At 41.9% G+C, this 72089-nt stretch overlaps 3 protein-coding genes and 1 long non-coding RNA gene across 8 annotated transcripts; 1 reads left to right on the forward strand and 3 right to left on the reverse strand.

Annotated features, from left to right (window-relative positions):
* Positions 1-10441: 10441 nt before the first annotated feature.
* Positions 10442-40187, forward strand: LOC110487588. 3 transcript variants are annotated; one of them, XR_005036446.1, is made up of 6 exons: positions 10442-10657; positions 18412-18535; positions 19260-19370; positions 34322-34389; positions 35250-36288; positions 36370-40187. It is a non-coding gene; the product is annotated as an uncharacterized LOC110487588 (long non-coding RNA). The 3 variants fall into 3 exon arrangements; XR_005036445.1 differs by lacking the exon at positions 10442-10657 and having other exon boundaries at positions 18172-18535; XR_005036447.1 differs by lacking the exons at positions 10442-10657; positions 18412-18535 and adding an exon at positions 18172-18353.
* LOC110487585 (protein rapunzel-like) lies at positions 14263-18103 on the reverse strand. The gene is made up of 3 exons (XM_036946241.1): positions 17936-18103; positions 15944-16440; positions 14263-15756 (listed from the first exon to the last, which is right to left on the reverse strand). Exons 2-3 carry the CDS (start codon positions 16435-16437, stop codon positions 15066-15068), a joined length of 1185 nt encoding a protein of 394 aa, XP_036802136.1. The 5' UTR covers positions 16438-16440; positions 17936-18103; the 3' UTR covers positions 14263-15065.
* LOC110487587 (protein rapunzel) lies at positions 24499-35734 on the reverse strand. Its single transcript, XM_021559504.2, has 3 exons — positions 35655-35734; positions 32006-32062; positions 24499-27684 (listed from the first exon to the last, which is right to left on the reverse strand). Exon 3 carries the CDS (start codon positions 27588-27590, stop codon positions 26907-26909), a length of 684 nt encoding a protein of 227 aa, XP_021415179.1. The 5' UTR covers positions 27591-27684; positions 32006-32062; positions 35655-35734; the 3' UTR covers positions 24499-26906.
* Positions 40188-45102: 4915 nt separating the features above from the next.
* Positions 45103-53094, reverse strand: LOC110487594. 3 transcript variants are annotated; one of them, XM_021559524.2, is made up of 10 exons: positions 52489-53094; positions 51973-52390; positions 51829-51892; positions 51118-51598; positions 49722-50009; positions 49416-49512; positions 47533-48460; positions 47320-47389; positions 46891-47065; positions 45103-46039 (listed from the first exon to the last, which is right to left on the reverse strand). In XM_021559524.2, exons 4-10 carry the CDS (start codon positions 51272-51274, stop codon positions 45886-45888), a joined length of 1869 nt encoding a protein of 622 aa, XP_021415199.2. In that variant the 5' UTR covers positions 51275-51598; positions 51829-51892; positions 51973-52390; positions 52489-53094; the 3' UTR covers positions 45103-45885. The 3 variants fall into 3 exon arrangements, with proteins under 3 accessions (XP_021415199.2, XP_021415193.2, XP_036802157.1); XM_021559518.2 differs by having other exon boundaries at positions 50444-51598; positions 52489-53091; XM_036946262.1 differs by having other exon boundaries at positions 47533-48457; positions 50444-51598; positions 52489-53090.
* Between the last annotated feature and the right edge of the window lie 18995 nt (positions 53095-72089).

Raw genomic sequence — 72089 nt, forward strand, 5'->3', positions numbered from 1 at the left:
TCTATAATGTGTTTGTCTTGAATATGGTTGGGTGAGGAAAAAAATTGGAAGTCTTTCATGTCATGATGAGAGTTGTGTGAATTTCAGACTACACCCTGATTGACAGAATAGTCAGGTTTTTGGATTATTGTTGCTACGGACTTCACTGGTAATAAATTTGTAGGAAATTTCGAAAGATTACACAGTCTTTTATTAAAAGACTAAACAAACAAAAAGGCATTTGACAAACACATGAAAATACACTTCTAGGTAATAACTGCTTTATTTTGATATAAAAGGAAGCCATACTTTATTCCACATGACCACATGGTTGAGATACTTGGAATGAGGGATGGTTATTCAAACAAAACGTTGTTACTGTTCAGAGGACTTTGCATCAGTTATCCCAGATCCCAATGGAAGAGAAATGTGGGTTGGATTGACAGTTCCCGAGAAATAGGGTTGAGCCTTAAAAAGAAAAGTGCTTCTCAGGCATAGGGGGTGCTATTAGACGTGAGATACATCCAGCTTGGGTCACAGCCAGATACAGTAGGTGCATCAACATCACATGCCTGTATCATCAACATATAGTATGTGAGTGCTAATATGAGCATAAACTATGATATTAGAGTTTAATATTACTTCATGGCATGGTGGACTGAGAGCTGCTTAGTTATTAGGTCAGTTATGCCATGTACAGGTGTGGTATCTTAATTTGATCACTGTTGTCACTGAGAATTTTCATGCAGTGCATGAAATTCAAATTAGCCTTAATTTACATAAATTCCTTGAAAACCCCAAATGTTCTTCCTCTCTCGCTTGCTCAAACACTACAGTACTTGACAAAATAAATGTCATTTTACTACAACCTTCAAATGTGTAAAAATGTATCCAAAATGCAGCCATATACATTAACTTCTGTCGTTTTTTATAGCTTTGTAAGACAAGATAGATATGACATATATGACATACATGTGTATCTGAAATACAGCTGTAGGCTACACCTAAAGTATAGCTTAGTGTAGTCTATCAAAACCAATTTCCAGTTAGAAATTATCCCTTTCTTTTATGAAAAATCAAACCCACCTGTCCAGGTTTATTTTACTCCTGAGACTAGTCAAATTAAGATGCTACACCTCACTGGGCAGAAACAGGTTGTTGAATCAATGCTGTTTTTATATCATTTGTTAACATATTGTCAAATCAAATGTTATTCGTCACATGAACCGAATTGTTGACTTTATAGTGAAATGCTTACTTACATGCCCTTTCCCAACAATACAAAACTATTGTTTTGAGGGTGAAATTTCAACCACAGGATTATGTCATAATTTTATTAGATACAGTACAGCTAAGCAGTAGGCTGTTAGCCAGGCTGCCAGCCTGCCAGCTTAGTGGAGTCAGCTCCTAGCACAGTCAGTGTAGTCAGCTCATTGAGACTGTGTCTGTGCCTCTATCTAGGTCGGGCAAAACATCACGGTTTTCGCCATAGCAATCTCACTGGATTAAAGACCTCCTCCATTCCTGTCCTGAAAGAGACATTTCAAAATAAGACTACTTAATGTTAGTTCCTTCACTTACAAGGCAGTCATAGTCAAGTAACTAATCACATATCATAACATTGATGTGATTGGACTGACTGAAACATGTCTCAAGCTTGATGAATTTACTGTGTTAAAGGAAGCTTCTCCTGCTGGCTACATTAGTGACCATATCCCCCACGCACCCCGCAAAGGTGGAGGTGTTGCTCACATTTATGACAGCAAATTTAAAGAAAAAAAAAAATGACTGCATTTTCATCTTTTTAGCTTCTAGTCATGAAATCTATGCAGCCTACTCAATCACGTTGTATAGCTACTGTTTACAGGCCACCTGGGCCATGTCATGACGTTGGCCGGGGGGGTAGGTTTATGACAGTCATAAATACCTCTTCCCCCCTTTTTCCTCTCTCTACCCTACTGATGTGACATTTGAAAATCCCTTGGTTAACATAGAGATTCTGGGAACATCAGAAGGTGGGGGGAAATGAACTATATTCTGGTAAACCGACCAATTGAACATATGCGGTGGTACTTAATGAATATGATGTCAGTTCGGTTGTCATCTGAGACATTCTCATCAATGATAGCATGACATAAACTCTACAGTGGAAAGTCTGCTCATGCTAAATCAGTGGCCCGCCCCTGTGAAGAGAGATGGGTTATAAAACTTTTTAAACACACCCTTCTCGCTCCACTATATAAAGCCTTGACGAAAATGTAACCTCCTGTTCCAAGTATGTGAGGTCTGCAGCCTCTGCGTTAAAAGGGCAAATAACTATCTGTTCCGAGGATGTTAGGATGACGGTCCAATATCAGAATGGTTCAGATGTCAACTACAGAACTAAGCCAACCTCAGCATGAGCTTTGGTTGCGAATGGTATGAACTTTGAACTCTTATTCACTACAGAAGTGATACCTCCTAGCCTTTGAGTTAGCAACAGCAGCTGCAAACGTGGGCTAGGAAAGAACAGACAGAGTATCACACCTACCACACAACAACGTTACTACAACATATTCAATTTACCAGGAGAGACATTTTTCAAAGGACACAGCCTTTCATCTACCACCAACCTACTGAAGCGCAGCTCAGAGTAAATATTTATTGCATTTTCCTTTTCCAAATGGGCGGTAATTTAGAATGCATAAGATACTGTATTTACGGTAGAGACATCGCTTCTCCCTTTGTTCCTCAGTCTTCCCGCTCTTTCACTCAAACCCAGCCCCTTTTCTTTGTTTAACCAGCTGTCATATCTGTTCCTAGGGACATTTTGCTAGGGACATTTTCCTTTATGAAGTAATTTGTAATCAAGGTATGATTCATTCTGTGTATATGTAATTGTGTGTGATTAGTTAGGTATTGAGTAAATAAATAATTAAACCCAATTTTGTATTGCTGATTCAACTTGTTAGCCAGGGTTCGTGAACATAACCAAGAATTTACAACTTTCGGATGAGACTGAATTAAGGTGACGATTAATATTGACTGGTATTGATGTAAAATATTACTAGGTCTTTAAGAGTTTATTCGGAAGAAAACAGCTCTATAAATATTATTTTGTGGTGCCCCGACTCTCTAGTTAATTACATTTACATGATTAGCTCAATCAGGTAATATTAATTACGGAGAAAGGATTTTATAGAATAGCATGTCATATCACTTAATCTGGCATAACCAAAGACACGACAGCCATATACAGCGTTCCTCACAGTTCCCTGAATTCCTGTCGGACCTCTTTGTCATTGCAGATAATATTCACATTTGTGGGGACTTCAACATTCACATTGAGAAGTCCACAGACCCACTCCAAAAGGCTTTAGAAGCCATCATCGACTCAGTGGGTTTTGTCCAACATGTCTCGGGACTTGTGCATTGCCGCAATTATACCCGGTATCTAGTTGTGTCCCGTGGAATAGGTATTGTGGATCTAAATATTTTCGGATCACCATCTTAGCACGTTTGCAATTGCAACAAATAATTTGCTTAGACCCCACACAAGGGTTATCAAAAGCCAAGCTATACATTCTCATACAACCCAAAGATTCCTAAATTCCCTCCCAGACTCCCTCTGCCTACTCAAAGACTTCATGGTACAAAAATATGTTGACTACCAAACCGAGGATCTAAAGTTAACCTTGTATAATACCCTAGAAGCAGTCGCACCTCTAAAAACCAAAACATTTCTCACAAGAAACCAGCTCCTTGGTATACAGAAAAGATCCGCGTCCTGAAGCAAGCTTCCAGAAAATTGGAACAGAAATGGCGCTCCACCAAATTGGAAGTAATCTGACTAGCTTAGAAAAAACGTATTGTGAAATATTGAAGAGCCCTCACTGCTGCTTGATCATTCCTTTTCCAACCTGACTGAGTATAATTAAAAGCAATTCAAAGCTAACTAAAAACAGCATTCCCCAAGTGAGGATATCCTTCGCTTCAGCAGTGATGAATTAATGAACTTCTGCGACGATAACATCATTCATTAGAAAGCAAATACAGACTCCTCTTTGAATATGCGTTCTTATCTGCCGAAAATATATCAGTATGTCTCTGTGGATGGTTTGTCCTCTAACAAATCAATGGTAAGTTTCGGTGTTCCTCAAGGTTCTGTTTTAGGACCACTGTTGTTTTCACTATATGTATTCTACCTCTTGGTGATGTCATTTAGTAACCCAATGTCAACTTTCACTGCTATGCAGACGACACAGTTGTACAAAACATGGTGAAGCCCCAAAATTGCCTACTCTGGATGCCTGTGTTTCAGACAAGGAAGTGGATGGTGGCAAAGGAACCACTCTCCTTGTGGTCCTGGCAGTGGTTGGTCCTCTCCACCTGCCCGTTCAAGACCCACAAAGTGAACTGGGGACCACGGCCGGAAACAATGTCCTCCAGAAAGCCATAGTACCGGAAGACCTGCTGGAATATTGCCTCAGCGACCTGGAGAGCAGTGGGTAGACCAGAGAGAGGGATAAAATGGCAGGATTTAAATAATCTATCAACAATAAACATAATAGTGGTAAAACCCATCAGAAAGGTGAAGATCAGTTACAAAGTCTATGGACAGATGTGACCAGGGCCGCTGAGGCATGGGAAGTGGAGTTGACATAGTGGGTGACGTCCTGCGCCAAGGTGGGCCACCGTACTTCTTGCAGAGGGATTGGATAGTGCGGGTGAGACCTGGGTGTCCAGTGGTGAGGGATGTGTGTGCCCAGGTCAACAGCGGTAATTTTCACGCTCGACCATACAATGGTGGGGTTGTGATGTTGGAACCACGGGATTACAGAGGATTACCTTGTGTAGAGGTAATGAAGAGGGAAGGCTTTCCTGATGCATGGGTCCCATGGTGAAGATAAGTGGCGTGGTGATGTGCGTAAATGTGCCGGATCCCGATGGTCGTGTATCCAGGGCTTGGATAGGAAAAGGAGAGGTATGATAAGTTCAGGGAGCATACGAGGGCCTGATCAATGAAGCTCCCAGCAGCACCAGAGTCCACCAGAAACAACACTTGAAGGACAGTTAGCCAGTGAAATAGGAACCATAAAGGGTTTGGCGGAAAATTATGATAATGAAATACTCATGCCTACTCTGGGATATGGAAAGTCACGGGGCCGCCCCTCTGCTCTAGTGGACCCCGGGTTAGAGCACACCGAACACCGCTGAAACTGGTGCCCCCCCTGGTTGCAATAGGGACAGAGTCCCAGCTGTCTCTGGCAACGCCACTCTGCCGCAGAGAGGTGTGTGGCCCCTGCCTCCATGGGTTCAGGCTCTGCCTCAGGATAGCCAAAGGAGGGAGGTGAGTGGGTAGGTGCACACTGGCGCTCCCAAATAAGGTTATTCAGACAGATGGCCATCGAGATGAGAGCGTTCAAGGAAATGTTGTCTTCTCGACATGCCAACTCCGTCTTGACCTCCTCGTCAAGGAGGAGAGTGTGGAGCGCCGGCTCATTCCATCCACTGGAAGCTACCACAATCCAAAAGGTGAGAGCGTACTCCCAGCTCCTCCTCTCCTCTCTCCCAGACGGCCGTAGCCCACTCCAATGGCTGTCCGGTCAGCAGGGAAATGACCGTGGCAACCTTGGACCTCTCAGTGGTGGGGGCGCCCATCTGATAGGTGAAATAGCACTGGAGTAGCAAGCCACGGCATTTCGATGGAGTTCCGTCATATTTCTCTGGAAGGGACAGTCGGCATCGCTGACCTGGGCGGACGGCTGGGTATGCTGGGGGGCTGGCTCACTGTGAGGCCCTCTGATAGGGGAATGGGTAACCTCGCTGGTGGTGTCGAAGTGGTGGAAAATGCAGAGGACGTCCTCCATGGCCGTCACCAGTTTCGCCAGCAGGTCTTGGTGCTGATAGAGTAGATGACCCGTCTGGAAGAGGGTTGAATATTCTTCGGCTTCCATATTGTTGAGGTGTTATTCTGTAACGTATACGCCGGGAGTCAGGAAACAGGTGCAAAATGTGAGTTGAATAATGAACCGAAACAGATGAACAAACATGAGACGTGTACTGAACATGACAGAAAACAATAACACCTAGTGACCGATGACAACTGAGGGCTAAATAAAGTGGGAGTAATCAAGGAGAGAATGACAACCAGGTGTGTGTAATGATGGTGAACAGGTGTGCGCAATAATGTAGTCAGGACTGGTGGTTAGTAGACCAGCGATGTCAAGAGCCGGAGAGAGGGAACAGGGGTACGCCTGACAGCTCTACACTCTGGCTACCCAGATAGATCCAAATACGACTGCAAGAATCTTCACCCAGCAGTGCTATTTGCGGAGTTAGCTCCAGATTCCTTTTGCAATTTTTCAGCCATTCCTGAATTTGCAACCAAAACAAGCTACATATGGACAGTCCCAAAACAAATGATCTAATGATTCTCTTTGAAGCAAAATAGTCTCTTTGAAGCATGCAGAGCTGCAGAGCTGGGATGGTTGTATCCCCCACATACAGTTGAAGTCAGAAGTTTATATTCACCTTAGCCAAATACATTTAAACTCAGTTTTTCACAATCTGAGATCTTCATGGAGGAATGGGCCAAAATACCAGCAACAGTGTGTGAAAACCTTGTGAAGACTTACAGAAAACGTTTGACCTCTGTCATTGCCAACAAAGGGTATATAACAAAGTATTGAGATAAACTTTTGTTATTGACCAAATAATTATTTTCCACTATAATATGCAAATAAATTCGTTAAAAATCCTACAATGTGATTTTCTGGATTTTTTCTCATTTTGTCTGTTATAGTTGAAGTGTACCTATGATGAAAATTACAGGCCTCTCTCATCTTTTTAAGTGGGAGAACTTGCACAATTGGTGGCTGACTAAATACTTTTTTGCCCTCTGTAATTATTCAGACCTTTTACTCAGTACTTTGTTGAAGCACCTTCGGCAGGGATTACAGCATTGGGTCTTCTTGGGTATTACGCTACAAGCTTGGCACACCTGTATTTGGGGAGTTTCTCCAATTCTTCTCTGCATATCCTCTCAAGCTCTGGCAGGTTGGATGGGGAGCGTCGCTGCACAGCTATTTTCAGTTCTCTCTGAGACTTGTCCCAAAGCCACTCCTGCACTGTATTGGGTATGTGCTTAGGGTTGTTGTCCTGTTGGAAAGTGAACCTTCGCCCCAGTCTGAGGTCCTGAGTGCTCTGGAGGAGGGTTTCATCAAGCTTCTCTCTGTTCTTTGCTCTGTTCATCTTTCCCTCGATCCTGACTAGTCTCCCAGTCCCTACCACTGAAAAACACCCCCACAGCATAATGCTGCCACCATGCTTCCCTGTAGGGACGGTGCCAGGTTTCCTCCAGACGGGACGCTTGGAATTCAGGCCAAAGAGTTCAATCTTGGTTTCATCAGAGAATCTTGTTTCTCATGGTCAGAGTCCTTTAGGTTCCTTATGGCAAACTCCAAGCAGGCTGCCATGTACCTTTTCCTGAGGAGGGGCTTCCGTCTGGACACTCTACCATAAAGGTCTGATTGGTGGTGTACTGCAGAGATGGTTGTCCTTCTGGAAGATTCTCCCATCTCCACAGAGGAGCTCTGGAGCTCTGTCAGAGTGAAAATCAGGTTCTTGGTCACCTCCCTGACCAAGGCCCTTCTCCCCGGATTGCTCAGTTTGGCCCGGGCAGCCAGCTAGGAAGAGTCTTGGTGGTTCCAAACTTCTTCCATTTAAGAATGATGAAAGCCACTGTGTTCTTGGGGACCTTCAATGCTGCAGACATTTTTTGGTACCCTTCTCCAGATCTGAGACTCGACACAATCCTGTCTCGGAGCTTTACGGTCAATTCCTTCGACCTCCTGGAATTTGCTCTGACATGATGGCACTGAAGAACATGGCTGACGTTTTACTGTTAAGATTATCCTACCAACGGGAATTTAAAAACTGTAACATCTTCTGTTTCACCGAGACGTGTCTGAACGAAGAAACAGACAATATAGAGCTGGCGGGATTTTCCATACAACGACAGAACAGAGAGGCTAAATCTGGTAAGACGAGGGGTGGGGGTATGTTTCTTTTTGTCAATAACAGCTGGTGCGCGATGTCTAACATCAAAGAAGTCTTGAGGTATTGCTCGCCTGAGGTAGAGTACCTTATGATAAGCTTTCGACCACACTATCTACCAAGAATGTTCTCATAGCCGTCTATTTATCACCGCAAAGCGATGCTGGCACTAAGACCGCTCTCAACCAACTCTATAAGGCCATAAGCGAATAAGAAAATGCTCACCCAGAAGCGGCGCTCCTAGTGGCCAGGGACTTTTATGCAGGCAAACTTACATCAGTTTAACCACATTTTTGGTCGTAGTGAATGGATTACTGTACCGTCATAACAGGGTTGACCTTTGGGTTGCTGAGCCAGCCCCTACTCAGAACCCTGATGGTCATAGGGGTCGTGAGGAGCCAGGGGATAACAGGACGCCCGCTCCCTCGCCCATCAATACTCCCCTCAGACAGTCAGATGACATGCCTGTGCGTGATCCCGCAGTCTTCACAGAAAAGCCCTCTGTCTTTTCACGCTGTGGGCTGCTGTCCCAGCCACCTAAAATCCTTTATCTGTAGGTTTCCTCCTATAGATTCCTGACATATTTTTTTTTTTTTTAAATGGGAAAAGTGAACAGACTATCAAAATGTGTTGTTCATTTTATACCTGAAAAAAACCTAAACTGTTCATGTTGGATATTATTACTAGGTTTGCTTTGTTAGTGAATTGACATCTCCTGTCCTATTTTATAAAAGGGAAGATGTTATGGGTGTAAGTTGGCACGTTTTGCCATCTGTTGGTAAATGTTCATTGCTGCAACAGAAGTGTTTTTACCAGTGTGCTTGATGTACCCGGATGTACTACAATGTGCTGAACAAGACTGGTTACTCGCTTCATTGACTCCTTCTCGTCATTTAACATCCAAACAAATGCTGCTATGGCAATTAACTATTTGATAATGATTTACGTCACTAACAAACACAATTTCTCACTCTCACTTTCCCTCTTTGTCATGTGTTATTAAGTACAGTAGGCTAATCATCCATAAATGCTGCGCTCTAACATAACTTTGACCAATCTGAGTCATAACTCACTGGCCACACACTGGTTGAATCAACGTTGTTTCCAAGCCATTTCAATTAATTTACACTGAACCAATGTGGAATAGATGTTGAATTGATGTCAGAGCCCAGTGAGAAGCCACTGATCTGTATACACACAGCCGCCCTACTGGTGAGGGATGCTTGTTTGTCTCCATCACAGAGACAGGCCCAAGCCATGAGTCAGTCCCACAGATCGATACAAACTCAGGTTAGATCAGAGGAAACAGATAAAGGATCAGAGGCTGGGATAGGTCAGCTTATTGATTGCATACAAATTCACCCCAGACGTCATCCTTGCCTCTACAAGCCAAGTGAATCACCCACAGACTTTAAGCAAATTGAAAATGTAATTACTCTTACTGTCGAGAATCTTGTTTACCCCCTAATTTCAGCAGAGCGGCTCATACATTAAAATGTCTCTGATGCACGCAGGTAGGAGCACTGTTAGAAAATGTGGACAACAGCTACATTCCAATAATCTGTTTGATTGTAACCAGATTATACTGTCCATCAGAGGTGGAAAAAGTATGCAATTGTCATACTTGAGCAAAAGTAAAGATAACTTAATATAAAATGACTCAAGTAAAAGTGAAAGTAACCCAGTAAAACACTACTTGAGTAAAAGTCTAAAGGTATCAGGTTTTAAATGTACTTACAGTAAGTACAGTGGTGGAAAAATGACTCAATTGTCATACGTGAGTAAAATTAGAGAGTAAAAGTAAATGCTACACATCAAATTCCTTATATTTAGCAAACCAGACGGCACAAAATCCTTTTGTATTACTTTTTTTTGTCAGCCATGAGCACACCCCAACACTCAGACATAATTTACAAAGGAAGCATTTATGTTTAGTGAGTCCAACAGATCAGAGGCAGTAGGGATGACCAGGGACGTTCTCTTGATAAGTGTATGAATTGGACCTTTTTCCTTTGCTGCTAAGCATTGAAATTGTAACTAGTACTTTTGGGTGTCAGGGATAATGTCTGGAGTGAAAAGTGCATCATTTTCTTTAGGAATATAGTGAAGTAAAATGTAAATAGTAAAGTAAAGTACAGATAATCAAAAAAAAGTAGTACTTTAAATCATTTTTACAGAAGTACTTTACACCGTTGCTGTCTATTGTGTCTCAAAACCTATTCTGAGGTCTATTTGCTTGATTGAGTTGCACACAACTCAGTGAGGCAGTGAAGCTCTCTTTAGAATCTGGCCTCATCAGTATTTGAGTGGTGTAGGTGGATAGCTAGACAGTCACGTGATTCTTTCACATGCCTCATTGTTCCAGTATCATTGGCCATGGTCCCCTGCTGTGGACCCCAGCCTACCACACACAGGCCCACGCTTTGCCAGCCAAACAACTAATACCATTCATAGGAAGAGAGAAGTGCCACAGTGCTTAGTAGGGAGACCACATAGGGTAACCATGAGTGTCAACCAAAGTCTGCTAAACAGTTAGATACAGTTATACTTGTACCAGAATGTTATTTTGTCTTACAGACAATTTTACACCATTTAAGTTGCACACATGGAACTTGCTATGGTGTCAGTTTCAAAGGACAAGGTAAGAAATCCAAACAATTTCAAGAGTATGTATTGTATTTTATCCATATTGAAGTTCTGGAGTGACTGGTTGTACAGTATATGTGCATCTTAGAGAGTGAGACGTGAGTCCGTGTGGGAGTGAGGGAGGGTAAAGAAAGAAAGAGAGAGAGAGAGAGAGAGAGAGAGAGAAAAAAAGAGAGAACAGAGAGAACAGAGATCACATGTTTTATAGAGCACACTGAATTGTTTAGATGAATATACAGATTGCAACTTTAATTCAGTAATGGTTTTGTGGACATACAAATAACAGCAAGCCTGGGGGACTAATTTTAGTCCTGCTACAGGGAACCACCCAGACTGAGGTTGAAGCTGGTACTTTACTCTAAATGTGACCCTTTCCCTGAAAGTCTACTGTCTATGAAGCCACACAGCCAGTTATGACGTGGATTGTTTAGATGGGGATTCTATGTAGATTCGAAACTATTACTTCCTGTGCGTTGACTATCATAGATCGCTGCTGTGTGGTTTCCTGATTTCCCATCCTCCATTTCCTCTTTCTCACGCTTTCGCTCACACTCCTTATACTCCCAAGGGGGAAGGCCTCTTAGCCCCCTCCCCACACACACTCCGTAGCCCCTAACACCCAGCTCATACAAGGCTACAGTAGATAAATTCTCTAACGAAATTGGTTGATGTACTGGACAGTATAAGAGGAACTACTCTGTGTGTAGTTTGGGGAGGAGGGTAAGTGTGGGGGAGGAGAGCAAACAAGAGGTTCTGGATCTTATCTCCAAGATATATGAGAGAGAGAGAGAGAGAGAGAGAGAGAGAGAGAGAGAGAGAGAGAGAGAGAGAGAGAGAGAGAGAGAGAGAGAGAGAGAGAGAGAGAGAGAGACGACACATCTGCTGAGATTCTTGGCTGCTGACGTGATGTATAAGAGGAGAGACATTTTGCTGGGGGAAGTCTAGTCTACAGTATACTGCAAACTTAGGGGGGCCTTGAGGGGAGAGCACTGAGTGCATGGGGGGAGACCGGAAGTGTAGCCCAACATGAAGGAACTGTTTGAGGCAGTGCACATGGCAAAAACACATGTTTTGTATTCACTGGACACACTTTCTCTATGGTATTTCACCATAAAGATGTGTTCTGTAGACATTCCATACACTATTTCACAGAGTCCCATATACCACTACTCCTAGAGAAGTGCGTAGATGAACACTCACAAGACTACTGCCCCAACCGCAGATCCTCCAGCCAGGAGAGAGACCTTTTAGAGAGTTGATCCTGAGTGCTGGGCTGGACCTGCTGCTGTGTGTCACTGAACAAATGTTTTAATGCTTTTTATCGGATTAGCCCACTTAAAGAGCAGCGGGCTGGTCGATGGTCCATTCCGACTGATGGGTAATAACATTATCCTGGGCTGGGATTGGCAGAGACAGCCAGGCAGAGCCATCCTGCCATTGATCCAGACCCTCCAGGGCCACTCTGATGCTTCCCTCCATCAAATCACTCATTTGTTTATGAAATATTGATATTAGCTGTGATCTCTTCCTGAAGACGGGTAAACGTGGCTAGTAAGGAGAAGAACGTGTCTTTAAACAGGCCTTTGGATCTAATAGATAGGGTTTTTTAGAATTCCTGAGCAGGTTAAAATATTAAATCCAACAAACCTGTTGCTGATTGTTCGTTAATGTCTCCTAACATTAGGGGGCTCAGCCATTCTGTGCAAACAACATGATGTGTTTCATGTCCTGTCTCCTTAATGCTGATTGCCACAGAGTGGAAGTGTATAGGCATAGATTCCAATGGAAATGTCAGCCGTCGCTTCTTTTCTATTTCATCCGTATCTAGGGGCAATTTGAAGATGGAACACAGGGATCAATACTCTGACATTCAGCAGTGCCACTGCTTACATCAGCTACACGTGGTCCTGTTGAATTATGGGAATCTTTGAATACTTTATGAAAGTGAAAGTAAAAATCAAGATGTTTTGGAAAATGTCTTCAGATTAGGATTATGTTCTAGTTTTGAAAGGTTTACCATTTTACCACATACTGCAAATAATCTGGTATGAAAAATCAAACATGCTCATGCACAATATGTGGTAAAAACCCTCAAATGTTAATCCCTAACTGCTTTGAGACAGCAGATTGTGGAGAATCACCATGCAAAATCCGTCATTCTGAGGGAGTCTTAGAGAAGACCAATGAGAAGACTGTTGATTTGTTTGTTGATAGCGCCCTCTGTCTTCAGAGTAGCACCGGCTCCATGTCTCCATACAACCTTTCTCGTTCATTATGGAGAAACCCAGATAATATTTTTATCCAGATGAACAGAATAACTGTAGCTCCTTCACCACAAAGCAGACTCCCTCAATAGATCAGGCTAGCAAACAGAAGCTTTGATCGTTCCATATTGGCAGTTGGAATTGACGTGCTATCACAGGGAAAGCTCTTTATGCAGGAGTAGAGCTCCATGGATCAATAGACGTTACCCAGGAAAAGCCCACAGAACCACTAATGAATACAAGACGTTCCATGGGCTTATGCTGTATGGTTTATGTAATAAGAGCTGAACTAACCACCAACCTACAGTGATAAACAGACCATGGAGAGGGACAACATGGCTCCAATCCTGTATTTAAAAAATAAAACATAAACCCCACCATTCTATGAATTGAGACGTTGCAATTATTTCCATACTTATATACTATACTATATATAGCCTACTATGCTAGGCTGCATGAAGAGCAACATTTAAAATGCCCTGTTAACTCCAATTTCCTGTCCTCCTGGGAAAAAGTTGGCAATGGAATTCAACTTTGTGGCATTGTTTATCCTGTTGTGATGATGCATTTCACCAGTGGTCTGCAGGACAGGTTTTATGGTGTGTTTGAAGAGAAGTGCTCTTTCATGGTGAATATTTGACACCCATCGGTCTGCAGCATTCTATCTCTTTTCAACACCACCTGTTTTTCAATGGTGGTAAATGTATGATCAATGAGACCCTTAACTATGAAACTCAACCTTCAGAGAGGAGAAATGTTACCCTATTATGTCACCCTAGTGAACGGCAAGAAATCTCTTAACCCCTGTTTTCCTCACACATCCCATAGACACATTAAGAGAGGGTGCATGGAAGACAGGAGGATGATTAAAAAAGGTCTATTTCCAACTGCACTGTATATTACAGACTGCACTCAATCAATTTTGACAGGCTTGATTGACGATAGTGTAGCACTGAGGCTAAAGCCCTGGCAGAACCATATAGCTACTCCACCGGCCAAGAAATGATGGCCGTTTCCACCGCTCTCCACCTCCAACACCGATAATGTGTGATTCCATCATGCTGATCCAAGCACTTTGGAGCTCGTCTTCAGGATATTAGCGCAGCCAAAGGTTATTCATAGACTATCAAACCAAAGCTGTGGACAGGAAACGCTGACTTATGTGCAAATATCAATTCAATTAGTAGGGGCCCCGGTGAGTGCAGGTGCACTAGCTTGCTTTAATGGCAATAGACGTCAACATGTTTACACAAGACAGGCAAGACACAAATACACAGTATACATCCAATAACAGCTAATGTGTTGCCGTTTATTGTCACAAAGCACAATGACATATTTAGAATTTGGATGTTGTTTTTATTATGACTGAATTAGTAGGAATTAGAAAGATTTGTCAATTAAACATCACTTCACATACATGCTGTAACAACTGGCGTAAGTAATCTGTTCACAAATAGGCACAGCTCGGGAGGTAATACCATTAAAGTTCTGCTACTGCAGCATGCCTGCTATGGGTTCAGAAGCAAGGGGTTTGAGTGTGTTGTGAAGACAAAGCACAGTAGAGAACACTGCCAAGTTGTTTTCACGGATGGCAAAATAGCTTCCATGCTCTCTTTCATTGTAATGTAGGTCAGCCTGTGTCGTAGAGAGACAAAATGAGAGCACAGCTCAGCAGTTGCAATCTCAGCAAAATGATCTCTGTGGAATTGTGGGCAGCAAGGTTATTCCTATTGGCAGTAGGGTAAGATGCATTGAGTTAAGCTATTTAACTACTAGAGAGTATTGAGTAAAATGTGGTCATAAGTTATGGTAGGGGTTCGTCACTTATAATAAAATGCATATACAGTTCATTAAGTACTCTGCGAACACTGGACTATTGTAACACTGCCTCCAATTAGCAAAAGATTCAGATTTCTATACAGTGAATCTAATTGCCACCAAAGCTACTTGCTATACACAGTGCATAGTATTATGTAATGGCTAAGACAAACTGCATGGCGTATTCACAAAACCTCATCACCATTTACCATAATTTCCCACACATCCTCTTTGAGTCGGTCAATTCAGAATTTAGAATAACCCTTCAGGTTGATTACATAATGGTCCCTATTTGTCTGACTTGTTGCACCTCTATCAGCATCACTCCGAGTGTATGCACAGCGCCACGTTCTTGTGCCTCTCCCAGTAGTGGCAGTCCTCAGGGAAGCTCCAGGTGGCCTCACTCTCCTTATGGTGACTGACAGCATGCACCACAAACCCTGCAAGCTGCTTCTCTAGGACCCCCACCACGGCCTGGGCATCACCCTTCTTCCCCGGCCCCTCCATCAGTTGCCGGATGCAGTCGCGGGGCACTGGTTGGGGACTGGTGCTGTAGGAAACCACCAGGTTGGTATCGTTCACCTGCAGCACCTCAAACCAGTTCTGACCGGCCATGTGTTGGAAGTGGTCCCCGGCACGCCAGTTCCGATAGCTGCTGCCAGAGTGGTTGACCACTCGGACCGACCAGCTCACCCAGTCGTACTTCCTGGTGAGAAATTCCTGTACTTCCTGAGCCGTGTCCTGAAGATTCCGTTCCTCTTTTTCCTGGAGAAGACGCTGGGCGTCAAGGCAGGCCTGATCAGGGAAGGCTGCTACGCAGGCCTCAATGCATGCCTTCATCTTTAATTCCACTCTCTCGATTTCTCTGCTCCAGACCTGGATGGTTTCTTGCTCCTCATCGGGGCCCTTGGTGAGGGCACAGTGGCCCAGCAGGGCAATCAGGCCCAGGCAGAAGAGCTCCTTCATCCTCACACAGAAGTCCTCCAGTAGGCGCCTGTTCCTCGCCTCATACCTGAGACAGATGGAGAACCAACCACTCAGTTGTTATGAATAACAATAAAAGTAGTCATCCTATTTACCATAATCACAAGTTAACAGTTCAAATTGATAACACAAGTGTTCTCAAACTAAAATACTCAACAAACACCATGCTCCCCAGGTGCATAAAGGTCAATTTAGCATGGTTAAGAACACTTTACCTCTCCACCACCTCCAAGATGGACTCCCCAAAGCTGTTGGTGCCCATCAGAGCATCATACAGCACATACAGGTTCTTCTCCCCTCCGGTCTTGGAGAAGTGCTCCAGAAACAGTCTCTTCTTGACCTCCTGAAACTGTGGCTTGGCCTCCAGAATGTCCATGTATTTCCGGAACTGGTTCCTGATGTTCTCCTCCACCGAGAAGTACTGGGAATCCAGCCGGCCCTTCTTAATCTCACAATCAATGTCCTCTAGCTGGGTGGACAGTACGTCCAGCTTGTTCCTCACGGCCAGGAACTGCTCTTTGACATAGAAGACCTCTTTGCTCTGCACGTTGTCCAGGGCTAGTCGTAGGACAGGGGCGGCTGCCACACAGAGAGGGAAGAGCTCGCCTACTGCACTGGCCAACACCTCCGCCCCTCGCTCGAAACACTCCATCACAGCCTCGATGACCTCTTTCTTCTGGGCCACCACCTTCTCCAGGGGACTTGCCATGCTCTGGAGGGAGAATCAATAGGGAAGGTAAACTATGTGTCAATGCGTGGCATAGGTGTGCCGGTCTTCAGGAATCATGCTCAAAGTCTGGAGGGAAAGGCTGCACAGTAATCTCAAAGAAAGTGGTTGAATGCCCTATAATAACAGTCAACATTCAAATCCTTATTGGGGTGCAGGGTGTGAGTTTTCCCTCCAGAGTAACACACTTGGACATTTACAAATAATATTGAGGACCTTGTTACAGACCAAAATACACATTTATGGGCCACATCGCTAATAAATCTTAAAGGGGCAATCAGCAGTTCCTACATACATTTTTGGACTTCTAAAGTAATGATATGTACCCATTGATTCCTGAAAAATATAACTTATAAATGCCTCATGAGCTTAGTTAAACTATCGTACTGTATCAGAACCTAAAATATAAGCTTGTTTAACTCCAATGTATGTCAACAAAGTAAATGTAAACAAACATATATATTTTTATATCATGGACTTTTTATATCATAGCACTGTTTATGATTATTTATTTTTTCGTTACAAACGTTATCGCAGTGGGGTGTTTTGTTATGGTTTCTACTGCTGATTGCCCCTAGAATGATTGACAGTCAGTGAAAAGAAATACATAGAATATCATAATTAAATCAATAAAGTACTCTAGTCAGGCAGCAAGTGTAATCACTGGCCATGAATGTTACTATACCACTATTTACAGACGCGTTTTAGAGATGCTTGTAATCAAGAGCTACATTTTTATGTCTGATATTGTCAAGGTCAAAGGTAAAAATGTGTATAATATTGAATGAGATGCAACATTTGCATGTAAAACAAATGACAATCTAAAGCCAAAAGGGATGATACATTTATCATGTCATAAAATGACTGAAATGGAAAGAGGTGTGAGCAGCCCTTCACTGGGTCTGTTTATGCCTCATTTGGTTTCAGAACCGACCAAATTCAAGCAATATATTTTAAAAATCCCCTTGCACCCCTTGTCTGCAAACTCTAATTGGCTAAATTATTGCGTCCTTGGTCAGACCACAATCCGTAGAGGATGAACGGTCGTACAGACACTGCGTCATTTTCAAGTACATGATGTCCAATTAACCAAGTCTTAATAAATAAACACCAATTAGATGTGTTTTATTGGAATATCTTAGATTATGTTTTTGCCAACCGTCTGTGTTGTAATTTCCAATGTTTGAGAAAAAAAAGAATAACAACATATAGCAAATTTTGATACTGACTTTAATTTACTTCTACATTTGTATTACTCCAACTGTAATTAATAACTATTGCAGTTGGGTAGGTCGAATAATATAATAATTCAGTGTTTTCACTCATGCCCATGTATGATGGAGATGCATTGTATGGGTACATTTACGCACGCATTTGGCTAAGCCCCATGAGTAGCATTGGGCACACCTTGCAGTCCTGACCCCTGTCTTGTTGTTCGAGAAACCCATTCCTCTCTTACAACAGCACAGCGTTTCTTTACCTGGTAATGGCTCGACTTGTCCTTCACGCCCGATCAGCCCCAACAGCTGCAGTTAAGATTTTTTTTTTCTTCAGTTTTCCCACAGCTCTCTTTTCACTGTGATGTTGAGGAGAGGTCCAAAAAGAGAGCAGGATTCACCGCCACGCATTTAATATCTGCAGGTTTATACGTAGAGACAAAGAGAGTGAGGGGGAGATAGAGAGGGGGGGAGAGAGAGAGAGAGAGAGAGACAGAGAGAGACAGAGAGAGACAGACAGAGAGAGAGAGAGAGAGAGAGAGAGAGAGAGAGAGAGAGAGAGAGAGAGAGAGAGAGAGAGAGAGAGAGAGAGAGAGAAAGGAGCGCACACTATGCGGTGGAATATTTTTGGATTCCCTCTCCCCTGTCTTAACCGTCAGTGTTTACATGAAGAGGATTTTGGTAAGCTATTATGAGAGAGGGAAAGATAGATGTGACTGTGACTGGCTGTAATTCACAGGTACAGGCGTTTGGCTGAAGATCTTGGAAGAGACTATTGCGCACTTTGCGTGAAAGAGTCAGCTCTTGGAAATGGTTGCGGGAGGGGCACACATTGTCTATTCTGAAATGGTTAAAACAATTCGGTATGTACAACACTTTTGTAGAAATGTGTGATAGTGTGACATGTTTTAGCAGTTAAGACATTGATCGATGGGTGAGACGTCGATACCTTTTACCGAGCGCATCTCCCCTACAGGGAAAGCTTTTATGTACTACCTATAGCAGATCAAATATTTTCTAGCCTAATCTTTTTGTTTAACCAACATTGAATTCAGGAGTTTTCTTATTGAAATCCAATTAACGAAGTGTTGTATACAATTAGGGCATGTTCATGACTGTTTGAAGCTTTTTGACCTTATAATCAAAATAATATTGTGCTACATTGTGCCTCTAATATTGTATAGGCTTATATGACAGTTCAATTACATTGATGAAATTGGTCAATTTTTACAGTTTTTTACAATGAATTGAAACCCTAACCCTAATGTCTAAAACAATTAATTGCATCAGTTTTATTCTCTCCCCCCCCCCCCCCCCCCCCCCTCTCTCTCTCTCTGTGCGCGCCATAGATTTGGTGCGCGAGCGCGCCTCGCCTACTCCCCATCCCCGCATGATCAGAAACCATTACGCAAATCATTATTTATAAATCATTATAATCTGCATATAGATTTGGTTAATGCACAATTATAACTTTCTATTCATTGATATGTTATGAAACGGATGACATAACACAATTGAATTTAACGGCATTTAATTGCCATATAATAAAACACATATCCTATTTTTCGATGTCTTTGACGCATGCAGAGGCCAGTCTCAAATGACGACTTCTGACTGAAGCATAAAGTTGTGGGAGCTGCACATATAGGCCAACTGCACATGAAACAAGTGAATCCGACAAGTCATGAAGTTATGCAGGTAAGACAATATCTTATGTGTCAGACAGTTGGCCTACTTGTCTTAATACATCTCAGTGTTGGTCCACCGACTCAGGGGAGGGGAGTGTGGGGGGGGGAAACCTGTTTTTCTGGCTGGCATGGGGACATACCACAGAGGAGTAGCCTATATCTGTGTGCGCTGTCTCGGTGTCTCTTCTTTAACAGTGCCGTGGCCTAAAACGAAAACAGACATTTAAGTAAGCCTACTCTCATAGTAACATATTTTCCCAAATTAATGTATGTTTCATTTAGACCCACCATGAGGCTTATCAAAACGCTCTATAGGCCAAACATTGACTTTGTAATACAGTCTGGTTTCCACCAAGCCCTCTGGTGGAAATAAACAGTACACTCTTAGAAAAAAAGGGATATTTGGCTGTCTCCGTAGGAGAACCCTTTTGGGTTCCATGTAGAATCCTCTGTAGAAAGGGTTCTACATGAAACCCAAATAGGTTCTACCTGGAAACAAGCATCTTCACGCAACAGCATCTGCTGGCAACAAGAAAATGACATTCACTAATGCATCCTAGTGATTTATTATAACGATGTTATAACTACTTATGAGTTATGACAGCTAATAGCAAATGTTAAAATGCACTTTATCATTAGGTATTAAATTCACTTATATGGCATCGTGTGTGGGTGCCTACAGTAGCAGTGTTACCAAATGTTTAGTTATCAGGATTCCACGTCTATTCTGACACCTAGAGGTATGAAATTATGCTACAGCAGGGGTCTCCTACCCTGTTCCTGGAGAGCTACCCTCCTGTAGGTTTTCACTCAAACCCCAGTTGTAACTTATCAACTAGCTAATTATTAGAATCAGGTGTGCTAGATTAGGGTTGCAGTGAAAACCTGCAGGTAGGTAGCTCCCCAGGAACAGGGATGGAGAGCCATGTACTAGTCACTACCCGATTGGCTTTTTGCAACACATGGGCCAATCCCAAAAAGACCCTATACATTTATTTTAATTTTATTTTATCTTTATTTAAATAGGCAAGTCAGCAAGTCACAAATTCTTATTTTCAATGAAGTCCTAGGAGCATGCAGTTGAAGTTGTAAGTTTACATACACTTAGGTTGGAGTCATTAAAACGAGTTTTTCAACCACTCCACAAATGTCTTGTTAAAACAAACTATAGTTTTGGCAAGTCAGTTAGGACATCAACTTTGTGCAGGACACAAGTAATTTCTTTCCAACAATTGTTTACAGACAGATTATTTCACTTATAATTCACTGTATCACAATTCCAGTGGGTCAGAAGTTTACATACACTAAGTTGACTGTGCATTTAAACAGCTTGGAAAATTCCAGAAAATGTCATGGCTTTAGAAGCTTCTGATAGGCTAATTGACATAATTTGAGTCAACTGGAGGTGTACCTGTGGATGTACACTGCTCAAAAAAATAAAGGGAACACTTAAACAACACAATGTAACTCCAAGTCAATCACACTTCTGTGAAATCAAACTGTCCACTTAGGAAGCAACACTGATTGACAATAAATTTCACATGCTGTTGTGCAAATGGAATAGACAACAGGTGGAAATTATAGGCAATTAGCAAGACACCCCCAATAAAGGAGAGGTTCTGCAGGTGGTGACCACAGACCACTTCTCAGTTCCTATGCTTCCTGGCTGATGTTTTGGTAACTTTTGAATGCTGGCGGTGCTTTCACTCTAGTGGTAGCATGAGACGGAGTCTACAACCCACACAAGTGGCTCAGGTAGTGCAGCTCATTCAGGATGGCACATCAATGCGAGCTGTGGCAAGAAGGTTTGCTGTGTCTGTCAGTGTAGTGTCCAGAGCATGGAGGCGCTACCAGGAGACAGGCCAGTACATCAGGAGACGTGGAGGAGGCTGTAGGAGGGCAACAACCCAGCAGCAGGACCGCTACCTCTGCCTTTCTGCAAGGAGGAGCAGGAGGAGCACTGCCAGAGCCCTGCAAAATGACCTCCAGCAGGCCACAAATGTGCATGTGTCTGCTCAAACGGTCAGAAACAGACTCCATGAGGGTGGTATGAGGGCCCGACGTCCACAGGTGGGGGTGGTGCTTACAGCCCAACACCGTGCAGGACGTTTGGTATTTGCCAGAGAACACCAAGATTGGCAAATTCGCCACTGGCGCCCTGTGCTCTTCACAGATGAAAGCAGGTTCACACTGAGCACATGTGACAGACGTGGCAGAGTCTGGAGACGCCGTGGAGAACGTTCTGCTGCCTGCAACATCCTCCAGCATGACCGGTTTGGCGGTGGGTCAGTCATGGTGTGGGGTGGCATTTCTTTGGGGGGCCGCACAGCCCTCCATGTGCTCGCCAGAGGTAGCCTGACTGCCATTAGGTACCGAGATGAGATCCTCAGACCTCTTGTGAGACCATATGCTGGTGCGGTTGGCCCTGGGTTCCTCCTAATGCAAGACCATGCTAGACATCATGTGGCTGGAGTGTGTCAGCAGTTCCTGCAAGAGGAAGGCATTGATGCTATGGACTGGCCCGCCTGTTCCCCAGACCTGAATCAAGTTGAGCACATCTGGGACATCATGTCTCGCTCTAGTCCAGGTCTGGGAGGAGATCCCTCAGGAGACCATCCGCCACCTCATCAGGAGCATGCCCAGGCGTTGTAGGGAGGTCATACAGGCACGTGGAGGCCACACACACTACCAAGCCTCATTTTGACTTGTTTTAAGGACATTACATCAAAGTTGGATCAGCCTGTAGTGTGGTTTTCCACTTTAATTTTGAGTGTGACTCCAAATCCAGACCTCCATGTGTTGATAAATTTGATTTCCATTGATAATTTTTGTGTGATTTTGTTGTCAGCACATTCAACTATGTAAAGAAAAAAGTATTTAATAAGAATATTTCATTCATTCAGATCTAGGATGTGTCATTTTAGTGTTCCCTTTATTTTTTTGAGCAGTGTATTTCAAGGCTACCTTCAAACTCAGTGCCTCTTTGCTTGACATCATGGGAAAATCAAAAGAAATCAGCCAAGACCTCAGAAAAAAAATTGTAGTCTGGTTCATCCTTGGCAGCAATTTCCAAACACCTGAAGGTACCACGTTCATCTGTACAAACAATAGTACGCAAGTATAAACACTATGGGACCACGCAGCCATCATACCCGCTCAGGAAGGAGACGTGTTCTGTCTCCTAGAGATGAACCTACTTTGGTGCGAAAAGTGCAAATCAATCCCAGAACAACAGCAAAGGATCTTGTGAAGATGCTGGAGGAAACAGGTACAAAAGTATCTGTATCCTCAGTAAAACGAGTCCTATATCGACATAACCTGAAAGGCTGCTCAGCAGGAAGAAGCCACTGCTCCAAAACCACCATTAAAAAAGCCAAACTATGTTTTGCATGGGGACAAAGATTGTACTTTTTGGAGAGATGTCCTCTGGTCTGATGAAACAAAAATAGATTGGTTTGGCCATAATGACCATCGTTATGATTGGAGTAAAAAGGGGGAGGCTTGCTAGTCGAAGAACACCATCCCAACCATGAAGCACGGGGGTGGCAGCATCATGTTTTGGCGGTGCTTTGCTGAAGGAGGGACTGGTGCACTTCACAAAATAGATGGCATCATAAAAAATATGAGCAAAAAAGACTGTATAAAATAAATACAAATACTGAGCTACTGTGCCTATAGAAAGTCTACACTCCCTTGAACTTTTTTCCCTAGAGACTTTTTTCCCTACAATCTACTCCACATTTTCAAAGTGAAACAAAGTTATACAAAAACAGTTTTAAATAATAATAATAATATGGAAATGTCATAATTGGATGTGTATTTTGCATTAAAATGTGTGTACTTGTCCTACAGAAAAATAAAATCCCAGGGTTTTCAAAAGACTGAGATGAATTATTTTGATCCTAACAAACTCCCCAGTCTCTGCCGGTGACAACCATACCAATAACATGATGCTGCCGCCACAATATTTGAAAATAGAAAGGGATCATTGCATTCACTCCATATTACTGGCCTGTATGACAAAGGGGAAAAAAGAAGCCTGTGTTAAAAAAAATCCACTCCAAATCATCCATTCTGTTTGCAACAAGGCCGTTAAGTAATACTGCAAGACAAAACAGCAAATAAATACATTTAAAAAAAACTACATTGTGATGGCAGCATTACGTTATGGGTATGCTTGTCATCAACAGGGACTGGTCAGTATGTCAGGATCAAAATAAATATTAATGGAGCATAACCAAGGTAAAAAGTTTGAGAAAACCCTGCCTCAATCTTCTGAAAACCTAACCCTGGGATAAGGTTTTATTTTTCAGTGAGACAATTAGACACATTTTAATGCCAAAGACACACCAGAATGGCTTTCCAAGAGTTGTACCTGAGTGGTCTAGTCTCAGTCCTGACTTAAATTTGCATGAAAATCAGAGACAATATTTGAATATTGATGTCCATCAATGATTCCCAACCAAATGTAATGAGCTTGAGCAATTTTGATAAAAAACAATGGATATATGTTGCCCTAAGAGTTGTGCAAATTTGATGGAATCTTATTCCAAATGATTCACAGCTGTAATGGCTGCCAAAGGTGCTTCCACCAAGTATTAACTAAGGGGTTGGAGACTTATCCAATTATGATATTTCAGTTTATTTTGTATTTATATGGAAACATTTCTATAACCTTCTTTCACTTTGAAAATGTTGAGTAGGTTGTGCAGATCTGTATAAACAAATCGAATTGAATCCCTTTTTAGTTAACATTTTAAGGAAGCAAAATTGAAGAGGGTGTAGACTATATTGCATGCTCAGAAACATTTGTAAATTATTATTTTATACTAATACAATTGCTCAGAGAATGAGATTTTGTTTAACAAGTCTCAAAAGATTGGGTTAAAAAGAATATCTTTTTGCACCTGTTTTCAATACTCTAGCAGTCTCCCTTTGCGACGGTAACTACACTGAGCATTTATCTAATTGTATTATTTATTGTATAGACTTTTTTAAATCAAGGGTGCCAACAATCATGGACCTGACTGTATGTATTGCCCATCATCATCATTTTGAGATAAACCAAGTTAAAATGATAATACTATTGTGAATGCCTCAAGATATTTTAATGCATAAAATCAATCTAATACAAGTGATATTTTACATTCAATCTTTATTGATAGTGCTGCATAGTACAACCAGCCAACAAAGAACATAACAAAAAATAGGCTATGAAGTTTAGATGAGGAGCATATATTTTCAGAAAGCCATAAAGTGGTAAATATATTCCCATCTATTAATTTTAACAGTACAGAATTATAACTATTTAACAGCCATACATCTCAGTTGTAACAACATGAGAGACAGGGACTGGTACCACAGAAAAGCCATTCCATTGAATATAGGGTTATGAATCACAGATATGGAGAGCTCTCTTGGATCTGTGAGTATAGACATCAGTAACACTGGAAATCTGAGTAGTGGGGTTTATAGCACAGAAGAAAGAGATCAAATCAAACAGCAGTCCTTTAGAGCACAAGAACAAATTAAGTAAAGAACAGGAAACATAACTTTGTGAACCCTTTCTTAGGCAAGACACAGTAAGGGGACACGGAACATGGACCACAGTGTAAGAGACACTGTTGGTCAGTTATGAGAGGATTCTTATCTAAATAAAAACTACTATGGCCATTTAAGATGTATAAAATCCCGAAAACATCTACAAAACATCACCATAATGTATTTGAGTAAAAAAAAAATATCTCTTACATTAATTGTGGTGTAAATTGCTTCAAAATATGAAAATAATATAATAGATTAAGTGAAAAGAAAGGGGGTCACAGAGCAAAGATAATTCCCCAGAAATCAAATTATTTAGGGTGTGTTCGTAATTTGCGCCTTCATATATTTTGAGTGTTGTCAGATTCTCAATTTGTATATTCAGAGCCTTTCGCTCTTTGAACGTTTAGAGGGCACAATGGACGCTCTGGCCGGGGAATAGGGTTGATCTGAGCGTTCTGACCTCACAACGGCAGTCAAGCACCTAAGATAACTGGCTAAAGTTGGCTAGCTTGCTAGCTACTTCAAGACACAAATGAGAGAACACCTCACTCGTGTTGTGTAGAGTGTTGGTGACTAACTGTGCTGCTGGCAACAATTTAAATATATTTTCTTTGCAGATGTTTATTGACACAGGTCATATTCAATGGGTGTTGCGTGTTCGAAAATTAATCTGACGACACACTCAGACGAGAGTGCTCTGAAATCGTAGTAGATGGCCAGAGTGAATTTATGAACGCAACCTTGGTAAAAACAAACAAACATTTTTGCTAATACTTAATTGATCTGTGATACAAGAAAACCCATAAGAGAGAAAGCACTTAAAGCTAATGTATACTTTGACCTTTTGTATTGTTGTGCGATTAGTTGTCACGTATAGTTTAGTGTAGTAACTGCACTTGGTTGGCTTACATCACACCCACCATAGTGGGTTCATGAAAACAAACAAACACCAAACAATATGGTTGAAAAGGAAACAGTAGTGTTTTTGGACAGTATAGTAGGCCAGTTTTGGTATTAAATTAAAACAGGCTACAAGTGTTTAGTGTTAGTTACAGTATGATTATCATTCCACTGACTTCATTATCCGGGCCAAAGCGCTTTGACAGACAGTCTAGTGTTTTTGTTGAATAATTATGGAAGCAATATAATGCTAGTGTTGTGTATGTGTGTGTGTGTGGGGGGGGGGGTGTGCATAATTTATCAATAGTTTTTTTATGCTATCTCCAATTAAATGCTAAATAACAGTCAATTTAGCTGCAGATATATGGTTACAAATTACCTACAGTAATTAGTAAAGTAATACTAATTAACCCACTGTAAAGTCAATTGTTTTTGTATTTAGGCAATTGGCATGCTATGTTAATAGTGTCCACAGTATAGATCATGTTTTTTTTTACTGAAAGTGCTAGGTTGCATCAGTGGCGCTATTAGAATTGCATGGAGTATATATATCTGTTCAAATAGATACCCATTATGGTGAATCTTACATTCACGCAACAGAATGAGCCTGTTCTCTGTGTCTCCCTCTAAATCACCAGCAAATACCAGCAAGAGAATATATTTTTTCGAAAGTGCTGAGTATTGTCAGACATTAAAACCACTCCATCTTACTCTTTAGAAGATAGGAATGGCATAGTTAAATCTAATTGAGAGCCAGTCCAAATGTTGATCGTCAGGCCGCTGTGTATGCAGGTTTCCATATCAACATTCACGTATATTATATAGGTCTGTTCATTGACTACTGCTGTGGATGAGGCAAATCACTGACTGTTTTCATTCAATTTACTTACCTCTAACTCATAGATACCAACTGTGAATAGCCATGTGATCATTAAAGAATAATGAATCCACATCACATGAAGCTGATGAGGGGAGAAGGGCTCATTATAATGGCCTGAACTGAGCATATGGAATGGGGGGGGGGGGGGTCCTAGAGGGAATGTGGAGAGAGTCCTGTGTATGGAGGACAAGTAGCAGCCTCTACACCTCCTTCTCCTTCTCTTCACTTGCATTTCTGGAGGGCCTCCTGCATCCTCTCCTGCACGTGCTCCATCTTCTCGGTCCACTCGTCGCTGATGCCCTCCTCGTCGTCTCCGATGACAGCGGCGTAACCCATGAGGGCGATCAGGCCGATGCAGAAGAGGTATGTGAGGCGCGTGCACAGGTTCTCCATGGTGCGGCGGTCGCCCTGCGAGTGCTTCAGGTACACCTCCAGGATGGGCCGGCTGAACAGCTTGGGCTTGCCCACCACACCCTCGTAGAGTGTGTGCAGGTTCTGGTCGCCTAGGTCGTTGGAGTAGCTCTCCTCAAAGTCGACCTTCTTGCGCTCACAGTGCTCAGGCCGTGCCTCCACCATCTCCATAAACTTGCGGAACTGGTTGCGCAGGTTTTCCTCCACACAGCAGTACTGGCCGTCCAGCGTCTCCTTCTTGATCTGTAGCAGGGCGCCGCGGTTCTGCTGGGACAGCTGGTCCAGGGCACGGTTGACAGAGCCAAACTCGCGCTTCAGTGTCTGGATGTCCTCATCGTCCACATGGTGCAGCACCACTCGGATTAGAGAGCCGGCCACGCCAAAAATGGGGTTGACCACAGCCGCAGCAGATGAGATGGTGGCCACACACTGCAGCACCTTCACCAGGCCCTGTTTCAGCTTGGCCCGGTCCTCCACGATCTCCATCTCCGACATGATGGCAAGCAGGGGTTCACGACACAGAAGTCCAAACCAGGTAGTGCTTGAAAGGGTTGGGGAGGATGGTAGCTTCTGATTGAGAGACAGGAGTCTAAGAGAAAGAGAGAGAGTAGAGCAATCTATTGACAAGTTCTTAAAAAAGAAAAGTGAATGTTTTAAACTCTAATAGTGTTACACTTAAGACAAAAAAGTATCTATATTGTTCCACACTACACAGAGTTAATGTTACACTTTCGAATGTGTTTTTAGCTTTTTTAGAACCGGCAGGTAGCCTAGTGCTTATAGCGTTGGGCAAGTAACCGAAAGGTTGCTGGATCAAATCCCAAAGCTGACAAGGTAAAAGAAATCTGTTGTTCTGCCCCTGAAGAAGGCAGTTCCCCGGTAGGCCATAATTGTAAAAAAAGAATGTGTTCTTTACCAACTTGCCTAGTTAAATTTCAAAAATTTAAAATTAACACTCACTGAGTTTCTGTAACTCTGTAAATAGTTTGAAATGAACACTGGCCAACACTGTTGAAAATCAACTTCATCAGTATGTACGCTTTGTAACATTCTCTGTGTAAGTGTTTTGAACCTAATAAAGTGGACTAGGTTTTATCACCATTGGTGTCATTTACACAACTCCATGTAAGAGCATAAAAATGAATAACAAGTGCAAAAAAGCATTTATTTAGAAAAAGTCAAGAAGCAAAAATACACTTAATCGAATGAAGAAAAAACAATGATATACAAGGTTACCATAAAGTATGCATTCCGACTCATTTCTGAAAATAAACGACAGAGTCGGCAGTGGTAAATTGAAAACATGAGGGCTGAAGTGCAACACCGATCATAGCAAAATATTATACAATCTAGATTTAATCCATTCCATTCATTGACAAAGAATATCGCCCACCACCCAAAAGGAAATTACTTTTCTTTTTAAATTGAGGGAAGAGGACTAGTCTCCAAACAGCTTTTAACCTTACAGGGATACTTCTGGATTTTGCCAATGAGGCCCTTTATCTACTTTCCCCAGAGTTAGATGACTCGCAGGTACCCATAGACTTCCAGTCATTGCGCTAATGCTAGTTAGCAGTAACTCACAAAACTACCTCTAACTTCCTTCATACTGGACACAGACATAAAAATGGTACCCATGAGTTCATCGGACTCTGGTGAAGTAGTTAAAGGGCCTCATTGCCAAAATCCCAAAGTATCCCTTTAAAGCCCTCATATGCCCACCCGACCCTGGGAGTGGATGAGGATCAGTTCCCCTCACACTGGGCCAGCGCCTCATCCATCTTGGCCTGAATCTTCTTCACCCTGGGGGCCCATTTCTCCCTGACTTCAACCTCATCATCCTCTGTGACCACCGTATATGCCATTAGTGTCATCAGGCCCATGCGAAAGACATGAGCCAGTTGGGAACACTTTTTCTCCATGACGTCTCGGTTTTGCTTGTAGTGCTCTAGGTACACCTCCAGCAAACCCCTTTGTTCAAAAGTTGTATTCTCTTTTATGACACTGCGGTAGTATGTGTCTAGAGCAAGGGTATCCTTGTCTCTCTCATAGACTTCCTGGAAATCTTTCATGTAGCGCTCTCTTCCCTCAGGGTTGTTATTGAACTGTTTCACCATGGTGTTGAGAGCAGTGTACTGGTGCTTGATATACTCCTCATACTTGCTGTACTTCTCATTGACCTCGTTCAGGTGAATCTGCTTCAGAATCTGCTGGTTTGTCTTGGAGATGCTTTCCAGCTTGGCGTGGATGTGGCCCAATTGTTGGGTGTCCAGGTCTTGGGTGAGGTCTTTGGCGACCAGGTCCTTTGTCACCTTCACCACTGCAGTGACTATGTCGAAGAGTGGGTTGGTGGCGGCGAAGGAGGAGACTTTCTCCATGCCTTGTAGGATTATGACCACTGTCTCCTTGTCCATAGCTGCTGCTACACATACGACTTAACTGTCGTCCTAGAGAGAGAAGAGAGTATTTTAGTATTTACATCGCTCATGTCTGCAAGTAGTGCCAACTTTATTGCATTTCAATCATGTGGGGTGATTTGCTTTGACTTGTATTCAGAATATCCACAAAGCAGCCTCATGAATCTTTGACAAACATTTGAGTGTGTACGCACATTCTGCAACTGCATCTGGAATTTAGCTGAATAATAATAGAATTTTGTCGTACAGCTGAAGAACAGATTAGTCTGCTCTTTGAACATCGGCTGACTACAGTATTCTGCTGCAGCCAGTGGCAGATGGTTGCTGTCCAGTTCTGAAACTGGAGTTTAAAAAACCTTATGTCACACATTAGATGGAAATGTTAGTTAAATAAATACTCTTCTCAGAGTATTGATGAATGTACCATTTTTTATGCAATCATTGGAAGGGATTACGTCTTTTGATATCAGTGCGTTCTACAACTAGCACTATTCAATCTGAAATTGTGACCAAAAAAATATGCTATTGTGCTTGATAAATTCAATGTCCATTGATTTAATCTAAAATTATGATTAGTAATCGAATCTTACCTGAGACAAGTCGGAAGCTGTTCCCCTCCTGGTTCTGTAGTAGTGCTCTTGGTAGTTGTGGTTCTGTTGTTGTAGTAGTAGTAATAGTTGTAGTGGTCTTAGTATTGTGGCCCTGTTGTCTCTGAACTAGCAGCCTTTACATCCATCTGTAGACCTTGGCCAGGCCTCCGTGCCATGTAAGGGCAGGGTGTGGGAGTGGCTCATGCATACACAATGCTGATTGGGTTACGGGGAAAAGGCTACTCTTCAATCCACTTTTGATTGGTTCACTATCCCATGGCTGCAGTGTCGAGTGATGCCAACTTCCATGGAAATCTTTCATTAATGTGAATGGAACTAGAGAACTGAGGAGTGACAATGACAAAGTGCTAAAAGATTTGAAATATTTTGTGTTTTCTTTGGCTGCGTCTTCAGAAGGTTTACATGGAAATTATCTAGAAAGTTATGATGCAACTGCACACACAAAGAGCTACTGAGATGAGGGTGTCCATGGTTGCTGTTTCAAGACAGCTTCTAATGTAGCACATGGGGGATATGTAAAACTTACTCCTCACCCTGAAGTCTCCCCACTTTGTGCCACCATATAGCTAGCTTTTTGTGTGGCGTGACTGGTAAGACGCTTCGGGAGGGCGGTCACATGTGCTAGAAAACAAGAGATCCTGGGTTTGAGCCTCTGTGTGAGCCGAATCAGGAAGTGGTACTCGCTAAGCAAGAAGCGTGACATCCATTATACTAACACCAGTACCACAGCTGTCGTGCAACCGATACCCATTGTCAGCTAAGGAGTTCATAGAGGTATAGCAACAGCTAAAACAAAACTGTACACATTGCAGTAAGTTTACATAAAACAGAAACATAGGTAAAATTGTGAACGCTTTAATCAAAGTGGAGGTGATATGTAGGCTACATTAAGAAGTGTCAGAGTCTTTGTATCATTGTTGTGAATAAAATATCTAAGTAAAATTCTGTATCTTTAAAATTCTGTATTTGTATCTGTTGACAGGTGAGTGGAGGAATTGTAATGGCTAACTCCTGGTCTGTGACTCAGATGCCTATAGTGTCCTTTCAATTTCCAGTTGATATTGGACAGCAGTGAAGGTGTTAACAACCATCTCTGTCAGTGAAACCTAAACCAGTGTGCTGCTAACAGCTTTGCTTCCTCCACTGTCCCCGTGTCCCCTTACTGGGCTCAAACCAGTGGCGCTCTAATCGCAAACACACGCGACCGCCCTCCTTGACAACTTACCAACCAGTTGCTCTATAGAAAATGATCGGATACGATAGCACCATTGGCGACATTTAAGCTAGTTATGTGGAGTAAGCGTATGTCACTTTCTTACCTCCATTACATTAGCATAGCAGCCCTCCTTTCAGTATTTCAGCACAAGGCCGATGTGAATGTGCCTTTATGGAGGGGACTGGTAGCTCCAGTGAGGAAGTCATACATTTTGAGTGGTAGTTAGAAGCAATGGATGCTAACAGCCACTGGGCGGGACACAGTCATACAGAGAAGCAGAGATGACAGAATATCTGAGCTCGGTCTTGGTGAAAGAGAAACCTGTTGTGGGGCAGCACGGTTGACTTAAACTGTAGTGTACTACATCAAAGACACTATATGATGCCAGATGATACAAGTGCACACAAAAAACTACTGGGATGAGGGTGTTCACTGCTGCCCTCAACCGTACCACAGCTATTGAGCAACTGACACCCAGAGTTGTAGCAACAAACAAAATAATGTTATACACATTGCAATAAGTTTCCATATGTAGGCTATACTAAAAAGTGTCAGACAGAGCCTTTGTATTATCCCAGTGAGTAAAATATCTAAGTAAAATGATCTGAGTAAAATTTGTAAAGAAGTATTTGTAGCCGTTGACAAGTGAGTGGAGGAATTGCTTACGTTGGAGGGTTTGACAAGCTCCTGGACTGCGACTTCGGGCTCTGATCGATGTGACGCCTAAAGAAAAGACAACATCCATCAAGATTTGGGGAAAATATGAACTGCATCTGTGCACAGCGAAGTGTTCTTTCAATTTCTAGATGAGATTAGACAGCATTTCTCTCTACAGCCTTTCATGCAGTTTTTAAAAGGGGATCACATTGCCTACTATACAGATACATTGTATTTGTCAGTGAAGGAGTTAACAGCTATCTCTGTTAGCATAGCAGCCCTCCGTTCAACACTTCAGCACCACGCTGCTTTGAATGTGCCTCTATGGAAAAGACTGATCGCTCCAGTGTAGCCGTGATATCAGCGCTAGCAGGCGAAATGTGGAAGTCGTGCCCCTCAAGTGGTGGTCAGATACAATGGAAGCTAACATACACTGGGCAGGACTGAGTCATACAGAGAAGCAGAGACGACAACAGACTGAGCTTAATCTTGGTGGGAGAGAAACCTGTACTATGGCAACACAGTTGCTTAAACTGTTGTGTACCACATCAAAGACACTACTTTACATTAAGTGAAATAATTTCACGGTGCTAATTTAACCTGCATGAGTTGAGTGAGAGTGATGGACGTTTTCAAAGATCGGCAGTTGTTTCCAAAGGTGTACCTAGATCACTGCGACTGAAACTGAGGTGGCTTAAAGGTCAAATGCTGGGTCATCTCTTCCACATGTTTGAAATACAAATACAAAAGATGCTGTTGTTGGTTTTTTAGCTGCGTTTGTCTTCAGGTGTGGGTTTACATGGACATGATCTTGAAAGTTATTATATAATGCCACATGATGCACACAAAGACCTACTGAGATGAGGGTGTCCATGGTTGCGTTTCTGTTTTTCAGCTGCTAACAGTCACACAGCTGTCGTGCAACTGACTCCCATTGTCAGCTGTTTCTAAGGAGTGCACAGACGAGATGTAGCCAAAATAATAGGGGGGGCGGGGGGGGGGCTACTCTTCAATCCACTTTTTGTGGCTCACATGGCTACTGCTGCAGTAGAACATACAGTAGCTACAAACCAAAACAGAAGTCTAAAATCTGGAGTAGCAGTGGCATTTGGCAGTGAAGGAGTTAACCATTTTCTCTTTAAGCGTAGCAGCCCTCTGTTCAGCACTTCAGCACCAGGCCGATTATGAATGTGCCTCTATGGAAGAGACTGATAGCTCCAGTGTTGCTGCGATAGCAACGCTAGCAGGCTAATTGAGGAAATCATGCCCTTCGAGTGGTAGTTAGAAGCAATGTGCGCTAACAGCCACTGGGTGGGACACTGAGTCATACAGAGAAGCAGAGACGACAGACTGAGCTCAATATTGGTGGAAGAGAAACCTGTTGTAGGGCAGCACGGTTGACATAACTATAGTACTACATTAAAGACACTACTGTACATGAAGTTAAATCATTTCACTGTGTTCTAGTGGAGGAATTCAGAGGCTAATTGAATTTATATGAGTTGAGGATTAATGTCTGAGAAGTGATTTCTCATTCTTCACAGTGGTACTTGTGCTCATGTTCAACTATGTTACAGAAACGCGTAATTGTAGACTAAGGTGTTTATGAAAAAGCACAGCCTTAATGTACCAAAGTCACGAGTTGAATTCAACAGATATCAGACTGAGAGCGGTGTCAAAGTGAGAGCCTGCTCATAATCTCATTTTTAGTCACTCACCTCTGAGTGCAAATGGCAGGATAGGAATGCCTGCTGAGACCACGGCCACTACAAACATACACCCCAGTTGTGGCATTACAACAGTGGCTAAATGTACATGGGTTCTGGCAGAGGTTCACCTAAATGTACAGGCGGAGACAAGGGTTTATCAAGAGTTGAGGCACTGCACACTATATAGTGTGAGGAACACCCAGGTTGCCTGTTTGTCTTTGGTCAAATTCACTCTTTTCTGCCTGAATCTACCAGAGGGGGCAGTAAATGTACATATTTTTATGTGGGGAAAAAAACTCAGTCAGATTTCAGCACCAACTATATGGACTGCGTAGCAATGTCTCTCCAGAGCATGTTTTAACCCTTTACATTCAGGCAAATATTGGTTAGTGGGTTTGGATAGGATGTTATTTAAATTAATATGGGGGAAAGAAGGCACTTGAAAAGAAGCAAATGGGGAGATAGTAGCTTAAAGAAATCTGATTAAAAGCTTTCGGTGCTCCTTACCACACCGGTGAGACAACATGTCACTTTCTGAGATCTGAAATATATCTATGGATACAATTTCTAATTCATTTGTGTAATTATTTCTCTTTTTGTGTCTTTCCCTTTCCAGATAACACCGCATCTGAGAAAGAACTTGTTACCCATCACCCCCGACTCAACCCAATACAGCTTTGAAAAGTAGGTCATGAAAGGGTTAATTGTTCTCTTTAACCTGGGGGCCATTTTTTTTTTTTTTTACTACAAAAACAGCAAGGAATTAAGTAAATTAAGAAACATAAAGCACTATTACAGACATTTTCACATTAATACTCTATCAATGTCTATCATCATCACAGAAATGCAAGCAAGCGGCAGTGTAATTTAACCCTTTGTGCAAATGAAGCCTGTGTTTAACTGTTCCTCCCAATCGAATGCTTTATAACTGGTGGTTTCAATTCTACCCATCCCATAGTAAACTGTGTTTGTACACAGTAGAAAAGTGTATGTATGGAAAAGTTTATGTATATGGGCTGTCAACCCAATATGTTATTTCAGGGAAACAGCTGACCAGGCCCCAAGGCCCGTTAAACTAACGTCTCCAATTCAGGTTAACCGATCACCACTGTGCTACTGTATAGCTGAGCCTTCAGAGATTCAGAACACTGCAGCACTCCCTGTTTGAAGCAGTTAGTCTAGGCCCATGTCCTGTAACCTCAAATACCACCATTATTTCCAAAATAATTAACTTAATTCTAAGTTAAAGCTGGTCATTTGTATTCAAACACCACATTTTGCCTGAGCATGAATGCAAACAAAGCAGTTGCGATGGTGCTTCAATCAGGAAGTGGGCAGTTACTCTCAACACTCTCCCTACAGTGGAGCGGCCATCTTTACAGCTCTCTAAAAAAAAGCACATAGCAGAGCAAGCTAACTAAATTCTACATGTTATCTCACACTAAAATCTTTGCAAAGTTTACCATTTGCATGTTTGCTCTTTATTTGAATAATTTTCTGTCTCTTATTGTTCAATCATGACATCTTCCCATCTTTCTTTACAGAGCACAGCCTGTGAGGCAGTTTGAGGACTTCCCTTTGGACAACAGCCCTGAGACCAATATAAATCTGACAATAACTGACTAATTAACACAATAGATAACAATACAGTTTCTTCCGGAGTTTTACTGACTTTGTGAGTACTAAATCCAACCAACTTCTCCTCTGCAGTAGCATAGAGCCAGCAAGCTCCCTTCCCTTCCCAGCTATGGCTCCCCCTAGCCGTGCTTCCATATTTCCTTGTTTATGCACAGCATAATGGCCTGACCCTCCCTTCTCTATAACATTATACAGACACCACCTAGCACCTGAAAACCTAAATTTTTCTGGATATATTTTGAGATTAGTCTCTATATACCCCATATTCATCCAATGGCACCCTAACCATAGTGGAACAGAGCTTTTCTTACCTTTACAAAGTGCCTCTCTCTATACCTCTCTCTCTCCAAAGTCCCAACCTCGATAGCCTCCTTCTTCTTCCCAGAAATCCCTGCAAAAGGGGCACTTCCATGTAAGTTGAATGTGTAGGGGTGCTCATTTTGGACTCAACCATTACTGTAAAATACAGAAGGCCCCAGATGCTCAGTAAGGGCCTATTTGGGTACATAGTCCCACAGGCGCCAACATGTCCCTTTCAAACGGTATGACACTGGCCCTATAGTAAATAACCCTCCCCTAACTCCCTCTGTCCTCCCCCCCAATGGCTTTCACATCATATGGCCCATCCACCAGTCATACAGCCAATGCTGAGAAGCAATTGTAACATGCTGCACAAATGAGCTCTCAGAGAGTTTCCACTGGGTTTTTGTGGATTCACCAAGCCTTGGGGCCTCTTAGAGCTGCCCAAAATCATTGCTAGAGGATATTTTGGACACACAGAGACCCCTTTTTATTGAGACAGACCATTTGAATGCAGAGGAAAATATTCTGGTGTGAATATGATGCAATCAAGGAAAAAGAGAGCACTGTCTCCAAGTGTCCCTCTCCAAAAGTGCAGAGATGTATCCACTGGGACAAGGAGCTTTCCACTCACACAATGAGAAGGTAATTAAGCTCCTGAAGTTTAAAATGTAATTTTTAAGAATGTTTTTCTTCATATATTACTAAACAAATTATCATTTTAAGGGGTGGCGGATGACAAATGCCAATTTTGGGGTCCGCGCTTTGAAAGCCCAACAGGTAAGCTCACTAATTGACAGGACACATTGCAGTGCATAAGGTAAGGACTTCATTCTTGTTCAAAACTATATGTATATACTTAAATAAAATATATTTTAAAAATATTTTAAGATGTAATATATCATCTCAAACTGAAATTATACATATTTACCATATATTCTACAATATACACCTACCACTTTATTATAATATTTTTTTCAGCACTAGCCTATACTAGCTTACAGTTGAGAGCATGGTCCTGAAACAAGATAACATGCTAATGTTTTTAAAATAAACTTATCAGAAAATGAACAAAGCATAGCCTAGCAGTTTAAGACTTGACTGAACCCAATTTGATATAGCCTACCTGAATAAGCAGCTATATATCAGGATCTGACAGTAGGCATCATCAAGACATGAAATGAGTATGCTTTAAAAATTGCCAAGGTAGAAGTGGTGTGAAAAACAAATGCCAGTACTTGGTTTCCTGCGAGTCCAGACTTGAGATGATCTTTGTCCTAAAACAATAATCCCCCAAACCAGTCGTCAACTGCCCAAAGCAACAGCAGATCAATCCAAACCTTCAGTATCAAAATAGAGCGTTAAAACGTAGTCTTCATTTTAAAACTTTGAATAACAAACGCCTAAACACCTACCCAGAACGAATATCGGCACTACAGCACAGATATGCTATTTAAAATGAATCATGTATTCGTAAACAATGTTAGATTATATTTAATCGAATTATAATGAGACACTAGGTACATTCAGAATATGGAGACAGGCTTCAGCGCAGGATTGGAGATGTCAGCTGCTGGCGCGCGCCTGTCGCTTTTGTTCACGAGAACAGTCGCAGCTGTCTGACTAGAATAGAGCACATTTGTGAGCGGAATAAGAACAAATAACAGAAATGAACTGGTAATTTATCTGAACAGTAGCCAATAGCCATGGTGGTAGTAAGCTTCATATTTTAGTTGTCTGTCGGCGGTTTGAATGCGTAAATATTTACATGTAGGCCTACACAAACCTGGACGTTGCGAAAGATGGACGCCCTTGTTGATGGGGGTTTGTTTGCAGACAGGCAGACCATTGCATGGGCTACAAGGGAAAAGCTAACCTAAATGCCGGTGCATACTATTCGACAAATTAGGCATCTTATAAGAGCATATGATTTGAGCATTTTACATTTTAAACCATTCCTTCTAGCTACCTAAAGTTGAATTATACATAAGGGATTAATGCAAGGCTAAATGTCGCCTTTCACTACAAGTCGTAACACATATCAATAAAATCCATCAATATCTGCAGTGTAACAGTATCGCATTCCCATTATGATATGAGGCAGTGCAGAGCAGGCTATGTGGCTACGCTATGTTCTGCGTGCGTAAAACACGCGCCAACGTCACAACGCTTCTACATAGGAACAGAGCATATGGATGAAATACAGTAATACAGTAATGAATGGCTTGGGGGTGGTCAGGAGGTGGGCTTGGCTCCTGTTCATTAGTTGGAGAATTTTGCATTTTTCAAACACATTAAACATATTTGTCTTGCTATCTACAGCCATAATCACTACGCTAAATTCTATGTTAAACACTTTTGTTTTTCTGCATATCTAAGCATACCTTTTGAGCTGTCTGTATACTCCTGGTTATTCTTTAAAAAAACGAAATATGCTTCTCTGCATCTCTGCTAAAATATGGGTAAAATATTGAAAGGAATGTGAGTCTTATTCAGTACATTTAGTTATTGCTTGCTTTTCTAAAGTCTACCAATCTTGCCAGCAGGCATGCCAGCGAAGATGATAGTTAGACAAGCTAGCTACTCTAACTTGATTGATTGCCTCAACCTATCTGGGATAGCTAAAGCCAACATCAAATTGCTAGGTGGCTAGTAGTTTTGAATTTAATTGTTTTATTAAATTCAGATTGTGTGTCACTTATCTACACAGAATACCCCATAATGTCAAAGTGGAATTGTGTTTTTAGAAATGTTAACAAATTAATTGAAAAAATAAACTTGAGTCAAAGTATGCAATCTTTTTGTAATGGCAAGCCTAAATAAGTTGAGAGGTAAAAATGTGCTTAACAAGTCACATAATAAGTTGCCTGGACTCGCTCTGTATACAATGATACTGTATAACATGACTACCCAATCTCTGTACCTCACACATACAATTATCTGTAAGGTCCCTAAGTCGAGCAGTGAATTTCAAGCACAGCTTCAACTACAAAGACAAGGGGGGTTTTCTATGTTTTGCAAAGAAGGGCACATATTGGAAGAAGGGTAAAAAACTCAAATTTAAAAAAGCAGACATTGAGCATTGTGCAGTTATTAATTGTACACATTAGATGGTGTATCAATACACCCAGTCACTACAAAGATACAGGCATCCTTCTTAAATCAGTTGCCGGAGAGGAAGGACACCACTCTTGGATTTCACCATGAGGCCAATGGTGACTTAAAAACAGTAACAGAGTTTAATGGCTGTGATAGGAGATAACTGAGGATGGATCAACAACATCGTTACTCGGCAACAGTAACATAAATTACAGAGTGAAAAGAAGGAAGTCTGTACAGAATAACAAATATTCCAAAACATGCATCCTGTTTGCACTAAAGTAATACTGCAGAAAATGTGGCAAATACATACACTTTTTGTCCTGAATAAAAAGTGTTATGTTTGGGCAAACCCAACACATCACTGAGTACCACTCTTCATATTTTCAAGAATGGTGGTAGCTGCGTCATGTTATGGGTTGGAAAGAACTAGGGAGGTTTTTTTTTGTTGATAAAAGAAACGAAATAGAGCTAAGCACAGGCAAAATCCTTGAGGAAAACCTGGTTCAGTCTGCTTTCCAACAGACACTGGGAGACAAATTAACATTTCTACAGGACAATAATCTTAAACACAAGGTCAAATATGTACTGGAGTTGCTTACCAAGACGTCATTGAATGTTCCTGAGTGGCTTAGTTACAGTTTTGACTTAAATCATCAGCTTGAAAATCTATGGCAAGACTTGAAAATCGCAGTCTAGCAGTGATCAATAACCAACTTGACAGAGCTTGACACATTTTTTAAAGAATAATGGGCAAGTATTGTACAATCCAGGTGTACAAATCTCTTAGAGGCTTTCCCAGAAAGACTCACAGCTGTAATCCCTGCCCACGGTGATTCTAACATAAATTGACTCAAGGAGTTTAATACTTATCTAATCAAGATATGTTAGTGTTTTATTTTCCATTAATACAAAATATATATACTTTTTCTTCCCCTGACATAACAGGGTATTTTGTGTATATCATTGACCAAAAAATGACAATGAAATCAATTTGAATTCCACTTTGTAACAAAACAAAATGTGGAAAAAGTTGAGTGTGAATACCATCTGAAGGTACTGTATATACTGTATATAATGTAAATATCTTTAAACAGGACAAATCCGAGGGGAGCATGTTCCCCTGTGACCCATTTGGGCATGACACCTCTGCTATTTATATTTGTGTTATTGTTATAATAAACAATGGGAAAATAAATACACAAGAGCAATATTTCAGGTTAAGGTTCTTCTGTCCATGATATGCCATACATGTTGATGTTTCTATGTTCATTTTGATGTTTTCTATAAGCACTAGGGCTAGGCAACGGAAGATGGATCCTACATGCAATAGATTATTACAAATTACATACACTGGCGATACTCTATGCTGCTTTAGTGACGATATTCAATGCAACATTGTACAGAGATTTTTTTTTGTCAATAAAATTTAATATTTCAAGATGTTGAAGTGTAAAGTGTTAGATTGTTACTATAACCTCTTCTCATATACATTGTTTATAATTCAGAGACACGTGGTGGCATATTTAGGTATTAGGCGACATGGGCAGCTGCCCAGGGCGGCATCGTGCCGGGGGTGGCACGGGGCCACCACACAATTGTTTTTGGAATGGTGACATTTGCACGATAGGTTTTCTATCGTTCATTTGCACGTCACGTCAATGATATCATGTCACCGTGTGGGACTGTGGGTCAATTAACCTTGTCGGAGTGGGCGCCCTGATTCTAGTTTGTGAGCTAGACAGGCTACTGCCTGGGAAGGTCTCACACTCAGAAGTACTAGATGGGGAGGGGGGAGGGGGTAGGTTGACCTCAGGTATCACCACTGGAAGCCAGAGGTAGGGGGAGAGGAGGAATCTACCAAATAGTGCACCTCTAACTTTGTACAGCACTAATGCAATTAGTAAAACCAGTCACACTACGAAATGCTACCAAATAAACCACAATTCATTCAAAATACTGTGAATATATAGTTTCACAGACATTTTCTGGTTTGTGCGAAATCGTTAAGAATAATATATAACCAGTCTGCACACCACCAAGGTGAATTGGTTTAGTCTTGACTCTTGGTTGACAGTGTTTGGGAGATGGGTAATGTATTGGTGCTTGAGTGCCAAATCAACACAAATGGATAAGAAAAGGTCTAAGCCATCAGTGCCCAGTTAAAGAAGAGGAGAAACGTGCAAAAGATAAAGGTATGCAACTATGTCATCTCTTTATGAGTATAATATTATGCATGTAATGAAATAGGCTAGTATAACACTTGTGTTTGTTAGCCTATGTTGCTTGCTATGCTATTACACATAGGGCGACAATATTCAGTTTTCTGTCCAACTAGTTTACATAACATTGGATATAATTTCACACAGTTTCATCATGATAATGTGTGTAGCCTGCAGCAAAAAGATTCCAACCTAACTAGCACATTATTGATGTGGTTAACTTTCATTGAGGAAACATCATAAAGGTTTTCTGTGATTACATTGACTAGGTCCCAAGCTCAGTAAGGTGAATTTCCAATGCTGTAGGCTAACTTAGCAGATGTCTAAACTATGCTGATATTTTTTATATTTTGTGATATATTGAGTATAAAAATAAAAATGACAGTAAGTGCAGAATGGTGTTTTTTTGGGGGGGGCATACAAGCTAGAACCGCCACCGAGTCTGTAGAATACAATCTAATACAACCTATCATAATCAACATCTCATATCTCACAACCTGCCTTATTTCTGCTTGTGGTCCAAAAGGGGTTACTGAATTCCCTGTTTGACTACACTGGTGCAACCTCTTGAGTTACTCTGCATGCACATTTCCTATCTACAGTTAGAATCACTCCACACATAAGGTTTGTCAAGATAGTTCATATTCTCAATGTTATATCAAGCTGCATTTAGTCAAGATAAAGGATTCATAATTAAGTAATTTGTGCTTATTTTTTCTGTGACGTGTAAAGAGTAGAGTAGTACTTTATTGATCCCGACTTGGGAAATGGTTTTAGCACTAAGCATCATCAATAAATTACAAGGACAAGAGAAGACATGTAACAAACACATGATGAAAACAGATAGACACATACAGTATGAAGGCACCTGCACCTTAGAGGCCATAAAACATAGAGTTCAATTCAAAGGAGTTAAGAAATGCAGTTGTCTATCCTACTCTGGGGAAACAAGCAGAAACAACATTAACCATAAATCAGTCGTTATTACACTCATTAAGAAGCCTGGGGGCCCCCATGTTTGTACATATCCGATCTGATACTGCCTGGTTCAGTCTTACGAACCGTGGTCTATTGGTCAGATCACAATCCATTTGATTATGTGTGGGTTGAGATTAATGTCCGTTAGCTTTTGGGCCAGTAGGTGGGGTTGTATGGTATTGGATGCACTGGAGAAGTCAAAGAATATTGTGCTCTGTGGGGGAGATAGAGAAGAGCATCTTCAACAGCTCTTATGTTGGTCATAATATTTAATTATTAATAATATATAAATATTTATGTTGGTCATAATTCTATAACAACTATTCAATTGTTTCCAATCAGGACCATTTGAAATACAAAAAAAAACACTTCAGTTTGTTAAATGTTATTCAGTTGCAAAAGATAGACAGTATGTTTAAATGAAAAAGGAAAAACATTTGTCTCACTTTATTGCTATTACAAACTGTACAATATTTTATGCTAAATTGAAGACCTGATAGAATAACGCTGCAAGTATGGATGACAAGGTACACCTGTAAGTTCCACCTGTCAGGAAACTCCTGAACATGCACAAACAGTGCCTCCTGTTGATAGGCTCAATGACATCAATTAAAGAGATGAACCATGTATCTATTCAGTCCTGAAATTGTTAAAGCCCATGCTCAAGATCTAATTTTAAGTAAGTGGTCTGTATAGAATGTCAAAAGAAGACTGTCCAGTAGCTATCCAAACTTTCCACCCTACTGCCTGCCCCTGTGGCGTCCCCTAGTCCCCCCAGGTGTCTCTGTGTTCTGGGGGAGGTGGCAGGGCTGTGTGGGGTTCGTCTGAAGGGAGGACAATTCGCGGGCACAACGGCGTCTGGATGCTTCTCTCCAGGCCTCCCTCTGCCGTCTCTGAGTCTCTTCAGGTAGATCTGATATCAGCACCCTCTTCTGATAATACCTGAAGAGAGAATGAGTATGAACACAGGCTCCACAACACAGATACACACACTAGGGCTGTCATTGTAGAACCGCCCAACCTTTGCTTTTGGATGATGTGCTTAATGTTTTCTAGGTATTATCACTGCACTGCTGGAGATAGAAACACAAGCAATTCGCTCCACCTGCGATAACATCTGCAAATAAACTTTGATTTGATAACCAGTCATAAATACAGACCGTGCGCAAATTGAAGTAAGCCTAAACCTTGGTGGACTGTCATTGTTTTACATTTCAGTAGATGTATGTATTTTGTCTGGATTGGTACATTTCAACAAGGAGATTAAAATAATGAATGATGCTGTTTTTCTGCCTTAAGTCGTTTATTTATCGGGCCTCTCACATAGACAGATAGTTGATAGAAAACAGGAACATGCATACAACATTTAAAAAAATATATATTATGGCTAAATAGAGTTTGGAGAGCACACCTCTGTGGTGTAGTGCAGCTCACTCTACTTTGTCTTCTTGGCAGGTGGCCGGTAGTCAGGTTCCATGTCCTCTTCATCTCCCTCAGTTCTATCTCCATCGTCTTCTCCCACTTCCACATCTGCAGCCCTTTTGTCCACTCCTTCCCCAGTGCTAACGTCACCCACGTTTCCATCCTGTCCCTCTTGTCCTTCCAGGGCACTACCACTGGTGGCTTTTGTGGAGTTGGTGGGGGACTGGTTGTCAGGCATATCTGTTTGAAGAAAAATGGCAGGTATTTTTTATAAATAATGTAGCTTACATTCTGCAATCTTCAACTTAATATGTTGTTACACAGAGGGGAGTTGTTGGTATATGCTGTTGTATGTATGCTGTTGAACGTATACTGAGTATACAAAACATTAAGGACACCTACTACCATTGAAAGGCACATATTTTGTCTTGCCCGTTAAACCTCTGAATGTTACACATACACAATCCACTTCTCAATTGTTTGCAAGGCCTACAAATCCTTCTTTAACCTGCCTCCTCCCCTTCATCTACACTGATTGAAGTGGATTTAACAAGTGACATCAATAAGGGATCTTAGCTTTCACCTGGATTCACCTGGTCAGTTTATGTCATGGAAAGAGCGGGTGTCCTTAATGTTTTGTACACTCAGTGTATGTTGTGTATGCTGTAGAGAGAGCATAGTAACTTACGCTTCAGTAAAGATTCATAGTATTTGAGCAGCTCCTGGAGGCAGTCCTCCTCCAGACCTGGCTGAGGGTTGGTGGGCATCATGATTTCTACTCCCCAGCAGCCTCCGCGGGACTGCTTCCCTATGAGGAGGATGGGCCTAAATCCCAGAGCATGTACTTTACGGAGCTGAAGAAGACAAAGAGTTTACAGAATTATCATTTCAATCAGATGGCTGCTAATCAGAAATAAAATGGGAATTAGTTCAATTCAAATGGAATAAAGCTAAGAATGTGTCCAGAAATGTAGAGGGTTACCATTATAAAAAGTGAGTCCAGGAACCTGGCAACGTTGTTGTGCAGGATGGTCTTTCTTGCCCATTCCATCAGTGTCTTGTCCATTGCCTTATTGCGTAATTTGTGGTACTTCTTGAAAGGCTGCACAGCTTTGCAGCTCTCACATATTTTAGAAGCACAATTTAACAACTTTTTGCAGTTGTCACACACCTTCTTCGTTGAGCCATGAGTTCTATTGGTTAAATTTGATAAAGAATGAACAAAGAAACAAACAGAAACATGTCAAGGAGAGCACATTAGTACATTTGATTTGACAAACAGTAGATGCAGTCAAAATGACCTCTTGAACAGGTACCCCGAGTGTCGCCTATTACAATCAGCTAGATTGGGTGAGTTTTGAGCATAGCCTCCCCACTCACTATTAATCCCATTCAAGTGCAATTTTTTTGAAATAACCTACTCAGCAGCAGAGCGCACACATCAAATACAGGTTGAATGAATTGGGGATTAATGGAGATTTTATTGATTTAAGGCCAATTGTATTTAAACTTTAACATTTTACTGTATTTAAGGTGCAAAATTGATTGGCTACCAGTCAGAGAAAAACACTGCACTGTAAGTAGACCAATTCCATTCCTCAAGCTAGATTGGCAATGGCAAAATGCAGTTGAATCCAAAAGAGGATGTTTTATCACAAATAAATAATATTGAAAAAGATAACAGCTTAAGCCCCCATGCAGTCTTTGTAATTCTATTTTTAAATCATCACCATATGTATAACAAATCACTGTGTTTATTTAATGAAAATAACTTCCAACATATTCAACGTGTTTAACCATTTATTTCCCTGAGCCTCCTTCGGCCCTTAAAATGCTCAGTTTGATCATGTGGGCGTTAGGAAACACATTTGAATATACATGATTTACATATACAGATCTGATTGGCTGACAGAATGGTCTAGAGCCAACCCCCTTACCCATATGAACAATCATTGGTCTATTATAATCAGATCACATTGCGACATAATGAGGTGGGCCAAAAGTTCCATCCCAACTGAACAGGCTGAAATTCCAGCCAATTTTCAAACAGCTCTTACACAACAAAGGGCATCATTTTCACAATTTCTCAGTTTTATTACAACCTCATCATGTGGAAATATATATTTTTTTAAATGCAGGAAAATCAAGTTCATCTGCACTGCCCCTTTCACACTGTAGTGAAATGGGAACTCGTTCCGAACAAAATATAATTTATCACACTGATTTTGTTTACAATAAGTCTACAAAACATCTTAAATCTGTCAACAAAAAAAACACTTCCGGTAATCATTTAGAACATCATTATAACAAAAGTTATACAATCACGTTTCCCCATCACAGACAGGGCCAGCCAACAGAAACATAGGACAAATATTCCAAGATGCATATCATGATAGATCTCAATTGCAATCTGTAGTGGTGATTGATTGATACTAAACAAGAGCAACATTACAACATTTGAAGCTATGCATCATGTATGTGCGTCCTTGTTTGTGTGTTTGCATCTCCTATGAAACTGTTTCTACCATTCAAATTCAGTCAGGTCTTTGAGGAAGGTGGCAACTGCATCGGTCTTCCTTTGCACAACTCTTCCAGTCCTGCGGCTCACCCCGGCTTCTGAATCAAGGTATGAAGAGCATTTGGTTCCTTCATTTGGGTTGATCCCTACTAGAAACCTAAACAGTCAACATGGAAGAGTTAGTGAATCCAGGCATTGCTTTCACAATTCTTTCAATTTGGGTTGCAAAGCTACCGGTAATTTACTAATCTACCGGAATCTTCAGTAGTTTTGGTAATTAAGAGAAAATGTATGGCAATCTACTGCAACTTTGGTCATTTATATTTGAATAACTTAAACAACATGTACTCATATATAGTATTATTTTTTTTTACATCCGTGTCCATATTGTCCATGAGTTTCTAGTAGATAGACTATAAGGTTCAAGAGAAAATAGCCTAATTAATGAAAAAAAATCTAATTAACGTTGGCATTATTTTCAATGAACTCTTCCAACTATTTACTTTTTTTTTTTTTTTTTACAACTGCCAGCAGTTTGACACCAAAACATGGACAACAAATGCATACTGACATAGTAAAATAAATAAGTGAAAAAGATAAAGGATACTTCATGCTGAAATTCATTAAAAATGGTATTCACTAAATTGATGGATTATATTTAGGATGCTTTACAACTGTTTTTCTATTTTAAAATCATCTTCTTTAATTATTTCATATATGTACATGTGATAAGGCCACACAGAGGGCCAGAGATAATTACAGACACCTGTGATAATCTGAGGTACCCAAAAGGGCCACTGTATGTATTGTAATAGATTATATAAAATCCTTGAAAGATACAAAACATCTGGTAGTTTACTGGTAAACTAAAGTTTCCAGTAATATACCCTTCCTTTGCAACACTAAGTAAGTCTCTCAAAACTGAGATAAGCAAAAACTAAATGAAATTTAACTGCAAGACATGCAAGACAAATGTAAGTGCTGGATTAATAAATGCTCAATACTTTCCTCTGAATAAGCTCCAGTGTTGCTGAGGCTGCCTCCTGGTACTCTGTATTGAACACGTAGAAACATCCGAAGAACACAGAGAGGGCAGCAGCAAAGTCGGACTGATTTTCCAAAACACAGACCACTCTCCCCTCGAGCGACACCATCCATTTAGATGAAGCCAGCAGGGAACTCCCTGAAGTATACAGCAATAATGATTGTGTTACACAATATATTTCCTAACATAGGCCTATACAATATATTACTGTTCCACCACAATTAAATATTACTGTATTTAGGCTAGAATTCATCCTATTGTTCTATTCAGCGTTAACATTATGTAGTTAAGTACCAGTATGTATTTCTGGTGGTTTATCTAGCCCCACCATGGACATAATCTGAGTTATGAATATGATCATCTCCAGTCCATACACAAAATGTTGTCATTACCAAGCATGATAAGTCTTGGAGTGGCCGGCAAATGCAACTGAGCCTCTACATCCATCTGGGTGTCATTCACCTACATTAAACACAAAGAGAAGAAGGTTGTTGAATCCTGATATGATCAATAATGTGTGTAAAAGCACAGTATAATGTATATAGTCCCAGTATGAAACAATACAATGTTTTTTTATTTGAATAAAATCACACACAATAACTTACATCAGCCAAGAGGAAGAGAGAGTCCTCTTTCTCTCTGAAGTGGGACAGCACCAGAAGAATGGCAGCACAGGCTGTGAGGTCCTTGTTGTTTCCACTGAGGTCACCTTCAATGTCATTGAGGAGACTTTGGGTGCCTCTCCTCCAGTTGGGTTTCTGACTTCGGAAGAAATTGACAATGGTCTTTCCCTTGCTCAGCAGAGCGCCACTGAGGCAGCTGTCGATCTCAACTCCAGTGAGCATGTGGAAGTGGGCACAGAGCCATCTCTTGGTAAAAAGAAAAGGCCATTGTTCCTTGACGTCACCGATGCTTGGGGCTGGCCATGCATTTATCATGTGGCGTTGGTTAATGTACGTAAGCCTCATGAATTCATCCACATCTCCCCTGTCCACACCTCTGGGGCCTGCACTGTTGAAAATGGTGGCCATAATCTGTCTCTTGTTTTCCAGGGACTCAGGAGTCTCCCCTTCCGGAAGGTCCTGTGGGTGCCAGTTGATGCACCCATAACTGTCCACTTTTGTTCTTGCTGTTTTGGCTTGTCTGTTGCTGTGTTCCCCTTTTTTGCTCGTCTTGGGTCTGCGTATTCTATTTTCAGTGTTCCGGTTCACATGCTCCACTCTTGTCTTTATTTGGGTGAGCAAGGAGGAGTACCTTCTGCTAAGCAGTTCCCCTTCTTTTGACAGGTCTGCAAAGCTCTCTGGATAATCTGCAACTATGGCTTTGGCTATTTCTGCACATACTTTCTTGTTGGGGTTGAGGCAGTGTACACGCATTGCATCAACGGTGATCCTCACCATCAGCCGCCTATCTGCCGCCTCGACTCTTCGTCCCTCTGCAATGGCTCGCCTGAGGCTTTCAGGCGTCTGCTGCCAAGGGACATGAAAGTTGCTGATCCAATCCTCATCATCATCCTCCTCCTCCTCCTCCTCCCTAAAAAGCAATACCAATTGCATGGGATAAATTGATGGTTGCTTGTGTGGCAAGTGTTCACAGTGATATACAAAGCCAATATGTTATTAAATGTTTATTTTTTGTCTGGACCAAGATGATTTGGTACCTCCAATGCATCCTGGTAGAGAATTATTGACAATGATGATGGGAGGCTCTTGTAACAGTCCATTTTCTTTCAAATTTGACCATTTGTCATGTCCTCATTAGCAACAAGGTGGATCATTTTGTACTGGTCTTTCACTGTTGACAGTCCAAGAATAGGTGTCAGAGTCTCTTTGATAGGAATCTACTGACAGAAGCGTATCCTGCCTGTAGCATCGGAACCAAGACATCTGAGCTGAATTGGCTCAACATAATGTCCGGTTAGACCATAAACCTTTTCCATTTATACTTTACACAGACCTTTCGTGATAATCAATGATATTTTAAAATATTCTCCCGACAGTGAAGCACTATTGATTTTAACACAATTGTTGTCATTTAGCAGACGCTCTTATCCAGAGCGACTTAAATCGACAGATTTTTCACCTAGTCAGCTCGGGGATTTGAACCAGCGACCTTTCGGTTAGTGGCCCAACACTCTTAACTGTAAATATGTCTTTATGTGAAGTACAGTAATATAACAGGAAGCTTTATATTACGAAAGATTACTGTACTGTTTTCCCACCTTGAAAAAAAATGTCCAAAATTGTAATGTAATCTGTGTTACACTGCAAAACACATTGAGAGTATTTTACTATGGATTTGTCTTTCACAGTACAGATAAATAAAAAACTAACCGACAACCCAAAATCCAGACCAGTCAAAGCACTAAAATATGCTAAACATGTCAGAAATATTGCATGCTCCATGTTTTGCAAGACAACTTAACTAAATTGAATTGCCATTTAAGTGAAATTGTGGACACCCAGACTGTGTGGATGAAAGGTCATACCGGCATTTTGCCCTCTCCTTGTAGGCCCGCAACTTCTCAGGGTCAGCACGGATTCTCTCTCTGTATTGCCGCTGTGTCTCTGCGCTTGACAGCCTCCCTGATGTCAAGAGACAATAGAACCGTATTGTTATTGGCATGATCCTCTTAAACCTGAATTTAACTTGGATTTGACCATGAACTGCATAGCAGACAGTTGTTTTTAAACCCATAAGACCCCTTACAACTTTACAATCCCCTCACCACTCCACTATAAAAAACACAACATCAACAAACAGAAAAGGACAGAGACAAGACACACAAGCATACTTTTCACATGCTCTGTCAATGTCTCCTCAGACTGTTCTGAACGTCTATCGCCTGGACTCTGGCTACCAGCAACAGAAGACGTTCCATCAGACTCTTTCCCCAAGACGTGCATCGGGCCTAAGCCCTCCTGTTGTTCTGCAATACTCTCCTCACTCATCTCCCATTTGATGTAGAAGGACCCAGTGTCAGCAGGCTCCTCTTTTATCACTGGGCTAGTGACTGGAATGGCTGATGGGGACTGGCCTCTGGCTCGCTCTGCTGAAAGCCCAGGAGTCCCTGCATTGAGACCTGGGATTGAAACAAATACATGATATCTAAAGCACAAACTGGTCACAAACTAGCCAGGTTTGAGCATAGACATGTTCAAGTTGCCTCTACCAGCAGGGCGGTTAAAATGAACAAGATTACAAAAAGATGTCTCATCATAGGCGTTGCCATGTTAAATGGGGCAGTACCCAGTACACAATGATAATCTGCAGAGCATATACTGAGGCAAATTGGATAGTTAGCTACATGACCTCATGTACCAGATTTGTCTCAGTACTGGTACTGGCAACAGCATTACTTTAGCATATGGGGAATATCAACTACGAATACACTCATCCTCATAACATAGTGTCTATAATGATGTACACACTGACATTTATGCACCGGTGACTTGAGTGGGAATGTACAGTATTATGAACTACTGATAACCAAGCAATCGGGAGAGAGCTACTTACTGGGGAAATCCATTCTCCAATCATTTTCGCTTGCCACCTCGTTCTCATTGCACATGGGTTTCCCAAAATCTCTTTCTGGTGAAAGTGCAGACAGTTCAAAGGATAGGCCTACTCGAAATGTTGTTAATTCGTCTTCAGCTTTTTTAAGCTTATATTTAAGGGTTTCATTTTCTTTGTCCCTCTCTGCCACCTTCCTTTCATATTCCAGTATTTTGGTACTGTTCATATTGTAAATAACATCCATGACAGTATTTACCGCTGTTCTGATAGCATTTTCCACTGCACGAGCGTTTTCTTCGTTATGTAAACAGGAATTCATTGCTCTACTTGGGAGATTATTATTATTTATTTTTTAACTCACCCGCACAACCTAACGTTGTCAAGTTTGCTAAATTGGCCAAGTCACAGAGTGAAGCAGGTGATAACTAGCTAACCCTTTTGTCTGTGGCACTGTAACGTAACATTACTAGCTAGCTCAGCTGGCTAAACAGTCAGCAGCCAACAACTTTACCGATGCGTGCGTCAGTTTGTAACCCTTCAGTGACAATATTATCAAAAAGAGAAAGCGAACGAAAACGTGGTATTTCAAAGGCACTCACACTTGTATAAAATATTCAGAAGAAAATTAATTTGACATGTTTTAGAGAGCAACTGTATTACGTCTCAACGTTTACCTCGCAGTTCACTTCCGCCGCGCCAATCGCGCGCGTCACGTGTCAAATGTGCTTGGGGTGGCTCAATCACAGCACCGTCTAGTGGTAAATCAGTGAACAAAAGCAAATGCTGTACAATGTGAATTAATTTACCGACATTTCCAAATAAAAAAAACATAGAACATTAACAGCCCGAACCAATTCATTGAATAACTGGATCATTACAATATGATACAGAAATCATCCTCTCAAACAACAAAGGAAATATCAACAAATATGATCCCAAATCCCAATCTTTGTTCGGCAGCCTAAACTCATCTGTGCAGACCTAATCCCCCCCCCTCTACTGTCTGTGGTGTCTCCTAGTCTCCCCAGGTGTCTCTGTGGGAGGTGGCAGGGCTGTGTGGGGTTCGTTGGGAAAAAGGACATTTGCAGGCACGACAGCGTCTGGATGCTTCTCTCTTCAGGTAAATCTGATATCGACACTTTCCTCTGCTGATTCCTGAAAAAAAAGTGTGAGTATGAACACAGATTCTTCAACAAATGCACATACACATGATCAAATATAAACATATTGCATGCTCTGTTTTCAAATGTCTGAAATGAACGTGTCCATGTAGGACAATGGAATTAAGATTAATTTAATTCAAGTTAACGTCAATATTCTCATCAAGACTATATTGAAGGTGGACACCCAGACTGTGGTAGTGAAAGGTACAGTAACATATTTACCTGCGTCGTTCCTTCTCCTTGTAGGCCCGGAACTTCTCAGGGTCAGCATGGACTCTCTCTCTCCCTGAGACAATGGAACCATATTGTCATTGGCATGATCCTCTTAAACTTGAATTCTTTTTAATCATCATTTCACATGCATACTTTTCAGATGCCTGGTCGGTCTCTCCCCATACTCATGTCCACTCTGGCTACCAGCAACAGGGTGAGTTCCGTCTCTTTGCCTGGTTGGAGTTCCACCCGTCTGCTGGGCTTCGTACTCTTTTCCCAGGATGTGTATCAGGCCTAGGCCCTCCTGTTCCTCCCCAATACCCTCCTCACTCATCTCCCATTTAATGAAGAATGTCTCAATGTCAGAGGGTTCCTCTTTTATCACTGGTCTGGTGACTGGACTGGGTGATGGGGACTGGCCTCTGGTTAGCTCTGCTAAAAACCGTGACTCTTCTGCAGAATGTGAAGTAGGGTTCTGGTGATGGGACATATAAATAGTTGATGCCCCAGTGGGAAGAGATGTGTCTTTGCACTGGGAAAAAAACCTGGGGAGGAGTCCTTCCAACGAGACCTGTGATCAAAACAAAGATATTTGGACAAAAGTAGGGGTTGGTAAGTGCATGTCAAAGAGCTAAACATTGGAATAAAAACAATCAGGACAATACTCACAGGGGAAATCTATTCTCCATTCAGCTTTGCTTGACACCTCGTTTTCATTGCAAATTGGTTTCCCTCTTTGCATTTCTGGTGAAAGTGCATAAGTGCTTCTTGACCTGACTTGATGACATTCATTTCCAGAAAATTCAGGAGGAGGAAAAGGAGCCTCGCAATGCTGTGACCTCACGTTCTGCGGTTGTAACTTTTCGTTTCAGCGTTTCGTTTTCTTTGTCCTTCTTAGCCAACTTACTTTGATATTCCTGTATTTTGGCACTGTTGATACTAGAAATAACACTCACAATAGTATGCATCTCTGTTCTAACTGCATGTTCGACTGCTCGAGCGTCGTCTTCATTTTGTAAAACAGAGAACATTGCTATACTATGTAAATATATTTTTTGAAACCCGGGCACTAAAGACTAGTGCTAGCCGACAGCTTCTAACACAGGTGATGAGAGAACAACAAATTGGTAAGAGAACGAACCGGCGGTATTTCAAAGGAACACGTTAATACCAGAGAAAATAACACATTAAAGAGAACAGACACAGTTCATGATAATTATCTCCAAACACCATTCACTTCCGCATGTATTAGGTATGTTAAAGGTGATAGCGAAGTCACAGCGTCGGCTAGTGGTAGCTAACTCAATTAAGAATGATTTTGTTTCAAGTTTTAATGTCACATGCACAAGTACAGTGAAATGCCTTTCTTACCAACTCAAACCCCAACAATGCAATACTCAATAACAATGTATCACTAGAAAGGAACACACGATAAATAATAAGAAATATGAAATACACAATAAAGTAAGTAAGTAGGCATACTATATACAGGAAATATTTTAAAAATCAGTTCCAATACCATGCATGTGCAGGGACACGAGTGATGGAGGTAGATATGTAAAGGGGGGCTAGGCAACGGGATATAAGATAGACAGAGTAGCAGCAGCTTGCATGTGAGTTGGTGTGCGAGTTGTGTAGAGTCAGTATAAATGTATGTGCATATTGTGTGTGTGTGTGTGTGTGTTGGGCTCTGTGAGTGTGCATAGAGAGTGCAAATGTTGAAATAAAAGGGCCAACTTGCAGTAGCAGCTTTGCTCCACATGATGGTAGTATACAGCAAATAATATGGACATAAGGGAAGAAAGTTGCCCATTGCTCCAATGCTGTATGTACCGGCCTTTGAGGGATGGTCACAGTCGATCATATACGCGCAGGTGCGTTATATCTTCAAAATAAAGCCAGAACGTTTTATGGGAACATCTTTACAAATTGATGTTGATAAATCCATATAATGTGGTTTGCTGGCTCATAACATTTCAGGTTGTGGAGATGCATGGAAATCTAAATCAATTGTTGTGAGCAGAAAGTATGGGAAAGATTGGGGTTGTCTAAAAATAGACAAATAGACAACCTAAAATATAACATTAAAAACTATAGCTTTGGACATCTCTTCATCATTAGAAGGATGGTCCAATATGAGGTAAAGTCAGGTATGCTGTATACATATCTTGCTTAGTTCTTACTGTCTGACTGAAATAGAAAAAAACATGGAGTCATCACAAGTGCAAACACAGTCAAAGCATGTTCTTTTTAGCCTTTTTGTGACTTTGGTGTTAGGGGAAGCGTTCTTTTCATTAGAAGTGGCTGAAATGTCTCTCCCAGGTCTAGGGGTTTTAACGCTCTTGAGGCTGCTTCACCAAGTTGTTCTGTGACCCGGATACTAAAGCAAAGTGGTGGTGTCTTATCATGGGGGGTGGAGGGATTATATGTTGAGAGTAGGTGGTGGTGAAGTGGAGGTAGTAGGGGGGGAGATATGCAGTCTTGCAGCTGTGCGTGTGCATGTGTGTCTGTGTGTTTGAATAAGGGGGGCAAAAAAGGTTCAGAAGTGCTGGAGCAGAAAATCTCTCTCTCCCTCCTCTTTTCTCTCACTCCCTTTCTCTTTCTCTCCCTCTGTCGCTGGGCCAGACGTAAAGCAACAGCAATTTGTGCGATTTCACAGTTCACTGGGTCCCTAAAACTCTGACTGCCCTGCAATGACAGAGGGAGAGGAGGAGGAGAAGGGAGAGGAGGGAATGATGAAGAGGGCAGAGATAAAGGGATGGAGAGGCAGGGTGGTGGTGAGGATAAATAGAGGAGGAGGATTAAGAAAAGCACATGAAAAAGAACAGAACATTGTAGAGAGATGGAGGAAGATTGATAATAATATATACATATACATACATATTTGGCTGAATGTGAAGGCAGGTGGTCAAGATGTGTACTTTATTGTGATGAAAACATGCATGTGTATAGTAGTACTGATCCAACACTGAAACTGTCAAACCTTGATGAAGACATGGGGCTATTATATTCCCATTTGTGAAAGACTCCATCGTACTTAAAACAGTGTAAACATATGGTATCTCAGGTCTATAAGGAAATACTTGGGCATTTCATGAAAATACTTTGGACCTTTCTCGGAATATGTTTAAGAAATAAGAGCCATTTTGAATGCTAATCCCAGCATCTGACCCGGACAGAGTCCTATTCCGTTCATCTCTCCATGCCCTCTTAGATATCAATAGCGTTCCCTTTGGGTGGTCATTACCCTGCCAAGTGTCTGTCCTTTGGAGCAGGGTCACCCTCGAGACCCCTCAAGGACCACCACCAACTTCTGAAGACCTGCACAGTACGAGGTTAGCGAGGTCACAGACAGATTCTTTAACAGAGCCACAGACCGTGGTATACATACAGACCAACTTTTCCTTTCTTCACTTCATTTCATACAGATAGCGTAGTCTTTGTCAGTGGCTTTCGACCTTGGTTGGCTATTAAACACCTTGCAGCAGGCATGCAGCAGAGGATTGAGACCAAGAGACTAATTTCCATCCTTAAGTCATTCAGAACCCCAGACCGCGAGTCCAGTCGAGGGATAGCCGACACTACGAACAGCCCCTCTCAAGACCAGAGGGCAGGGAAAGCCGTTAAGAGGCAGAGCAAGAGAGAGAGAAAAGAGCGAGCCCTTGAGATAAGAGGTGTCACCTGAGTGCTTTGTCTTGAAAGAGTTAAGAGCGGGTTCAGGGGGGTTCCGGACATCTGGGCAGGGTTTGAAGGGTCAGCCAAGGGACAGGAAACCCTCCTAATCCCCCAGCTGGGCCTGGAGGAGAGGATTTGGCCCCACTCGGCCCCCAGCCTCCGGCCCCAATCTCAATACCCACAACAGTAGCTAATTGAGCCCCACTCTGATCACAGCACTCCCATCTAAAGCCTGAATGCTTTCACTGGCTTTTGGAGCGCAGCCTGGAAATCTGTACTACTGTATCTGCTATGGTAGATAGAGGTTATCAATATGCACAGCATATAGGAAGCCTGCAAATTGAATTCGAAGCACTTCACACAGATGTACAGAAAGATGCAAAGGCTTTGAATATGTTCTGCCTGCCTGTATGCATACAGTTAGACACTGTTGGCAGGCATGTAAAGAATATTGATAACTAGATAGGCGGATGGATGGACTTAGAGTTCAATGAAGGAATAGAAGGCAGTAGTTTGTATACAAAGATGTATAAACATAGCTAAGGCGGGTTGGTACATAGTTAGAGGGCACTGGCCTTGAGCTCATGTTGTGTGGCCTCTCTCCTCTCAAATAACTGCCCCTCCCACTTCATGGCATTACCATACAGGCCGAAGCGTCAAGTGAAGGTGCTGTCCTCAACCAGCCAACTGAAAAACGAAAGAGTTCAGAGGTCATGGATAAGCAGCCCAGTTGGCTGGTTGGTCAGACAAATCAAATTAACATCATATTGTGATCCCCTCTTAAATCACGGCACATATGGAATAAGACCGCACATTTAATTTTGTTTATCCTGGTACTTGACCAAAATAGTTGTGGCAAGATGGCGCCAACAGAGGGTGGCCTCTCTTCTAGTCCTTAGGAAACTATGCAGTAATTAGTTTTTTATGTATTATTTCTTACATTGTTAGCCCAGAAAATCTTAAGTGTTATTACATACAGCCGAAAATAACTATTGGATATCAGAGCAACTTCAACTTACCAACATATTGACCAGGAATACAACTTTCCCAAAGCGGATCCTTTGTTCACACCACCACCCAGGGCATTTGATCTGATTCCAGAGGCTGACCCAAAACAACCTTCTGAGGCATGCATACCACCCACCGCTTCCAAGTATATTACTCGCAAAATTCCAGTCTTTAGATAACAAGGTAGACGAAATTAGGCCAAGGGTTGCTTTCCAGAGAGACATCAGGGATTGTAACATACTCTGTTTCACGGAAACATGGCTCTCTCGGGTTATGTTGTCGAAGTCAGTACAGCCGTTGGGATTCTTTATGCGTCATGCCGACAGAAATAAACATCTCTCTGGAAATAAAAAGGGTGAGGGTGTATGCTTCATGATTAACGACTCATGGAGTAATCGTAACAACATTACATTCGTAACAACCGCCAGTTAGTGGCGGACTGCGATAGCATCGAATAGTCCCCGTGATATGCAACTGTTCAGGTAAGTCAGGAACAAATACACACAGTTAGTTAGGAAAGCAAATGCTAGCTTTTTCAAACAGAAATTTGTATCCTGTAGCTCTAACTCCAAAAAGTTTTGGGACACTGTAAAGTCCATGGAGAACAAGAGCACCTCCTCCCAGCTGCCCACTGCACTGAGGCTAGGCGACGCAGTCACCACCAATAAATCCATGATAATCGAACATTTCAATAAGCATTTCTCTACGGCTGGCCATGCTTTCCTCCTGGCTACCCCAACCCCGGCCAACAGCTCCGCACCCCTCGCAGCTACTTGCCCGAGCCTCCCCAGTTCTCCTTCACCCAAATCCAGATTGCAGATGTTCTGAAAGAGCTGCAAAACCTGGACCCGTACAAATCAGCTGGGCTAGACAATCTGGACCCTCTCTTTCTAAAATTATCCGCTGCCATTGTTGCAACCCCTATTACCAGTCTGTTCAACCTCTCTTTTGTTTAGTCTGAGATCCCTAAAGATTGGAAAGCTGCCACGGTCATCCCCCTCTTCAAAGGGGGATCACTGACCATTTCGAATCCCACAGTACCTTCTCCTCTGTGCAATCCGGTTTCCGAGCTGGTCATGGGTGCACCTCAGCCACGCTCAAGGTACTAAACGATATCATAACCACCATTGATAAAATACAGTACTGTGCAGCCGTCTTCATCGACCTGGCCAAGGCATTCGACTCGGTCAATCACCGTATTCTTATCGGCAGACTCAATAGCCTTCGTTTCTCAAATGACTGCCTCGCCTGGTTCACCAACTACTTCGTAGTTCAGTGTGTCAAATTGGAGGGCCTGGACCTCTAGCAGTCTCTATGGGGGTACCACAGGGTTCAATTCTTGGGCCGTCTCTTTTCTCTGTATATATCAACGATGTCGCGCTTGCTGCGGGTGATTCCCTGATCCACCTCTATGCAGACGACACCATTCTGTATACATCTGGCCCTTCTTTGGACACTGTGTTAACTAACCTGTGCTAACCAAATGCTAATACAGTGCATTCTGAAAATATTCAGACCCCTTAACTTTTTCCACATTTTGTTACGTTCTAAAATGGATGAAATATTTTTTCCCCCACATCAATCTACACAATATCCCACAATGACAAAGCGAAAAGAGGTTTTTAGACATTTTTGCAAATGTATTCCATCTGTGGAGTCCAGCTCATTCTTAAATGGAAGAAGTCTGGAACCACCAATCAGGCCTGTATGGTAGAGTGGCCAGACGGAAGCCACTCTTTAGTAAAAGGCACATGACAGCCCACTTGGAGTTGGCCAAAAGGCACCTAAAGGACTCTCAGACCATGATAAACAAGATTCTCTTGTCTGATGAAATCAAGATTGCACTATTTGGCCTGAATGCCAAACATCACATTTGGAGGAAACCAGGCACCGCTCATCACCTGTCCAATACCATCCCTACGGTGAAGCATGGTGGTGGTGGCAGCAACATGTGCTGTGGGGATGTTTTTCAGCGGCAGAGACTGGGAGACTAGTCAGGGTCAAGACAAAGATGAACGGAGCAAAGTAAGGAGAGATCCTTGATGAAAACCTGCTCCAGAGCGCTCAGGATCTCAGACTGGGGTGAAGGTTCACCTTCCAACAGGACAATGACCCTAAGCACACAGCCAAGACAACACAGGAGTGGCTTCGGGACAAGTCTCTGAATGTCCTTGAGTGGCCCAGCCAGAGCCCGGACTTGAACCCAATCGAACATCTCTGGAGAGACTTGGAAATAGCTGTGCAGTGATGCTCCCCATCCAACCTGACAGAGCTTGAGAGGATCCGAAGAGAAGAATGGGAGAAACTCCCCAAGTACAGGTGTGCCAAGCTTGTAGCATCATACCCAAGAAGACTCAAGGCTGTAATCGCTGCCAAAGGTGCTTCAACAAAGTACTGAGTAAAGGGTCTAAATACTTATGTATGTAAAAAAAAATGTTTTGTGTGAATTTGCAAACATTTCTAAAAACGTGTTTTTGCTTTGTCATTATGGGGTATTGTGTGTAGGTTGATGAGGGGGAAAAATAATTTAATATATTTTAGAATGAGGCTGTAACGTAACAGAATTGTTGGTCAGGTCATGTCATAGTTCTTTGTCCCTGCTCTTTTGAACAATGTTGAATAGACTGTTGAACAGCCATCACTAGCCGTCTACCGGGTGATGCACACTCACACACACACCTCATACTCACAAACACATGCACATACACATGCAAGCACACACACAGTCAACGCTGCTGTCCCATGTTAGAGACATTGAACCACTGGTCACTTCCCGTTTCAAAATGTGTATTTAAATACTGTATCCCCAATGTAGCTCATCATAATATTTCTACTACTGTACATTGTATTTTAGTTACACTGTTTATACACACAACATATGAGTATATATATATACTGGATTCTTGACAGAGCTTTCTCTAATATATCCCCTGCTCTTTGGGTTGTTAATCAGATTTGTCCCACCATTTATTTTTGTATTTTATTTCCTTACATTTGAATTGTTTGACATTTTACTGCAATGTTAGGTGATAGTAACATAAGCATTTTGCTGCACCAGCTATAACACCTGCTAAACTGTACGCGACCAATAAACTTTCAATACATTTTTATTTGAATAAGTTATTCAGTCCGTTTCATGTACAGTACACAGGAGAAGAAAAAAGTGAAGGGGTTTGGGTCCAGTTTGCCACCACCACCTACAGGGAGATGTGCATTACATGCTACATTGGTGTTGGCACCTCTCATCTGAACTCACCATCTCTGTAATTTCCTTTTTATCCCTTCCATGACTTTGACCTTCTCTGCTCTGCGAGCATTTGGTAAGCAGTGATTTATCTGCCAAATAAATTTATTGGCTCCATTGAAATGAGTTTAAGGTGGGGGTCATTCTCCAGGCCACTGATGGCAGCTAATAAATCCAAGTTGGGGTGAGGGGCAAGAGGAGAGGTAGAGAGAAAGAGAGAGATGGACCCGGAGATAAAAGGGGAGAGTTTACAATTTGGTGAAAAATGGAGGGGGCAGGGCATTTTAAGGAGGAATAGGGTGTTTTAAAGAGGCTTGAATGCTAAATGTCTCGGTACAGTGCAGCGTGGGAGACCTCACCTTGAGTAAGATCCGGCAATAAGACGGCGCATCATTCATGTTGACAGTTTGAGGTTGAGCCGGCAGGTTAGAGGGCTCATCTAAAGAGTAAAGGGCAGTGTCCCTCCCTCCCAGCTCTCTGGGTTTAGAATGCTTTAGTTACAACACCTGCCTGAAAAATGACTGGCCTCATTCACATTATTACCCACAAACACTTCTCTACTCCTAGCCTGTATCACTGGCATTATACATTACTTTTGATGATCTGACCCTTTTAATGAGCATTTCATTTATGAACGTTTATATGATTTTATAAAGAAGGTCAAGGTTCGAATCTAGTTTGTCCCATATACACCATATACACAAAAAAGGTGCTACCTAGAACCTAAAAGTTATTTTGCTGTCCCCATAGGATAACCCTTTGAATAACCTTTTGGTTCCAGGTAGAACCCTTTTGGGTTCCATGTAGAACCCTTTCCACAGAGGGTTCTACATAGAACTCTAACGGGTTCTACCTGGAACCAAAAACGGTTCCCCTTTGGGGACAGTCGAAGAACCCTTTTGGAACCCTTTTTTCTAAGAGTGTGCATGATTACTTTATGTTGTGTGTATTATGTTAGGGCACAGGACCATACCTGCAGCTATGGCAGTCGCAAATTACATCATAATGCACTTGATAAAAAAACAACATTGTGCTGCAATGCTTGTTGATTTATCAAATGCGTTTGATTCAGTTGACCATGAACTGTTGCTAGCCAGACTCAATGAAGGAGCTGTCAATTGGTTTGAAAATGATCTTGCAGACAGAACACAATGTGTCTATGCTAAGAATCACAAGTCAAGCTTTCTTGAGATCACTAGAGGTGTACCCCAGGGGAAATGGGATGCAACCAGACAAAGTGCAGGTGATATGGTCATCTATGCAAATGCTCCTTCTCTGATTCAGGCCGTTGAAGAGCTCCAGACTGCCTTTAAGTCACTGCTGACCTCCTTATATTGTCTCAAACTAATCTAGACTGCTCAAAAAACTAAATTCATAACCTTCACCAGAGCTCGCTCTCAGCCAGAGATGGTTAGTATATTGACATCTGGGGGCACACCCATTGAAAAGGTGTCATTCTACAAATACCCTTGGTTTTTGGTTGGACAATAAGCTGTCCTACAAAGTTCAAGTAGATAAACTAGATAATTAGTAGATAAGCTTAAACTGAAATTGGGTTTTTATTTTTGTGACAAGGCTTGCTTCCTGTTTGAGACTAGAAAGGAGACACTTTTTTGTTCAAGACACTTCTTCCTGTAATTGAATATGGTGACTTCGCTGCAGCGAAATGCTTATGTTTATAGATTCAACAGTGTAGTATAGCTAATAACACACAAACATCCAAAACATTTTAAAATAGAAATTAAGAAAAATCAGAAAGAGCAATGTCAGAGCCCGAATATATATTTTTATTTATTTTTATTTAACTATATATACAGTTGAAGTCTGAGAAAAAAACTTGTTTTTCTAACACTTCACAAATTTCTTGTTGAGAAACTATAGTTTTGGCAAGTCGGTTAGGATATCTACTTTGTGCATGACACGAGTAATTTCTCCAACAATTGTTTACAGACAGATTATTTCACTTATCATTCACTGTATCACAATTGCAGTGGGTCAGAAGTTTACATACACTCAATTGACTGTGCCTTTAAACAGCTTGGAAAATTCCAGAAAATGACGTCATGGCTTTAGAAGCTTCTGATAGGCGAATTGACATAATTTGAGTCAATTGAAGGTGTACCTGTGGGATGTATTTCAAGGCCTACTTTCAAACTCAGTGCCTCTTTGCTTGACATGGGAAAATCAAAAGAAATCAGCCAAGACCTCAGAAAAAAAATTGTAGACCTCCACAAGTCTGGTTCATCCTTGGGTGCAATTTCCAAACGCCTGAAGGTACCACAGTCATCTATACAAACAATAGTACGCAAGTATAAACACCATGGGACCACGCAGCCGTCATACCGCTCAGAAAGGAGACGCGTTCTGTCTCCTAGAGATGAACGTACTTTGATGCGAAAAGTGCAAATCAATCCCAGAACAACAGCAAAGTCCCTTGTGAAAATGATGGAGGAAACGGGTACAAAGGTATCAATATCCACAGTAAAACAAGTCCTATATCGACATAACCTGAAAGGCCGCTCAACAAGGAAGAAGCCACTGCTCCAAAACCGCCATAAAAATGCCAGACTACGGTTTGCAACTTCACATAGGGACAACGATCGTACTTTTTGGAAAAATGTCCTCTGGTCTGATGAAACAAAAATATAACTGTTTGGCCATAATGACCCTCATTATGTTTGGAGGAAAAAGGGGAGGCTTGCAAGCCGAAGAACACCATCCCAACCGTGAAGCACGGGGTTGGCAGCATCATGTTGTGGCGGTGCTTTGCTGCAGGAGGGACTGGTGCACTTCACAAAATAGATGGCATCATGAGGTAGGAAAATTATGTGGATATGTTGAAGAAACATTTCAAGACATCAAAATTGTTAAACAAAGCAAATGGGTCTTCCAAATGGACAATGACCCCAAGCATACTTCCAAAGTTGTGGCAAAATGGCTTAAGGACAACAATCAAGGTGTTCGAGTAGCAATCACAAAGCCCTGACCTCAATCCTATGGAAAATCTGTTGGCAGAACTGAAAAAGCGTGTTCAAGCAAGGAGGCCTACAAACCTGACTCAGTTACACCAGCTCTGTCTGGAGGAATGGACCCAACTTATTCTGGGACGCTTGTGGAAGGCTACCAGAGAAGTTTGATGCAAGTTAAACAATTTAAAGGCAATGCTACCAAATACTAATTGAGTGTATGTAAAATTCTGACCCACTGGGAATGTGATGAAAGAAACAAAAGCTGAAATAAATGATAAATACAATCCACCTGTGTGTAATCAAGTCTCCGTATAAATGCATCTGCACTGTGATAGTCTCAGAGGTCCGTTAAAAGCGCAGAGAGCATCATGAAGAACAAGGAACACACCAGGCAGGTCCGAGATACTGTTGTGAAGAAGTTTAAAGCCGGATTTGGATACAAAAAGATTTCCCAAGCTTTAAACATCCCAAGGAGCACTGTGCAAGCGATAATATTGAAATGGAAGGAGTATCAGACCACTGCAAATCTACCAAGACCTAGCAGTCCCTCTAAACTTTCAGCTCATACAAGGAGAAGACTGATCAGAGATGCAGCCAAGAGGCCCATAATCACTCTGGATGAACTGCAGAGATCTACAGCTGAGGTGGGAGACTCTGTCCATAGGACAACAATCAGTCGTATATTGCCCAAATCTGGCCTTATGGAAGAGTGGCAAGAAGAAAGCCATTTCTTAAAGATATCCATAAAAAGTGTCGTTTAAAGTTTGCCACAAGCCACCTGGGAGACACACCAAACATGTGGAAGAAGGTTCTCTGGTCAGATGAAACCAAAATTGAACTTTTTGGCAACAATGCAAAACGTTATGTTTGGCGTAAAAGCAACACAGCTGAACACACCATCCCCACTGTCAAACATGGTGGTGGCAGCATCATGGTTTGGGCCTGCTTTTCTTCAGCAGGGACAGGGAAGATGGTTAAAATTGATGGGAAGATGGATGGAGCCAAATACAGGACCATTCTGGAAGAAAACCTGATGGAGTCTGCAAAAGACCTGAGACTGGGACGGAGATTTGTCTTCCAACAAGACAATGATCCAAAACATAAAGCAAAATCTACAATGGAATGGTTCAAAAATAAACATATCCAGGTGTTAGACTGGCCAAGTCAAAGTCCAGACCTGAATCCAATCGAGAATCTGTGGAAAGAACTGAAAACGGGAAAAAATTTCAGTCTCTCGATGTGCAAAACTGATAGAGACATACCCCAAGCGACTTACAGCTGTAATTGCAGCAAAAGGTGGCGCTACAAAGTATTAACTTAAGGGGGCTGAATAATTTTGCACGCCCAATTTTTCAGTTTTTGATTTGTTAAAAAAGTTTGAAATATCCAATAAATGTCGTTCCACTTCACGATTGTGTCCCACTTGTTGTTGATTCATCACAAAAAAATACAGTTTTATATCTTTATGTTTGAAGCCTGAAATGTGGCAAAAGGTCGCAAAGTTCAAGGGGGCCGAATACTTTCGCAAGGCACTGTATATATATAGTGGCAAGAAAAAGTATGTGAACACTTTGGAAATACCTGGATTTATGCATAAATTGGCCATAAAATTTAATCTGATCTTCATCTAGGTCACAACAATAGACAAACACAGTCTGCTTAAACTAATAACACACAAACAATTATACGTTTTGATGTCTTTATTGAACACCCTGTGTAAACATTCACAGTGCAGGATGGAAAAAGTATGTGAACCCTTGGATTTAATAAATGGTTGACCCTCCTTTGGAGCAATAACCTCAACCAAACGTTTTCTGTAGCTGTAGATCAGACCTGCACAATGGTGATGAGGAATTTTGGACCATTCCTCTTTACAAAACTGTTTCAGTTCAGCAGTATTCTTGGGATGTCTGGTGTGAACTGCTCTTTTGAGGTCATGCCACAGCATCTCAATCGGGTTGAGGTCAGGACTCTGACTGGGCCACTCCAGAAGGTGTGTTTTCTTCTGCTGTTGATTTACTTCTGTGTTTTGGTTCGTTGTCCTGTTGCATCACCCAACTTCTGTTGAGCTTCAATTAGTGGACAAGTAGCCTAACATTCTCCTGCAAAATGTCTTGATAAACTTGGGAATACATTTTTCTGTCAATGATAGAAGGCTGTCCAGACCCTGAGTCAGCAAAGCATCCCCAAACCATGATGCTCCCTCCACTATAATTTACAGTTGGGATGAGGTTTTGATGTTGGTGTGCTGTGCCTTTTTTCTCCACACATAATGTTGTGTGTTCCTTCCAACAACTCAACTGTAGTTTAATCTCTCCACAGAATATTTTGCCAGTAGCGCTGTGGAATATCCAGGTGCACTTTTGCAAACTTCAGACGTGCAGCAATGCTTTTTTTTGGACAGCAGTGGCTTCTTCTGTGGTGTCCTCCCATTAACACCATTCTTGTTTAGTGTTTTACGTATCGAAGATTCATCAACAGAGATGTTAGCATGTTCCAGAGATTTCTGAAAGTCTTTAGCTTACACTCTAGGATCCTTCTTAACCTCATTGAGCATTCTGCGCTTTGCTCTTTCAATCATCTTTGCAGAATGGCCACAGTGCTGAACTTCCTCCATTTTTAGACAATTTGTCTTTCCGTGAACTGATGAACATCAAGGCCTTTAGAGATACTTTTGTAACCCTTTCCAGCTTTATGTAAGTCCATCTTAATCTTAGGTCTACTGAGATCTCTTTTGTTCGAGGCATGGTTCACATCAGGCAATGCTTCTTGTGAACAGTAAACTCAAATTATGTGAGTGTTTTTTATAGGGCAAGGCAGCTCTAACCAACACCTCCAATCTCACCTCATTGATTGGACTCCAGGTTAGCTGACTCCTTCTCCTTGGAGAAGTCATTAGCCTAGGGGTTCACATACTTTTTCCAACCTACACCGTGAATCTTTAAATTATGTATTCAATATAGACAAGAAAAATACAATAATTTGTGTGTTATTAGTTTAAGCACACTATGTTTGTCTATTATTGTGACTTAGATGAAGATTAGATCAAATTTGATGACCAATTTATGCCGAAATACAGGTAATTCCAAAAGGTTCACATACCTTTTCTTGCCACTGTTTCTTGCCACTTAGATCTTCATCTAAATCATACAGTAGAGGTCAAAAGTTTGGACACAGTTACTCATTCAAGGGATTTTCTTTATTTTTACTATTTTCTACATTGTAGAATAATAGTGAAGACATCAAAAACTATGGCATTACACATATGGAATCATGTATTAACCAATAAATTGTTAAACAAATCAAAATGTATTTTATTTTTGAGATTCTTCAAAGTAGCCACCCTTGCCTTGATGACAGCTTTGCACACTCTTGGCATCCTCTCAACCAGCTTCATTAGATAGTCACCTGGAATGGATTTCAATAAACAGGTGTGCCTTGTTAAAAGTTAATTTGTGGAAAGATCCTTCTTTATGCGTTTGAGTCAGTCAGTTGTGTTGTGACGAGGTAGGGGTGGTTATACAGAAGATAGCCCTATTTGGTAAAAGACCAAGTCCATATTATGGCAGGAACAGCTCAAATAAGCAAAGAGAAACGACAGTCCATCATTAATTTAAGACATGGTCAGTCAATACAGAACATTTCAAGAACTTTAAAAGTTTCTTCAAGTGCTGTCGCAAAAACCATCAAGCGCTATGATGAAACTGGATCTCACGAGGACCGCCACTGGAAAGGAAGACCCAGAGTTACCCCTGCTGCAGTGGATGAGTTCATGAGAGTTACTAGCCTCAGAAAAGCTAAAAAAATGCTTCACAGAGTTCAAGTAACAGACACATCTCAACATCAACTGTTCAGAGGAGACTGCGTAAATCAGGCTGCAAAGAAACCACTACTAAAGGACACCAATAATAACAAGAAACTTTCTTGGGCCAAGAAACACGAGCAATGGACATTAGTCCGATGGAAATATGTCCTTTGGTCTGATGAGTCCAAATTTGAGATGGTTTATTTTTGGTTCCAACCACTGTGTCTTTGGGAGACGCAGAGAAGGCGAACGGATGATCTCTGCATGTGTGATTCCCACTGTGAAGCATGGAGGAGGAAGTGTGATGGTGTGGGGGTGCTTTGCTGGTGACACTGTCTGTGATTTATTTAGAATTCAAGGCACACTTAAACAGCATGGGTACCACAGCATTCTGCAGCGATACGCCATCCCATCTGGTTTGCGCTTAGTGGGACTATCATTTGTCTTTCAACAGGACAATGACCCAACACACCTCCAGGCTGTGTAAGGGCTATTCTACCAAGAAGAAGAGTGATGGAGTGCTGCATCAGATGACGTGGCCTCCACAATCACTCGACCTCAACCCAATTGAGATGGTTTGGGATGAGAGTGAAGGAAAAGCAGCCAACAAGTGCTCAGCATATGTGGGAACTCCTTTGAGACTGCTGGAAAAGCATTCCAGGTGAAGCTGGTTGAGAGAATGCTAGTAGTGTGCAAAACTGTCATTAATGCAAAGGGTGGCTAGTTTGAAGAATCTCAAACAGAAAAAATATTTGGATTTGTTTAACACTTTTTTGGGGTTAATACATGATTCCATATGTGTTATTTAATTGTTTTGATGTCTTCACTGTAATTCTACAATGTAGAAAATAGTAAAAATAAAGAAAAACCCTTGAATGAGTTTTATTTATCACATGCGCCGAATGCAACAGGTGTAGACCTTACATTGATATGCTTACTTACAAGCCCTTAACCAATGACGCAGTTTTAAGAAAATACCTAAAATAAGAAAAACAAATAATTAAAGAGCAGCAGTAAATAACAATACCGGGGGTACCGGAACAGAGTCAGTATGTCAATGTGCGGGGGCACCAGTGTCGAGGTAATTGAGATAATTATGTACATGCAGGTAGGGTTGTTAAAGTGGCTATGCATAGATAATAACAGAGAGTAGTAGCAGCGTGGGGTGGGGGGAGTGCAAATAGTCTGGTAGCCATTTGATTAGTTGTTCAGGAATCTTATGGCTTGGGGGTAGAAGCTGTTTAGAAGCCTATTGGACCTAGACTTGGCTCTCCAGTACCGCTTGCCATGCAGTAGCAGAGAGAACAGTCGATAACTAGGGTGGCTGGAGTTGTTGATGATTTTTAGGGCCTTTCTCTGACACCGCCTGGTATAGAGGTCCTGGATGGCAGGAAGCTTGACCCATGTGATGTACTGGGCCGTATGCAGTCGGAGGCCGAGCAGTTGCCATACCAGGCAGTTACCATACCAGGCAGTGATGCTCTCGATGGTGCAGCTGTAATATCTTTTGAGGATCTGAGGACCCAAGCCAAATGTTTTCAGTCTCCCGAGGGTGAATAGATTTTGACGTGCCCTCTTCACAACTGTCTTGGTGTGCTTGGACCATGTTAGTTTGTTGTTGATGTGGACGAAAGGAACTTGAAGCTCTCAACCTGCTCCACTACAGCCCCGTCGATGAGAATGGGGGCGTGATGTGTGTGTTTTTATTTAACTATGCAAGTCAGTTAAGAACAAATTCTTATTTACAATGACGGCCTACCCCAGCCAAACTCGGACTACGCTGGGCCGATTGTGCGCCGCCCTATGGGACTCCCAATCACGGCTGGATGTGCCTGGATTTGAACCAGGGACTGTAGTGATGCCCTTGCACTGAGATGCAGTGCCTTAGACTGCTGGGCCACTCAGGAGCCCTGTGTAGGGACAGTATATGAATATAAAATATGTTTACAGCAGTAGTTATATAGGATGGGCCTTGACTATAGGATGACTGAAATACAGTATATGCATATTTAAAAAAAAATATATATATATATATATTTCACCTTTATTTAACCAGGTAGGCTAGTTGAGAACAAGTTCTCATTTGCAACTGCGGCCTGGCAGTAACTCAGTAACTCTGTGTAACTCTGTGTTGTTGTATGTGTCGAACTGCTTTGCTTTATCTTGGCCAGGTCGCAGTTGCAAATGAGAACTTGTTCTCAACTAGCCTACCTGGTTAAATAAAGATGAACATACATACAATCAATAACATACAATCAATAATACAGTAGGAAAATCTATATACAGCACGTGCAAATGAGGTAGGATAAGAGAGGTAAAGGCAATAAATAGGCCATGGTGGCAAAGTAATTACAATATAGCAATTAAACACTGGAATGGTAGGATGTGCAGAGGATGAATGTGCAAGTTGAGATACTGGGGTGCAAAGGTGCAAGATAAATAAATAAATGCAGTATAGCGATGAGGTAGATTGGATGGTCTATTTACAGATGAGCTATGTACAGGTGCAGTGATCTGTGAGCTGCTCTGACAGTTGGTGCTTAAAGCTAGAGAGGGAGGTAAGAGTCTCCAGCTTCAGAGATTTTTGCAGTTCGTTCCAGTCATATGCAGCAGAGAACTGGAAGGGGAGGCGGCCAAAGGAAGAATTGGCTTTTTGGGTGACCAGTGAGATATACCTGCTGGAGTGCGTGCTACGGGTGGGTGCTGCCATGGTGACCAGTGCACTGAGATAAGGCGGGGCTTTACCTAGCAGAGATTTGTAGATGAGTTTGAGCCAGTGAGTTTGGCAACGAGTATGAAGTGAGAGCCAGCCAACAAGAGCATACAGGTCGCAGTGGTGGGTAGTATATGAGGCTTTGGTGACAAACCGGATGGCACTGTGATAAACTGCATCCAATTTGTTGAATAGAGTGTTGGAGGATGTTTTGTAAATGGCATCCCTGAAGTCGAGGATCAGTAGGATGGTCAAATGAAGTGGGTTAAACAGTATGTAAACGTTTTTAGTGACCAGTGTTCAATGACTATGTACATAGGGCAGCAGTCTCTAAGGTGCAGGGTAGCCGGCTAATAAAAGTGACAAAATTCAGGGAAGGGTAATGGGCGGAGGCCGGCTAGTGGTGACTATTTAACAGTGATGACCTAGAGAAAAAAAGCTGTATTTCAGTTTCTCGGTCCCAGCTTTGATGCAACTGTACTGTCTCTGCCTTCTAGATGGTAGAGGGCTGAACAAGTCATGGCTCGGGTGACTGAGGTCCTTGATGATCTACTTCGCCTTCATGTGACACCAGGTCCTGTAGATGTCCTGGGGGGCATGCAGTGTGCCCCTTGTGATGCATTGGGCAGACTGCACCACCCTCTGGAGAGCCCTGTTGTTGTGGAAGGTGCAATTGACATACAGTACCAGGCTGGGATACAGCCCAACAGGATGCTGTCAATGATGCGTCTTTAGAAGTTTGTGAGGGTCTTAGGGGCCAAGACTAATTTCTTTAGCTTCCTGAGGTTGAAGAAGCACTGTTGCGCCTTCTTCACCACACTGTCTGTTTGGATGGACCATTTTCAGGTTGTCAGTTGAGGAACTTGAAGCTTTTCACCCTCTCCACTGTGGCCCTGTCGATGTGGATGGGTTACATACTCTCTCTGCTGTCTTCTGAAGTCCACGATCAGCTCCTTCATTTTGTTGACGTCCTCCATGGATTTGTTGGGGCGGTATGCAAATTGCAGTGGGTCTAGGGTGTCGGGTAAGGTGGAGGTGATATGATCCTTAACTAGCCTCTCAAAGTACTTAATGATGACAGAAGTGAGTGCTACGGGGCATGCAGTCTCTTCTGTGTAAAAGAGACTGGACTCAGTTGTTGTTTTTTTTTACAAATGCCAAGTCGCTCACCCACCATTGCACCTTGTATCAAATGGTGGGCTGGACCTCACTTTACATGCGCGGACAGCTACATTTGTATGTGTTCATCTACAAAACCCTTCTGGGTAAACACCCCCTCTCTCTTGGTACCCTGCTCTTCTTCACCACTAGCAGTTACCAGACGCTTTCTACTAGGTGATTGATAGTCCCCCAGGGCCGTTACCGAGTTAGGCAAGTCTGCCTTTTCCTATTGTGCACCGGAGGAATGGAACCGTCTGCAAAATACGCTTCACCTAGATGTACTAGTGCCCCTTAGTGAGTTTAAAACTCTGTCCCAAAACTCTGTTTAGGAGGAGTGTAATTGTTTCCTTTAGGCCGGATCAGCTCTTAATGATGTGCAGTTGTGCTGTTTGTATTGTATGTTTTAAATGTTGTCATGTTGTATTGACTGCTGCTGCTTTCTTGGCCAGGTCTCCTTAGCAAAACTGTGTCTCAATGGGTTTCTTCCTGGTTAAAGAAAGTTTAAATAAAACAAGATGGTGCTACATATTCCAAAATATATCTAAGAATTGATAAAGAAACATTCGGCAATCTTAAACTAAACCAAATCACAGGATTGTACATGCAACTTGTTGGCGAGTGTTGCTCAGTGTCAGTCTATCCCTGATTGCCCTTTTGTTTACCTTAATTCCCCACCTGCAGTTTCGCCACAAATGAGGTGGCCAGCGCTGGTGCCAGGGGTCGTTTGGTTAGTTTACGCTGCTCTGTATTGCGTCACTATGGGAGGAGAGAGGAGCGCAAGTGGACAGAACCCCGAGCAGATGTCAGCAGCTCACCATTAATGAGGCCTAATCACTAATTAAGGGGGGCTAATGAAGGTTAATACCGAGAGGGAGCCAGGGAGCGGCCTGGAAAAGGGAGGATAAGGACAGTCACTAGCGTCTTATCAAAACAGGGCTGTAACGGAAGGTAAACCGTAGACATATCCAAGCATGTCACTGTGCTAAGTTAACAAAGCTACATATATAGTTCAGAAAGGGGCAAGCCCAACGAAATAAAACAAAGCTAAATGTGCTCCATTGTTGTCCTTGGACCAGACACAGTGTCTGTGAACGTTTGAGTTCTGAACTGTACAAGACCGTCGACCGGGGGTCAAGCACATGCTTGTTTGTCTTGGAATATGAATAACTTTGTACTGGGGATTGCATTTGCCCATGAAGGAAGCACAATGAGGGAATCAAAAGCGGTAGTAGCAGATGGAGACAGAGATGGATGGAGGGTCCTAAGAGGCAGATGTTTATGGGCCATTATTTACAAACTCTTTAATCTGGGCTATTTCTTCACCCTTGGCAATGGACAGGTCTATGGGTCATGCTAGCTGAACCCTTCCACTCCTGGTTGTCCATCTCCCACTGGCTATGAGAGACAAAGGGAGGGAGGGAGGGAGGGAGGGAGGGAGGGAGGGAGGGGAGATTGATAGAGAGAGACATAGAGCCACTCCACTGAAAAGCTGTCACAGCCATTATTCATTCATCTTTCTGTCGTTCTTTCATTCTTTTTCTCCCTCTGCATGCATTTCAATTAGTGGAGCCCTTACAGTGCTGTTGCAATGCCAACAGCGCTCCTCTGACCCAACTCTCGCCTAATTTTCCCATCTGCAAGATGAATATTAGCCGAATTGCTGTCCATATCGATTTGCGCGAAGGTTAAAAGCTT

Source organism: Oncorhynchus mykiss, chromosome 2 (assembly GCF_013265735.2).
Source record: "Oncorhynchus mykiss isolate Arlee chromosome 2, USDA_OmykA_1.1, whole genome shotgun sequence".
In the NCBI taxonomy this organism is placed as follows: domain Eukaryota; kingdom Metazoa; phylum Chordata; class Actinopteri; order Salmoniformes; family Salmonidae; genus Oncorhynchus; species Oncorhynchus mykiss.

Coding starts and splice junctions, on each gene's coding strand:
- LOC110487585 (XM_036946241.1), bottom strand. CDS start 16,437: ATGGCAAGTCCCCTGGAGAAGGTGGTGGCCCAGAAGAAAGAGGTCATC. Junction 15,757..15,943: donor ATCTTGGAGGTGGTGGAGAG/GTAAAGTGTTCT, acceptor CATCTGTCTCAG/GTATGAGGCGAGGAACAGGC.
- LOC110487587 (XM_021559504.2), bottom strand. CDS start 27,590: ATGTCGGAGATGGAGATCGTGGAGGACCGGGCCAAGCTGAAACAGGGC.
- LOC110487594 (XM_021559518.2), bottom strand. CDS start 50,762: ATGAATTCCTGTTTACATAACGAAGAAAACGCTCGTGCAGTGGAAAAT. Junction 48,461..49,415: donor AAGGAGAGGGCAAAATGCCG/GTATGACCTTTC, acceptor ATTGCTTTTTAG/GGAGGAGGAGGAGGAGGAGG. Junction 47,390..47,532: donor CTCTCTTCCTCTTGGCTGAT/GTAAGTTATTGT, acceptor TGTTTAATGTAG/GTGAATGACACCCAGATGGA.